Here is a 70,716-nt window from a genome sequence, read left to right on the forward strand (position 1 = left end):
GTCAACAGACTACTTTACTCCTCAGTAAATCTGAAAAGGATCTTGGAAAGGTACCTAACAGCATGAAGAATTAGTTATCATATACTGCCTCATGTACTACTACATAGAGTAACAGCCTGTTCGCTGAGTCGTAAATAATCGTGGATTATAAGCCAGAACAGTATTTTTTTGTAACACAAAATCAGTCAACAGTAATAATTCACGACCATTTTAGCTGAAACGAACAAGCTGTAAATTGGTGGTAGCATCTTGGTCATAGTCATAGGCTATGGGACCTATGGTTGTTTGGTCAAAAAAGGGAACAACATGTTTTTGGGATCATAGGCATCAACACTCGTCAAATACAGAGCATTTGCAAGTCAACACAAAAAAGATCTGAACATCTGACTGACCCCACTCGTTTTCCTGGTCATGAATCCTACAGGAAAGGTCTACCAAGATGGACCGCGAAATTCCGAGTGCCAGATGCAAGCTTGGAGGCCACCCCGGACGACGGCTTCAGCTGGAGAAAGTACGGCCAGAAGGACATCCTCGGCGCCAAGTTTCCTAGGTAAAAACCCTCAACCATCAACACCGAAAACTTGACGATGCAGATGAATTTCATAAGCACAACGTGTTTTGTAGCGGCCTCTGTTTTTGGTGAATCGTATCTCACGAGAAATTCTGCACGAATTTCGTAGCGAAGCAATTCGATCGATTCATGTGACAGAAGTTTTGATGTCTGGTACTGACACCTACTGCTGCTGCTGTTGCATTGCAGGGGCTACTACCGGTGCACGTACCGCACCGCGCATGCGTGCGCCGCCACGAAGCAGGTGCAGCGCTCCGACACCGACCTCTGCGTGTTCGACGTCACGTACCAGGGCGAGCACACCTGCCACCAGAAGCAGCGCGCCACCGTGGCCGCCACCGCGCACGGCGCCGGGAGCCAGTCGCCGCCGCCGCCTGCGCCGCTGGAGCAGCAGCAGGACCCGAGCATGCAGCTGCTGGGGATGGGCTTCAAGCGCGTCCTCAAGGTGGAGACGGCAGGGCTCCACGACCACGACCGCGGCCCCGCCTCCGCGCCGGCCGCGTCCTTCCCCTTCCCCTCCGTTCCGCCGTTCCACCAAGCCGGCGAGGCCACGGACAACCCCGCCGCGGCCTTCTCGCCGCCCGCGTCGAGTCACTTTCCTGCGCCGCACCCGGTGGTGGTGGGCGGGAGCTGCTACGCCGACATCTACGACTATGAGGCTCCGGGGGCGCGCATGCGCGGGGCGGAGTCGTCGGAGCTCGGCGAGGTCGTCACCAGGGCGATCACCGCCCCGGCCGCGTTCGACTACTCGTCACTCTTCCACCACCAGGCTGAGCTCGACGACCCGCACCTGACGTTTCCGCCATTTGGCGGCCCGCCCCACGGACCATACCAGTAGGAGATCGATCAGAGCCATGCCATTGTCATGGAGGCATGGACGCTAAAATGATCGAGGATTCTGCACCTTAACACACGCTAGGTAGTAGTAGTACCTGTACCTTATTTTAGTTCCTGGTCTTCATGATCCTGAACACTCACTGTCACTTTTGTCCCGGTGAACTAAGTACTCCCTCTATTTATAAATTATATACGATGTTTTGAACTTTTTTTAGATACATTAGTTTTACAGTTAAATTCACCGCGCGGCTCTTAAACTTATGGCTATGTGTCATTTAGGTCTATGAACTCTTAAAATTAAAATTTGTTTCCATAAACTTGTTAAGCCATGCATGGCAGGTCCATACCCCTTGGGAGAACGATGACTAGGATAATTTTTTTATAAAAAACACCCTACCAGGGTCATCTTCTGCCTTAGCACTCCTTCCTCGTCGTGCTCAACATGCTGGCCAACGCCCCGCACGCCAGACGGCTGCTGCTCCCAGGGAAGGTGCGCATTCTCACCGCTGGCGCGCCGCCGCTGGCCGCCGTGCTGCACCACACCGAGTCCATCGGCTTCGAGGTCACCCACGGGTACGGGCTGACCGAGACGATGGTGCTGGTGTGGTGCGCTGCGCGTGGAAGCGGGAGTGGAACAAGCTGCCCACGTTGGAGCGCGCACGGCTCAAGGCGAGGCAGGGCGTGCGCACGCCCGGCATGCCCGAGGTCGACATCGTCGACGGCGAGACCGGCCGCAGCGTGCCCCGCGAGCACCAGGCTGGGCTGCTAGGGCCGCGGAGCAGGGCGGGGCCGAGCGCCGCGCGCGCGAGGAGGAGTGGCGTGCCGCCGTGGTCGCGCTCGGCGAGGAGCGCCTCGCGCTCGTGGGGAGATGGCGGGAGCGCGAGGACGCCTGGCGCGCGCATGGCGAGGAGCGCAAGGAGCAGCGCCACCAGCTCGTCGCCGCGCTGCTCGCCAAGCTTGGCGTACCGCGACGACGGAATCCTTGCCGAACACTAGAGCTTGGTGCTCGGCAACAAGTCGGACGGCGAGCGCAGGGAGGCCTTCTGCAAGCTCGACGTCTGTGGAGCATGCCGCGGTTCGCGACCCACGCGATCCGGAGCCGGCCTCGCCATCGCAGCGCCTCCGCGTCCCCGGGACGGTCGTGGAGCCAGTCGTGCAGCCTGCCGTTCGCCATATACGGGTACAGCAGCAGCCTGCCAAGGACGCAGAAGCCCCGGAGCGGGACCAGGTTCTCGTGCTGCGCCGATGCCGACGACAGCGTCTCCAGCTCCGCGCGAAACTCGCGCTCCAACAGGCACATGTCACCGTCGAGCTTCTTCACGACGAGGCACGTGTCGTCCTCCAGCTCGGCGAGGTACACCAGCCCGTAGCCGCCTGACCCGATGATGCTCGCCGGGCCGAAGTTGTTGGTCGCTTGGGCAGCTGACTGATGGACTCGGGCAGCTCTCCGGTGAACGCGTTGTAGCTGAGGCAGAGAGAGACGAGGTTGCTCAGCTTGGCGATGCGCTCGGCATCGAGCCTCCCCTGTATCTTGTTCGACGGGATCAGCAGCTGCCAGTTGCTGCAACGGCGCGCTTCACGTCGAAGATGTTGTCGGGGAGCTCGCCGGTGAGGTTGTTCCGCCGCGAGCAGTAGCCGAACCCGGTAGGGATGTCTCCACCGAGCCGGTTCACCGAGAGGTCAAGGACGGCGAGCCCCAGGGTGGTCGCGCAGAACGACGGGATCGCGCCATGCAAGCTGTTGTTGCTCGCGTTGTTCGACACGTGGCTCGGCGTGTGGGCCCAGACACCGACGAGAACTGCCCACCAGGTTGTTGCTCGACACGTCGAGCGCCTGCAGCGGCAGCGCGCCCATGGGCGGCGGCATGTCCGGTAACGAAGACCTGGTGGTGCGCGGCACCTGTAGGGTGTTTTCTATAAAATTTTATTCCAGTCAGCAGCTACATGAAGAGATTTGGACGTGCATGACTTAACAAGTTCGGGTGCATATTTTAGATTTGAGAGTTCGTGGACCTAAATGGCACAAAGGCATAAGTTTAAAGGCCACCAGTGTATTTAACTCATAGTTTTATTATGTATCTAGATATAGCGTATATTAAAATCTATGTATCTAGAAAAACCATCGTGTAATTTGTAATAGAGGGAGTAATAACTTTGAGCATCGACAGTTGCTGTAATGTAAGAGGATTATATTATTGTTGCTTATACAATTAAATATATACAACCTAGGTTTCTCTCTTGAGCTTAGGAACCTTGACTAGAAAACATTAAAATTATTCTCTTCCGTCTGAAATACAAAGGTATATAAATTTGTTTCAATTTAGGACAAGTTTACTTACTCAAGATCCTATATATGAGGGAGCACTACTATATTTACGTAAGGGAAAACTCCTGTGTTACAAATAAGACATATATATAAACTTTGGAGTGCTAATTAAGGGCATGCAAAACTCGTGCAAACATATAAAGTATTTAAAAAAAACGTACTTCGATCATTCAGCAAAATTTTAAACTTGGTACATCCATATATGTACTCACATGTAAAAGTTGATGCAAACTCAAACTACAAAAACTCATACGAAAATAACAAATTTCATATGCATTTGCAGGACAAGACAAAAATTATGCCCATGCACCTAAAATTTATTGTTTCTGTATGAATTTTCTAGTTTGAGTTTACATCTTGACTTTTGCATATGAGTACACTATGGATGTATCAAGTTTCAGTATTTTTTTAAATAACCAAAGTATGGTTTTAAAAATAATTTACATGTTTGTATCTAAGATGTAGTTTGCACAAATAACTTTTTTGTCTGGCTTGAGGTTTTGCTTTTGGAAAAGCTTGCTTTTATGGCTGTTGGTAAAAGCCAGCTTGTGAAAAGTTAGACAAACTTTGAATCAATTAAGTGTATAACAAATGTAACGTCCATCATTACAGCATCTCTCTTAAGCCAGCGAAATCGGATACCAGGTGACTGAAAAAACTTGTGGTTGTGGGCTGTGGCTTTGTGCTAGTGAAAAGTAAAAGGCAGAAGCACAACAGGGCCTACCGCCTACGAGTTGCTGAAAGAGGATTTCCGTTTCCAGTCAATTATGAATTATATCTGTCGAACAGAAAGGCTTTGACCGCTGGTTAGTGGTGGTGTCGTCAAATGACCGATTGCAAGATTCATCCTCATCCCCTCTAGCTGATGGCGACGAGGAGAATGAATAGGAATAATGCTGTTGAGTAGCAGCACTCCTTTAAAAAAAGAATTACTCAATTTTGAGGAGTCAAGCAATTTAAAATTTAATGGACTTAAATAATTTTAAATTTGATTAAATTTATAAAAATCCTAATATTTATGGTATCAAATAAGTTAGATTAGATTAATTATAATATATTTTAATAGTAAACATATTTTTACATACTAATATTAATATTATGTTCTATGAATTTAGTTAAAGTAAACTTTAGAAAATGAGTATCTTTTTAAGAAAAGTAACTATTTAAAATATAGAATTGTATTTTGTTTTACGGAGGGAGTAACCGTAACGAAGCAAGGCGTGTAGGCTGACTAGACTGGCAATAAGGATTTAACAACTGGCAAGCATGAATGAGGAGGCAGATTGCTTTTCCGGATGTGACAGCATGGTACTAGTATGGCCCCGTTTAGATAAAAAAAAAATTGGATTTTGGCTACCGTAGCACTTTCGTTTATATTTGACAATTAGTGTCTAATTATAGACTAATTAGGTTCAAAAGTTTCATCTCGCGATTTCTTATCCAACTGTGTAATTAGTTTTTTTTCGTCTACATTTAGTACTCTATGCATGTGCCGCAAGATTCGATGTGACGGGTAGTGCGCAAAATTTTTTGAAATCTAAATGGGGCCTATATATTTGTGTCCTGGCACTGGCAGACTGAGGGAGTGTTCGGCTGACTGGTCGGCGCTTGTTTCGTTTTTTTAGTCGGAGCACTATTTTTCTCTCATAATATTTTTAGCATAAATAGTAAATTTTAGTATGAATAGTGTCGGATTCATACCAGCCGAACACTCCTTGATTGGCCCTTCATTTTGTTCTCTGTTCTATTTGTTGTTTGTTTCTACTGTTAGTTCTTGGAAAATAGGGGTAGCATGGTCCGAAATTTTTATATTTTAGCTCTTTTTTTGAAAATTTCTCATAAATAGACTCCTGGAGGAAAGATATTAGAAAATTGACCCTTAGCTCAGCGCCATTGATGCTGACGCCGAGCTAACACGTCTCGGCGCCAACGTCCCTGGCGCTGAGCTCCTGGGCTCGATAGGTGACATGGTAGGGGCGCCGAGCTCGGCGCCAGAGTGGCTAGAGCTGAGCTCCCTGCCATTTAACCTTGGTCCAACATTTCTGCCCGAGCGTTCTTCCTCTTCTTTCTCCTCTCTCGGGTTTTTTCTCTCCCCACTTCATCCTACCTCACGAATCGATATATTAGACCTTGGAAACTTTGATTTGATCCATAGATCTTCGAGAGCAAGGTATCCTCGTCCTCCTCCTAGTTTTTTTCGCATCGATTCGATATATATTAGTCGGATTTTTGAACGTAATAATCGTCATCACTTAGGGTTTCATTTCATCCCTCAATATATGTATTATACAACCATAGGATGATACCAAGGCGTGAAAAAGCTAGCAAACCTAGGCACATGTAGTTATGTTATGGGTTCATTATTGTGTATCAAATGGGAAACCCTAAGTTTAGGGTTTAATATTAACTGCTTTCGGTTCTTAGAAAGAAATTGGTTGTATTGTAGTTATGGTTCTCATTGACATTTATTTGTGATGTTTTGATTTATATTTGTTAAATTACATCCATTTTGTTAGATGCAAGAAATATTTCGAGAGGAGTTTTGGTAAAAACGGGGTTGATATAGACAAGACCCGATCTTCCGAAAGATATGATAGTATCAATTGGTGGAGACTCGACGTTCACGATCTAGGCTTCGAACCAAGACTGATTCGGACCCCCACAACCATTACACTACTGCTCCGTTGGTTATCAACCACGCGAACGCGATTGACCTCGCCGAGAAGGCCTTCCTGCAAGCAAATCAAGAACATAAGCAAGAACAGGATAAACGTAATCTAAAATTGCAAATAATATGAGGCTTATGATAATGAGGAGTTCAAGTCTTTATTCGAAAGGACTAATCGCCACAGGCGAATAACATCAAGAACTAGGGCTCTGGTTCACAGCAAGCAGCCTTGGCGGCACAGTTACAGCAAAACGATGTCTGTTTCACAAGGAAATCAAGAACTAAACAAAACACAAACCCTAAGGAGAGCGACGGCTGCTAATTATAGAGTCTTGGGCGTCACGCCCTAGACACGTCTCCTAATGGGCCCAAACACGATACACGGTCCAACGGACCAAAAGATGGTGTTGTAGCACCCTGGCAAATTTTGGACGCTGACTTGTTTCAATGATTCCCGTTGATTCCGAAGAGCTTTTGACGTAAGACCACTTGGATTGGCTTCCTTATCAGATTAGCTTTCCATCCATATGTGGATCGTCGAAAACAGAGTTTGGATATGTCCTGGGTGACCAGTTTAAGGTAGACTAGTCCTAGAGGCCAAGGCAGACTCGAACTTGAGTTGCTTTAGGCCTCCACCTCAAGGACTCGAAACGAATTAGCCTCGAACCTCCTTCACTTAGACACCCTTGCTGGCCTCCTGCCCCTCCATACCATGCGCCAAACATGGTCATATGCATGGGTGTCATGTCCTCATCAGGGGTCGTCCTTGAGAATTATACACCAACGTGTCTAGCAAAGATGCCCTCATCTCTCCTGACCTCCCTGTCCCTAACTGTGACTGTGGTTTTCTAGCCCATGTTTTTCAATCGAAACATCCGGACACAGCGGTGCGTTGCTTCTACACATGCAGTCGTTTTAATGTAAAAAATTATTTCCACTATCATTTTTCTTTATTTGTGTAAGTATGGTACTAATATTTTGTTGGAATCTTATTGTGTAGTACCATGAGAGGTGCCTTTTCTTTTAGTGGATCGACGGTGCAGACAAGTTTGATCCTAGATACCTCCTTTTCGACGATTGGTTTAGAGGGAGACATCCACGTGAGCACTTCAAGCGGTGGGTTTCACCCCCCTAACCCTCCGCCAATGACGGCTAAGGAGAAGCACCTAGCCACAGTTAGACGACTCAAGGAACCTCCTCTGTGCGATTGTGGAAATCAAGCTATGATAAACCCTAAGAATATGTTGGAGTTTATGTGTCCAAACAAGCAGAAGTAAGTGCAAAGTGTATGTGTTGAAATATTGAGCTATATGTGTTCATGTACTAATGTCTACTTATTTAGGTGTTTTCAATGGTGAAGTGTCATTTCAAGGAGTGGTTGTATGGTCTTAAGAATCAATGGCCGGAAGAACCACGAAAGGTTAAGGAAAAGAAGAAAGAAAGGGTAATTTACAAAGCACCTCCTACCATGTGCGAATGTGGTGTTAAATCCAACTATGGCCTAGTCCCTTCGGAGCTTGGAATAGGCCATTATTGCGGTCATATGGTTGAGTATGATGAGGTTGGTTATTTTTGTGGTAAACATGAAATCGTATTTTGTTTCTTTTGCAAAGACATATATGATATAATTTTTTGTTTGAACAGATGAAAGCTCTAGTTTGGTTTTGGTGAATTAATGAAACCCTAAGTGCTGACCTAGTTTATCAAGTGATCATGAGATAGGTAGCACACTTCAAGTGGAGAAGCTAATGAAGATCATAACATGACAATGGTGATGGCATGGTGATGATCAAGGGCTTAAACTTGATAAGAAGAAAGAGAAAAACAAAAAGCTCAAGGCAAAGGTATAACTTGTAGGAGCTATTTTATTTTAGTGATCAAGACACTTAAAGAGTGTGATCACATTTAGGTTTGATAGCCGTACTATTAGGAGGAGTGAAACTTGTATCAGAATGCGGTTATCAAAGTACCACTAGATGCTCTAACTCATTGCATATGCATTTAGGATCTAGTGGAGTGCTAACACCCTTGAAAATGTTTGTAAAAATATGCTAACACATGTGCACAAGGTGATACACTTGGTGGTTAGCACATTTGAGCAAGGGTGAAGAAGACAGAGGAGATGCCAGCGTCGATCAGGTGACCGGACGCTGGATCTGAATGCACCGGACGCTGACTGCCTGCGTCCGGTCACGCTGACCTAGCAGTACAGTAGCTAGGGTACTCCACCGAATGCTGGGTTGTGTCCGGTCAAGGTGGACCGGACGCATCCGGTCGAGGAAAAACAGATTTGGACCCTTACTATACTCGACCGGACGCTGAGGCTCCAGCATCCGGTCAGTTTTGCCGGAGCGTCCGGTCAGCACTTAGCCGTTGTGATCTGACGATTCAGTTTTAACTCAGAGTGACACATGGTATAAATCAGTGGACCAGACACTGAGTCTAGGGTCCGGTCAGTATGACCGGAGCGTCCGGTCAGAGCGCAGTGTGCCCAGTGAAGGGGTACAACGGCTCTATTTTGTGGGGGCTTCTATTTAAGCCCCATGGCTGGCTATAGCTCATATCTTTGGCCATTTTCATTAACATAGCAACCTTGTGAGCTAAGCCAAAGCCCTCCCACTCATCTCCATTATTGATTAATCATCATAGTGAGATTGGGAATGAATCTAAGTGCATTGCTTGAGTGTTTGCATCTAGAGGCACTTGGTATTCGTGTTTTGCTACGGAATTCACTTGTTACTCTTGGTGGTTGCCACCGCCTAGACAGCTTGGAGCAGCGAGGATCGTTGAGCGGAGGGTGGTGATTGTCTTCAGCTCCAATCGTGGTGATTGTGAGGGGTTCTTGACATTTCCCCGGTGGAGCGCTAAAAGGTACTCTAGTGGATTGCACGTGGCTTGTGTGATCCTCATCTTGTGTTGGTTGTGCGGCACCCTATTGAGGGTTTGGCGTGTGATGCCAATTAGCGCATGAACCTCCAAGTGAGTAAATCGTTACAACGAGGACTATCTTGCCGGTAAGCAAGTGAACCTCGGTAAAAAATCATTGTGTTCATCCTTTGATTTCGAGGTGATTGGTCTTCATTGTTATCCACACTTGTGATTGATTGGTTCATACATCTACATGGTGGTATAACCTTCTTGCCTACTCTTTATATTACCGCAAACTAGTTGCTAAGCTCTTTAGTGTAACTAGTTGTGAGAGCTTGTTAGTTTGGTTAGTGTGGCTCTTTAGTTAGCATTTGAGAGCACACTAACTTAGTGTAGTGATGTAGCTATTGTGTGGATATACTCCATCTAAACTAGAATTATGGTAGATGGCTTGTATTTTGGTAGGCTAGCGCAAAACTCGCTTCGCCTCATAATTGTCTAATCCTTTTGTTAAGTGTTGTTGAAGAAATTTTATTAGGCTATTCACCTCCCCTCTAGTTATTAGGACCTTTCAAGTGGTATCAGAGCTGAGGTCACCGTGATTTGAGGCTTAACAACCTTCGGTGTAAAAATGGCTCAAATCAACAACACCAATAAGCCACCCTAATTTGATGACACAAATTATCCTTATTGGAAGTCAAAGATGACCACACACATCAAGTCAATCAATAGAAAGGTGTGGAAGGTGGTAGAAACCAAAATTAAGATTGAAGATCTAGAGAATCCCACCACGGCCGAAGAAGTGCTTCTCTAAAACATTGATATTGCTCTAAGTGCCATTCATGATGTAATTGATGAAAGAACATTTGAGCAAATCAAAAATATTGAGATGGCACATGAAGCTTGGAAGAAGTTGGAAGAATCATTTGAGGGCACTCAAGCCATGAAGGGTGCAAAGGCTTACATTCTCAAAAAAAAGTTTGCAAGCTTCAAGATGAAGGATGATGAGAGTGTGCCAGAGATGTTCTATAGGCTTCAAGTGCTTATCAATAATCTCAAAGCACTTGGAGAAGAAGTGAAGGACAAGGACTTCTCCCATAAGTTCTTGAGATGCTTACCTTCAAGATTTGGTATATTGGTCACTATTCTAGTGAGGAGTGGTTTGGATATCATGACACCAAACCAAGTGTTGGGAGACATAATGATCGATGATACATATAGAGATGATGATGAGAAGGAGGAAAAGAAGGAGAAGAAAGATGAGAAGAAGGATGAGAAGAAGAAGAGCATGGCATTCAAAGCCACATCATCCAAGGGAAAAGCAAAGCAAGAAACATCAAGTGAAGAAGATGAATCTTGGGATGATGATGATGATGAGAAGATGGCTCTCTTTATCAAGAGATTTGGCAAGTTCATGGTGAAGAAGAGCTACCGTACTAGAAGAAAGAAGTCTTCATCCAAGAATAAAGAAGAGTCAAGAAGGTGCTTCAAGTGTGGAAGCAAAGATCATCTTGTTGCTCAATGCCTATACAATAGTGACAATAATGATGACAACAAGAAGAACAAGAAGGATAAGAAGGAAAAGAAAGAGAAGGACAAGATGGCATTCAAGAAGAAGAAGGGTGGTTCATATGTAGTCACTTGGGACAGTGATGCTTCCTCAAGTGATGATGATGATGATAGTGATGATCACAAGACCACCAAGAAGAAGGTTCTTGCAAGTATTGCCATCAATGAGAAGCCTTCTCTCTTCGAATCTTCATCATGCTTCATGGCTAAGGCCACTAAGGTACAATCTTGTGATGATGAAAGTGATGAAGAACATGTTGATGATAATGAACATGAAAATGAAAATGATAGTGATAGTGATGATGATGAACCTACTAAGGATGAATTATTTGACATGCTAGAAGATGCTAGAGAACACTTTGATATTAAGAGAAGGGAATGCAAGAGCTTGAATAAGGAGGTAAAAGCCCTTAAGCAGGCCCTTGATGAGCTCAAAACAACTCATGAGAAGCTAGAGGAAGCCCATGAGAAGCTTGACAGGGCTCACAAAAAGCTTGAAAAAGCTCATTCCACTTTGCTTAATGAACAAGATAAAAAGAAGCATGTTGAAACTTGTGATGTAGGTGTAACTTGTGATTTAATTGATACATCACTATCTATGCCTATCATTGTTGCTACTACTAACCCTTCTTGTAGCACTTCTACTTCAACCTCATCTAGTAGTGATGGTCTCACTTGTGATGCCTCACTAGTGGTTGAGAATGAGAATCTCAAGAAGGAGGTCACTAAGCTCACTCATACCTTAGCTAAGGCTTATGGTGGTGAGGACCATTTACTTATGTGCTTGGGTAGCCAAAGAGCTTCTCTCTATAAAGATGGATTGGGCTATACCCCCAAGAAAGGCAAGACGGCCTTTGCTCCTCACAAGACTAGTTTTGTAAAGAACAATGGTCGATTTTGCACTAGTTGCAAGCAAGTTGGTCATAAAGAGCAAGAATGCAAAAACAAGAGCAAAAATGCTAATGTATCCTCCATTAAGCTTGATTCATGCTATATGCTTACTAAGGGTACAAATAGTGTGAAGGCTAAGTTCATTGGTAAATCATGGATGGGCTTAAAAAAGAAAGCCATTTGGGTTCTAAAGAGCTTAGTAACTAACCTTCAAGGACCCAAGAAAGTTTAGGTACCTAAAAAGAATTGATCTTCTTTTGTAGGTCAATTATAAAGCCGGAGGAAGGCATTGAGTTCTTGATAGTGGGTGCATTCAACACATGACTGGTGATGCAAGAATGTTCAACTCAATCAACACCAATGGCAATGATGGCTATGATAGTATCACATTTGATGATAATGGCAAAGGCAAGGTCAAAGGGCTTGGTAAGATTGTAATTTCCAATGACATGAGCATATCAAATGTGTTGCTAGTAGAGAGCTTGAATTTCAACTTGCTATCCGTGGCTCAATTATGTGATCTTGGATTCAAATACATATTTGGGGTAGATGATGTAGAGATCATAAGTATAGATGGCTCTAACTTGATCTTCAAAGGTTTTAGATATGAGAATCTATACTTGGTTGATTTCAATGCTAGTGAAGCTAAATTATCTACATGCTTGTTCACTAAGTCTAGCATGGGTTGATTATGGCATAGAAGACTTGGTCATGTTGGAATGAAACAATTAAATAGATTGGTTAAGCATGACTTAGTTAAATGTTTGAAAGATGTTGTGTTTGAAAAGGATAAGCTTTATAGCTCTTGTCAAGCCGGCAAACAGGTTGGAAACACCCATCCTAAGAAAAGCATGATGAACACTAGTAAAGCATTTGAGTTATTGCACATGGATTTATTTGGGCCAACATAATACACTAGTATCGGTGGAAACAAATATGGATTTATAATAGTGGATGACTACACTAGATACACATGGGTATTCTTTCTCATGGACAAAAGTGATGTGTTTGCAACATTTAAATCATTTGTCAAGGGCATTCATAATGAGTTTGAAACAACCATCAAGAGAGTAAGAAGTGATAATGGTAGTGAGTTCAAGAATACTAGAATTGATGAGTTATGTGATGAATTTGGAATTAGACATTAATTCTCGGCCAAATACACTCCACAATCAAATGGCCTTGTTGAGAGGAAGAATAGAACACTCATTGACATGGCAAGGTCTATGCTTAGTGAGTACAATGTGAGTCAATCTTTTTGGGCCAAAGCTATCAACACGGCTTGCTATTATAGCAACCGTCTCTATTGTCATCGATTGAAAGAGAAGACACCATATGAGCTCTTGAATGGTAGAAAGCCCAACATTGCATATTTTTGGGTCTTTGGTTGCAAATGTTATATCTTGAAGAAAGGCACAAGATTGGGCAAGTTTGATAAGAAATGTGATGAAGGATTCCTACTTGGTTACTCCACTATAAGCAAAGCATATAGAGTTTAGAATTTGGATAGTGGTACTTTTGAGGAAGTTCATGACGTTGAATTTGATGGAACTAAGGGTTTACAAGTTGAGAATAAGAACTTAGAAGATGTTAGAGGCATTCAACTTTTAAATACCATGAAGAACATGGATATTGGTGAATTGAGACCTAGGCAAGTGAATGATGATGAAGAAGACCAAGTGCAAGTGCTCTCTAACTCAAATATGTAAGATGATACAAATCAAGTTAGTACAAGTAGCTCTCATGATAATGAACAAGATCAAGTGGCTAGTACATCATCTCAACCCAATGATCAAGCTAGTGCAAGCAATCAAGTCCCAATACTCTAACCAATCAATATTGCAAGGGATCATCCATTGAATACAATCATTGGTAATATTTCAAAGGGTGTGCAAACAAGATCAAGATTGGCATTATTTTGTGAACACTTCTCATTTGTGTCATCTATTGAACCAAAGAAGATAGATAAAGCTTTGAAGGATGTTGATTGGGTGAATGCTATGTATAAAGAATTGAACAACTTCACAAGAAATCAAGTATGGAAATTAGTAGAGAGACCAAAGGGACACAATGTGATTGGAACCAAATAGGTCTTTAGAAACAAGCAAGATCAAGATGGGATAGTAGTAAGGAACAAAGCAAGATTAGTAGCACAAGGCTATACACAAATTGAAGGTCTTGACTTTGAAGAAACATATGCCCCAGTTGCTAGATTGGAAGCAATTAGAATCTTGCTAGCCTATGCTTGTGCCCACAACATCAAGCTCTATCAAATGGATATTAAGAGTGCATTTCTCAATGGCTACATCAATGAAGAAGTATATGTTGAGCAACCTCCCGGTTTTGAAGATGATAAGAAGCCCAACCATGTATACAAGTTGAAAAAAGCTTTATATGGTTTGAAGTAAGCACCTAGAGCATGGTATGAGAGATTGAGGGACTTCCTCCTCTCTAAAGGGTTCACAATGAACAAGGTTGACACCACTCTTTTCATCAAGAAGATTGGAAAAGACTTATTTGTATTGCAAATCTATGTTGATGATATCATATTTGGATCAACCAATCAAGATTTTTGTGATGAGTTTGGAAAGATGATGGCTAATGAGTTTGAAATGTCCATGATCGGAGAGTTGAGTTACTTCCTTGGTCTTCAAATCAAGCAATTGAAGAATAGTACTTTTGTAAGTCAAGGCAAGTATATCAAGGACATGATCAAGAAGTTTGGCATGATTGATAGCAAAGTCATTAGCACACCAATGGGAATCAATAGCAACTTGGATAGTGATGTAAGTGGAAATATGGTGGATCAAAAGTTGTATCGGTCCATGATTGGAAGCCTACTCTATGTGATCGCATCAAGGCCGGATGTCATGTTTAGTGTGTGCATGTGTGCAAGATTTCAAGCCTCACCAAGAGAAAGTCATTTGAAAGCTACAAAGAGAATATTAAGGTACTTGAAGCATACACCAAATGTTGGTTTGTGGTATTCCAAAGGAGCAAAGTTTGAGCTAGTTGGTTATTCTGACTTGGACTATGCGGGATGCAAGGTTGAAAGGAAGAGCACCTCAGGCACATGTCAATTGTTGGGAAGATCACTTGTTTTATGGTCATCAAAGAAGCAAAATAGTGTTACATTATCAACCGCCGAAGCCGAATACATATCCGCTGGAAGTTGTTGTGCACAAGTACTTTGGATGAAGGCCACTTTGAGTGACATTGGAATCAAGTTCAAGAAAGTGCTATTGCTATGTGACAATGAGAGTGCAATCAAGCTAATCAACAATCTAGTGCAACATGCAAGAACAAAGCACATTGATGTCCGCCACCATTTCATAAGAGATTACCAACAAAAAGGAGACATTTGTATTAAGAGTGTAGGCACCGAAGATCAACTTGCCGATATATTCACCAAGCCATTGGATGAGAAAATGTTTTGCAAGCTAAGGAATAAGTTGAACATATTAGATTTCTCAAATATGTGTTGATGCACCCCCACTCATATGACATGCCTCTCCTTCGAGCAATCCAAGGTAAAAGTTGATTGGCATGGCATACATCCTTGCTAAGGACATATTTAGTGCATCTAGTCATATTTTCAATCTTATTAGGACCTTTCAAATGGTTCGATTTTATTAGGCTCATTCATAAAAATCAAATGAATTTGATGTTTTATGGTATCACTATTGCTTCTATGCTTGATTTGATCTAGTGATAGCATATGACATGTTTATGGGCTTGTAAACCTAGTGTTTGATCTAGAAAATGAGCTCTAAGTGTTTGACTCAACATGGTATAAGATAACCCTTATTTGGAGGTGTGAAAAAGCTTGTCCTTGAATCAAACCGAGTTAAATATCTTTGGTAAATGATCTAGATTAGACCAAATTTGGGAAAGTGATCCTCACCCCATTGATTGACATTGATAATCTTGACTCTACAAGTAATACTATCTATATTTAGAACCTTTGTGGTCATTGGTGACAAAGGGGGGGGGGGAAATAAAGATAGTAGTAAAAATAGTGAAAAAGGGGGAGCAATATCATAAAGAGAGAGAAACATAAAGATATACTTGATATATGACATAGGGGTAGAGAAATGAATAAAGGAAAGGGATCAACTAAAATTTTGAGTACACAAGTAGGGGGAGCAAGAACTTGTATGGTGCATTTGAATGTGCATTTCATATGTTTGCTTGCATGTCACAAGTATTAAATTTAAACATCCATGCTTGTGTGATGAATGTTAGTTGTAAGATTGAATGATAAAATGAAATCACTAGATAACTTTCTTTTCCAAGTAAGTTTTTACAAGTGGTTTCTTTTCAAAGTATGTTTCCAAGTGATATTAAGCTAACCATGATGCTAAGGATGGTATATTGGTGCACTTCGATTGGTATCACGCTTCAAAGGTCTATCTTTTATATCTTAGCATCATTTGGTAGACATTGTCTCCTATATTTCCTATCTAAGCATATGTGCAAGCTACAATCCAAACTCTTAGCATATATGTAGGGGGAGCAATTGCTACCATTTGGGGTTCATGAAACTTGTCCATATCCTTTTACACATGGTAAATATGCTTGGATAAGCAACATGGATTCAATTGAATTTTAATTCATATCTTTGTATAAGGGTTATCATTAATTACCAAAAAGGAAGAGATTAAAAGTTCTAGTTTGGTTTTAGTGAATTGATGAAACCCTAAGTGCTAACCTAGTTTATCAAGTGATCATGAGATAGGTAGCACACTTCAAGTGGTGAAGCTAATGAAGATCATAACATGACAATGGTGATGGCATGGTGATGATCAAGGGCTTAAACTTGATAAGAAGAAAGAGAAAAACAAAAAGCTCAAGGCAAAGGTATAACTTGTAGGAGCTATTTTGTTTTAGTGATCAAGACACTTAAAGAGTGTGATCACATTTAGGTTTGATAGCCGTACTATTAAGAGGAGTGAAACTTGTATCGGAATGCGGTTATCAAAGTGCCACTAGATGCTCTAACTCATTGCATATGCATTTAGGATCTAGTGGAGTGCTAGCACCCTTAAAAATGTTTGTGAAAATATGCTAACACATGTGCACAAGGTGATACACTTGGTGGTTAGCACATTTGAGCAAGGGTGAAGAAGACAGAGGAGATGCCAGCATCGATCAAGTGACTGGACACTGGATCTGAATGCATCGGACGCTGACTGCCTGTGTCCGGTCACGCTGACCTGGCGGTACAGTAGCTAGGGTACTCCACCGGACGCTGGGCTGTGTCCGGTCGAGGTGGACCGGACGCGTCCGGTCGAGGAAAAACGGATTTGGACCCTTACTATACTCGACTGGACGCTGAGGCTCCCGCGTCCGGCCAGTTTTGCCAGAGCGTTCGGTCAGCACTTAGCCATTGTGATCTGACGATTCAGTTTTAACTTAGAGTAACACGTGGCATAAATCAGTGGACCGATCGCTGAGTCCAGGGTCCGGTCAGTATGACCGGAGCGTCCGATCAGAGCGTAGTGTGCCCAGTGAAGGGGTACAATGGCTCTATTTTGTGGGAGCTTCTATTTAAGCCCCATGGCCGGCTATGGCTCATATCTTTGGCCATTTTCATTGACATAGCAACCTTGTGAGCTAAGCTAAAGCCCTCCCACTCATCTCCATCATTGATTCATCATCATAGTGAGATTGGGAGTGAATCCAATTGTATTGCTTGAGTGTTTTCATCTAGAGGCACTTGGTGTTCGTGTTTCGCTGTAGAATTTGCTTGTTACTCTTGGTGGTTGCCGCCACCTAGATGGCTTGGAGCAGCGAGGATCGTTGAGCAGAGGGTGGTGATTGTCTCTGGCTCCGATCGTGGTGATTGTGAGGGGTTCTTGACCTTTCCCCGGTAGAGCGCCAAAAGGTACTCTAGTGGATTGCTCGTGGCTTGTGTGATCCTCATCTTATGTTGGTTGTGCAGTACCCTATTGAGGGTTTAGTGTGTGATGCCAATTAGCGCGTGAACCTCCAAGTGAGTGAATCACCACAACGAGGACTAGCTTACCGGCAAGCATGTGAACCTCGGTAAAAAACCATTATGTTCATCCTTTGATTCTGAGGTGATTGGTCTTCATTGTTATCCACACTTTGTGATTGATTGGTTCATACATCTACACGGCGGTATAACCTTCTTGCCTACTCTTTACATTACCGCAAACTAGTTATCAAGCTCTTTAGTGTAACTAGTTGTGGGAGCTTGTTAGTTTGGTTAGTGTGGCTCTTTAGTTAGTATTTAAGAGCACACTAACTTAGTGTAGTGATATAGCTATTATGTAGATATACTCCATCTAAACTAGAATTGTGGTAGGTGGCTTGTATTTTGGTAGGCTAGCGCAAAACTCGCTTCGCCTCATAATTGTCTAATCCTTTTGTTAAGTGTTGTTGTAGAAATTTTATTAGGCTATTCACCTCCCCTCTAGCCATTAGGACCTTTCAACAGAGCACTAGGAAATGTGGGTGGAAATATTATGATGGTCAAGCTAAGTTCTTGGATGAACTGAAGAAGAGGCAAGCAATTGCACGGAAGAGAGGATATGGACCTAACTACGTCAACCTATTCGTTAAAGACCACAAAGAAAAGATGCATGAGTTTGCTAGACCATACGATATTTATAACCCGATCGATGTTGGGCTTAACAAATGGGGATTGGAGAGACGGATGATGTTAGAGGAGGAGAGGGCAAGAAATAAGGCAAGGGAGGAGACAAGAGTACATATGCAGGTCTTGAACGAGCATGTTGTTGCATTATGTGCCAGTGAGTGTTTGAAAGCATTTTTTTCGTTGCCTGATTTTAAATGTAATGTAATCGCGTTGCTAACTGATTGCATTTCATACATGAAAGGGATTGGTTGCAGCGAGGAATATACCGCAGAGCTAGCTCATGCAAGGTATGAGGAGAAGAAGTTAGATGAGCATAGATCATGAGCTGGTTGCACCGTTAAATCACCGATTATGTTGTCTGATGAGGGGGACGAGGATAAGGACGACACTGGTAGACTGAGTGAGCTCATTGCTCTAGCAGAGGCGGGCTTGCAGGCATAGGAGGCTGAGAACGATACTAGCAGACTGAGCGAGCTCATCGCTCTAGCAGAGGCGAGCTTGCAGGCGGAAGAGGCTGAGGAAGACACTGGTAGACTGAGCGAGCTCATCGGTCTAGCAGAGGCGGGCTTACAGGTGGAGGAGGATGACGACGCGTTCTTCACTTAGGCCGCAGCGGCCGCAGATGAAGCGAAGGCCGCTTACTACAGACGATAGGCAGGTCAGAGCAACGCAGGTGAGCCTAGCCACAGCAACAGGGTTGTAGTAGAGGACTGGTACTCGGATAATGAGTTACTTACTCAGTATGTTTTAGACTGAGGATTTGGAAGTGTATTTGCCCCTATGTGTACTGTCGGCACATACTTATAGTATTATTATGTTGTTTAATATGACATAGTATTGAACTTTTTATTATGTGGTTGTTTTCATTATTTATGGTCTCAATATTCCGCTTAATGTTACGGACGTATTGAAATGTGAACACGTGCTGCAAATAAAACCTAACGACGTATGCCATTATATAATTCAACACACGAAACACATGAAATGGCATGTGAAAACATGTACCGAACCTGGGTACAAAATGTAAAAAAACACATAGATGTGGCACGTGAAAAAGATAAAAGTCATCCTAGTAGTGTGGTCACATAGTAAATTGTGTTGCACCTTCTTCATAGTAGCCTTCTGTTGTTGTTGGTGGTGGTGATGGGGGTGACGGGAGAGGCCCCTTGTTCTTGTGGTTAGGGCAGGTGCAATATGGATAATTACAGAGTGTCTCCTGTGAATCGACACCATTGTTGTTGTCGTCCTGTCCGTCGTCCTTGTAACCGCTGCTAACTTACCTTTCTAGATTGAAGATACGGTCCTGTAGGTAGTAGAAGTACTCCACATGCGGATAAATAGGTCGAGGATCGACCCACCTACTGAACCCATAGTTTTCTTTGGCCAAGGAAGACTACAATAAGTATGTCGTGTAGGAGAGGGCGCGGCACAGGCGCAGGAACCGACGAGGGGACCAAAGCGCGGGCGAAGGGGCGGCGCGGCGCTCCTTCACGCCGAGGCGCGACGGCCGTGGGGCATGGGCCGTCTGCGGTGGCGCGGCGCGGGGCGGCCGCGGTGGAGCTCGGTGGGCTCGGGGCACGGGCGCGGGGGCTGCGCGCACGGGGGCGAGGGCGGCCGGTGGAGGCTCGGGCGACGGCGGCGGCGAAGCTCGGCTTTGCTCTGCTAGGGCAAGAGAGGGAAAGAAAGAGAGGAAGAGAGGCGCGGGGCCCAAGGTAATGAAGGCTCGGCGCCAGCCACTCTAGCGCCGCGCCAGAGTGGCTAGCGCCGAGCTCCCTACCATGTCACCTACCGAGCCCAGGAGCTCGACGCCAGGGACGCTGGCGCCGAGACGTGTTAGCTCGACGCCAGCATCAATGGCGCTGAGCTAAGGGTTCATTTTCTAAAATCTTTCCTCCAGGGGTCTATTTGTGAGAAACTTTCAGAAAAAGCTAAAATGTAAAAATTCGGTAGTATGGTCTTGTTTAGTTCCTATCACATTGTATGTTTGGATATATGCATGAAGTATTAAATTTAGACTAAAAAATAATTAATTGCACAGATTGCGACTATTTTGCGAGACGAATTTTTAAGGCCTAATCAGTCCATGATTTGACAACATGGTGCTACAGTAAACATGTGCTAATGACGAATTAATTAGGCTTAATAAATTCGTCTCACGGATTACTAAGGACTTGCGTAATTTATTTTATTATTACTATCCGAACACTTTCGTGCGACACCCTTAAACTTTAGCCCTGGATTTAAACACCACCTATATTTATGTTCCATAGAATGCTACTGTTAGGAAACAAGACTATTTCCACGGGATTTTCTATCTTACCTTCTATATTTAAAAAAGAATATTTTAGAAGACGGAGGTGATACAAAAGATATCCTTTCTCATCTCTTGTACCTATAATTGAATTGTCAAAAGATCTCCCAAAAGAAGGATCCCTTCTCCTAAAGGAGACATCCCCCTCTCATTTATCCGTAAAGCATAAATTTTAGGTAATCTGCTACAGCAATGCTCTCATATATTCTAAATTAATTTTAAGACACTCTCTTAAAACAACTCATAGAAGATACTGATGACGAAGGACGAAACAACCAAATAAAAAAACAGCAATTAATTACTAACCTTCCCAATTGGCCAATTCTGCAATAACTTGCTCATCTGCACACTGAATGTCACCACACCAACACAACACATGGCAGGAAACACAGTGGCAGAAGTTCAGCTCATGTGCTTCCTGCTTTTCCAATATCAGGGGGTGTCAGGTTCCATCTTCAAAATCTAGTCCTATTTAGTCACTTTTTATCCAAACACTTTGACTAAATGAGACTAAATAGGCTTTAGCCAGCTAGTGTTACTCAAATTTTGCTAAATGGGACTAAACCTCACATTTTAGTCACACTGCCTCACATTTTAGTCACTTCGGAGTCAAACACCCTGACTAAAAGGGACTAAAGGTCTCCTTTAGTCTATTTTAGTCCATCAAACAAAACGGGTTGACTATTTTTTTTTTTGATTAAAGATGACTAAAGTTTAGAAGCTTATTTAGATGATTAAACTTTAGGAGGTGCAAACCAATCAGTCCTCAGAAGATCTAGAGATGCTTCATCATGAAGCAGCACACATGCTTTCTTACCTTTTTTTTTCAAGGCAGCAAACAGCAGGACCACAGAAATAATACGTACGTACGTAGTAGAAGAAAAGGCTTGCATGGCAGGATCCCTGATTAGTGGGTAACGAAAAGGCTTGCATGGCAGGATCCCTGATTAGTGGGTAACCATCCGATCCATCCATCCTCCGTCCACCGAACGGCACTAGGCAGGCAGCAAGAGCCTGACAACACATGCGGCAAAGGCCGCCCACCACAAGTTGCATCCTTCCTCTCAGGATTGCGGGCTTGCGGCTCACCAATCAAGAGCCGAATTATCACGAGCACCAGGCCACCAGCTGAATATAAAATTCTATGGATCGGAGGGAAAGGATCTATCATTAGCACCAAACTCCATGTGTCAACTGTTGAGGGCGTCTGACCCAGGTGGTTTATCATCATCGTTTGGACTTGTAGTTCGGTTGAAAGCCAAGTCTGACCTAGTCCGTACTTTGCTACTACAGATCTTGTAGAGCTGACGTTTTGTTAGCCACGACTCACGAGTTAGGCATGCCAAACTTGTTGGTTTGAGCTAGTTTCGTATACTAGGAAACTCGCTCATGATAAGATTGTCTGGTTCTTCTGCTGTATATAGACCTATTTTTTATTGTTGATGTGAGAAACTTGTCTAGGCAAGACAACATTCTTAGACATAAGATTCTAAAGGCCTAGGATTAGATGTGATTAAATTGGTTAGTCCACCAAACAAACATCCCTTTGATGTTAAGTTTCGTTCTATGCCTCGATGGTCACAAGTGTACGTGCATTGACACTTATTGATGAACAAATGATGATACACAACACAGAGGACAGTGTGATGCGCGCCATACAAACTTCTGAAGTACCGGATGGATCTCACCAATCATTATATTATGTGTTTGGTTCTTAGGACAATTGGGGGTAGGACAGGGCGAGCTCTTTTGCAATGTTTAGTTCTAGGACAGGCTAGGATGGATACATTCTTAGGGGATATCCCCTTAGATCTGGGTCACCCTGTCTATTGAAATTGGCGGGATTAGCTTGTCTCCAATTAATGGCGGCGTCACCTGTGTTTGGTGTGAGGTGGTGGCCACACGGGAGGAGCTTCTGGCGCACGGAAGCAACTTCAGCTTTGGGTAGCGCGACCATGGGCTTTAGACGACATAACTTTAGGCGTCCATGGGCTTAGGGCGATGTCGACCATATTAAGATTGAGCCACGAGATCAAGGGTAGGGTGGGCGCAAAGGCTTGAGCCGATGGTGACAGAGCTCAGAGCTGTAGGATTTAGTGTGAAGGCGTGAACAGGCCAATGCTTCAATTAAGACTGTAGCCTAATGGAGAGGCATCTTAAAACTATAGGATTTAGTGTGGAGACGTGAACAGGACAATGCTTCAATAAAGAGGGTAGTCTGATGAAGAGATATGTGTTTAAGGATGGCAACGGGGATGTACCCGTCGGGTATCGTCGGAACGTTCTCTTCCCCGCTACGGAGAATTCATCCCGTCCCCATCCCCGTTAACTGTCTCGGGTATAGATTCTTGCCCATCCCCGCACCCGTCGGGCATCGGTCTCGGGTATAGATTCTTGCCCATCCCCGCACCCGTCGGGCATCGGTCGGGTAACAGATACCCGACGGGTACTGCATACCCGATAAACAAGGACACTTGGGGTCCTAGCTTTGCAATCGGAGACGTTTCTTCTTCACCAGGTATAAGTGTCGGAGTCTCGGAGATACCGAGTAGAATGAGCGAGGTTGCGAGGAGGACGAGCAAAGGTGGCAGAGAGACCGAACTGAGGAAGCGAGGGGCACGAGCGCTCGTGAGGCAGGCGTGCTTGTGCTGCTGGCGGAGACGGTGAGGAAAAATTGAACTAGGGTTCCTAGAACACACAAATTATATATATGATTGTTCAGATTTGGGCCAAAATACCTATGTTGAGCTTCTTTGGGCCTAATACTCGTATGACAACTCAAATAGTCGGGTTCCCTAACGGGTAACAGGGATGGGTAAACAGAGAACGTTCCCGTACCCGCTATACCCATCGGGGATGGATTCTTGCCAATTTAGATGCCCGCGGGTAAAGATATGATCCCATCTCCATCCCCTACTGGATCAAATACCCGTCGGGTATCGGGTATCGGGGGGCGTTGCCATCTTTATATGTGTTGATTAGCGCTCTGGTGAGCGACCCAAGCAAGCTGGTGGCGATAGAGTACACGGACGGTCGACGTATACGAGAACCCGACGAGAAAGAGGGACGAAGAGATGCGCGACTATAGAAGACGGTGTTAAAAACTCCATACATCATCCATTTGACTCATAATCACCTTAACCAAACAAAAAATAAAGATATTCTATGTCTTCAACCAAATGCAGCTGGGACGACTTCGTCCTAAAAAAGCCAGAATGAAACTGGCATCCCTCATCTCTCGTCAACTCGACTTCAATCAAGCACACGCGTAGAAACCGATGGAAAATCCGCCGGCACGGCAAGATCCACCGCTTGCCGGCAGCGCGAAACTGACCGAAACCCATCCCACGGCACACAGCACGGCGCGGCGCAAGTGGCGAGGAAAACTGGCCTTTCCGCTGCGCTTTCCCACCACCGCCAACCCCCCCACTATTTACGCCCGGCTCGGCCCCGGCACGCCCTCCCCCGCCCCGAGAGCGACCGGCACTAGCGCTGAGTAGCGCTGGGCAGGGGCAGCCGCGCGTGCGAGCGAATAAACAACGCCGCGACGAGAAGAGAGCAGAGGGCGGGGCACCGGGCAGTGGGGGCTCGGAGGCCGAGGGAGGCGAGGAAAGCGGCGGGTGCCGGGCCGCCCGCGCCGGTGCCGAGGCCCTCACCGCCCTTCCGTCTGTCCCCCGCTTACTGCCACCGCCGCTGCCCGTTCGCGATCCTTCCGTTTCCGCTTCCTCTCCCCGCACCCCTTTTTAACGCCCCGCGTCGTCCTCCCTTCCGTCGCCGTTGCGTTCCGTGCCTGTCCTCGCGGGTTCTCCTCTCCCCCAATCGCTGCGCCAGGGCGCCGCTTTCGCCGCCGGATCTGGGCGCCGGACGGTGCCCCTGCCGAATCGATGGCGCGAGCGGCGCTCCGATTGGGCGCCCGCGCGCTCGCGCTCCTCATCCTCGTGTCAGGTGCGCCTGTCTCCTCAGCACCGTCTAAATTGTGCTTTGAGGCTGCGGTCGCCGTGTTGATCGAGCGATTCATTCGCTGGGACTATTTCGGCGTGGTGCGCTCGTTGAGCTAGGAAACATACTTGCTTCGGATTTTGCGATGTTTGCCCCCCTATCTCCTCAGATGAGAGTCCCTCGTCCATATTCAAGCTCCTACTTCTCAGCACACTCTAACCGATCCCCTAAAACTTTCCTACTGTGTCCCACTTATTAGGCTCACTTGTCAGCCTTGTAACAAGAGAGGAATGAGTAGGGGAGAGGACGAGGGACTCCTACATCTGGGGGTTTAGGAGAAAGGAATGAGAGTGCCTCATCCACCGCGGGGGGTGGGGGGACGAGGCTTCGGTTGGAGCTATGTTTTCAAGTCTCGAGCCCCTAAAAGAAGGATAGGAGACCAGATGAGAGCTTGGTTGGAGTTGCCTAATCACTCTTTCGTTCGGGTGATGCAGTGGCTCTGCTTCCATTTGTCACTTCCGACGATGGGTACAAACACTGCGAGGGTATCGTCAGGGGCTGGGCGGATTCCTCCACTGGGCACGAGAAGGACGGGGACAAACTGAGCCTCAAGGATTTGCTCTTCTTCCTCCACATTCCTAGGACTGGAGGCCGCACCTACTTTCACTGGTACATTCGCTGGACTGGACATCAGTTTGGTTCACAGTAATCTATGGTGTATCCCGCTGATGTTTCATGCCTTGCAGCTTCCTCAAAAAGCTGTATACAAATGCGCAGGAATGCCCGCGTTCTTACGACAAGCTACGGTTCGACCCAAGGTGAGGAAAGTTAGCTCTCAACTTTGCTCAACTACACCATCATGTCGATTGGGCAAAATTCAACAAATGTTATCTGTTTCATGAGCACCTCATCTTAGTTCTGAATCATAGCACTGTTCTGGTGAACTGTCTGAATTAGTTAAAAAATGAGTGTTTCCTTCAAATTCTGTGTGCCATCTGCCCTGCTGTTTTAATTAATTAATTTGTGTCCTTTATGAAAATATTTCTTTGAAAATACTCGCTCTAACAAAATTATCTTCTATTTTACAAATTTAGATCACGAACCAAATAATTTAAATGTAATCTATGGCTTACTACATTTCTGTCTAGTGAAATAATGTTCTTAGTGCTTACCTGACCAGGAATGTGAAAGTTGTTAACATGGATGGTCTCCCAGTATGCTAATTACCGCATCCTAGGATATGCATAGCAATTACATCTTCAAATTGTTAACTGGCATTTTACATAGATGTCGTGACCTGTCTATGGGTCATGCCAACAAATATGTAGGTAGTGAAGGAGCACTTTTTTAATTGTCGTTCCTTATGAAGCAACTGTCAGTGTTTGTCCCCATGAGTTCATTTCCAAGATTTTTTCTTAAGATAATTTGCTGACAACTAATGACATTTTGGTATTCTTATCAGCCATCCAGATTGCAAGCTGGTTGTTAGTCATGATGACTATAGCTTAACTTCCAAGCTGCCAAGGGAGAGAACTTCTGTTGTAACAATACTAAGGAACCCAGTTGATCGTGTATTTAGCACATATGAGTTCTCAGTGGAAGTTGCAGCTAGATTCCTTGTGCACCCAAACTTAACTTCTGCAAAGTTAATGACTACCCGTGTGTTAACAAAGTCTCGTGCTGTCAGTACTTTGGACATCTGGCCTTGGAAGTACTTGGTTCCATGGATGAGGGAAGATCTGTTTGCCAGGGTATGCCTATCCACTTCAGTTCAACCTTTGGTTTAGATTTGTACTTTATAGAATTATAGTGGCTGAAAGTACTCAGTAACATATGGTGGATATGCTTGTGGGCTCATATTGCAGCTGTTCAAATGCAATAGTTTTGACAAAATGCTGTCAAGATACTTTATTTTCTAAAACATGTACCTTATATTTTGGGACCTTGTGCTTTATATTCAACATTTAATTGAATCTTTGATAGATATCTATATCCGATATTAACCAAACCAAACACCAATTGTAATAGATATAAATCAATTGATCCACTTTGTATTTTCCTTAAATTGGTAGAGAGCTCTGTATATTACAGTTTCCCTACCATCCATAGTATTCCATGACAGTGATTCAACATCCTAGTTTTGTCAGAAGGTTCCAAGTGTGACCCCCCTTGAGCTTCAATAATAGTTACACTTCTTGTCATATTTGATTTGAACAACCAAGAGCATAGATTCTAAATTATCTTGGAACTAATAAACTTATAAGTTATAAATTACAACTACGATTCTTCCATTGCCTTAGAATGTTCCTTCAATGGCTATACTGTAACTTTACAGAGAGATGCCAGGGGGAATGACACAGTTCATAGTAGTAAGAAGGTCAATGCATATGATGTGGAGGATATGGTTATGCCGTTACATCAGTACATCAATGATCCAGTTGCCCATGAAATCATTCATAATGGTGCTACCTTTCAGGTATGGTGACGTGTCATTTTTGTATATATCAACTTCTGTTGTACTATCCTGTATGGTTGTACTATCCTGTATGGTTTTATTTGTTTACTGTCTCTGTTCTAACTGTGTATTGGGAACTGTAAACTGTCCTCCATCCATTTTCTCTGGCCTCCCTCAACATTGATATTTTCCATTGTAACAAATTATACAATAACATTTGCTGCAGTATTGATTTGCGATTTTCATCCACTTTGTCAATTTTCCATATTTTGATTATTTTCAAAAGATGATCATTTACATTTTAGATCTGTGATGAAGTACATATCTTGCTACTATTTTTCATGAAATATGTGATCATTCCCTACTTGAACAACCTGGATAGCTCATGCGATACAGCTGGACAATAAAAAACAGATGCATGCATGCTTACTATGACTTTTTTTTACTGATATGATATATCCACCACCACAGTTAAACCTCTACTTCATCACCGTGTGTTCTCAAACAATGACAAGTTCAGCAGTTCTATTATATGCATATACATTTTCCTACAGAACCTCAGGATCTTTATAAGAATAATTGGGAGAAAAACCTTTGTGGAAAGATTGAGCAGAATAATAGTGTTTTTTTTCCCATACCAATTTCCCAGTACACATTGTCTTGACAAACTGATCAATTTGTATATTCACTGTTCAGTAATTTTGTTGCAAATCTGTACCAGTACTGTGTTTTGTCTCATGTGTATTTGTGTTATACTACTGTATTATATCTTCTCACACAAGCAAAACTGTATTAAACATCTGGCTGCAGGTGATTTCCCAGCCAGCTTTAACGATCTGGTTTTGCTAATTTGTTTATGTGTACTCATATTACCTTGGCAGATTACTGGGTTAACGAACAATTCATACTTTGATGGAGCACATGAGGTTCGGCATTGTGTCAGAAAGCATCCAGATCTTGGTCGTATTGTGCTTGAAGTTGCTAAGGTATATACCAAAGATGAATGTCGTGAAAGGTTTTTGTTGTGCATTCCAATGGCCAAAGCATGTGATACATCATTCATTAACTATATTCTCCTGCATGCAAAACATCACTGTGTTGACTATACAGTAATGCAGAAGGGACTTAAACAGTAGGTAAATGCATTATGACAATAACATTTACTAAAACAAATACATCCATTCAGTATACGAAGGCGGGTCTGGAGTTTTTTTTTATATACTTCCCTCCCTAAAGTAATACCATGATATTTTATTACAGAATAGGCTGGACCAGATGCTATATGTAGGACTTACGGAGGACCATGAAGAATCAGCGAGGTTTTTTGCTTATATGGTAGGAGCACAGGTGCTTTCACAATCTGGGACATTGAATTTAGATCTCAAGGAAGATGTGCCCAGTGAGACTGGTAATACACATTGCAATCTGGTGGTCCTAACTTATTATTGTGTCTTCAGTAGTTGCATTTATGTTATTTTAGACCAATGGCCAACAGCTCAACTTTATCTTTTATTGATTATTGAACTGAATGATAGTACAGCGATGTTTTGATGAGACAATTCCCTAACAAATTAGCAATGCATCACTGCAATTGTCGAAACCCAAGCATAGATTCATGCATCAATACGGAGATATCGTATGTGCATCCCTAATCAAAATGAATGTGAGTTTGAACCAGCATAACATTCAGCAAAAGTACAGACTAGTGGAATGAAGCTGCTCATCAACCACTTAATGCATAAGCAGCACTCTAACTGTGGCTGGTGTAGCATTTGAAGTAGCAACTTGTGGTTTTGTGCATGATTTGCTGCGCTAAAAATATTAGGGCAAATCTGAAAAAAGGTGACTTGAAGAAATAACTTAACATTAAGCCAGGAAGGCTATGAAAGAAAGTGACTTGAAGAAATAATTACACAAAGAAATCTTATGTTTATTCTGGGTATATGATTCCTGGTGCAAGCGGTAGAGTCTTACCGCCTGTGACCGGAAGGTCCCGGGTTCGAGTCGCGGTCTCCTCGCATTGCACAGGCGAGGGTAAGGCTTGCCACTGACACCCTTCCCCAGACCCCGCACAGAGCGGGAGCTCTCTGCACTGGGTACGCGCTTTTTTATATGATTCTCCATATTCTTTTGATACAGTTTTGGCAACTCAAAGATGATAAATGAGGATCTAATCTCTACTGTTCACAGACTCTCACCCATCCATGGTGGAGCCCGATGATGAAGAAACAAATGAACATCTGGTATGAGGGTGGTTATAAACCTTATAATTGCGCTGTTTAGTTTTGCGTGATTATATAGTAGAATCTGTACACTCCATCTCATATTTATGTTCTCTTGATAGAATAGCACGCATGGTTGGCAAAATAATGAAGCCCTGAACTCTACCAACGACGAACATGGAAAAGGAAATGTAATACACTACTTGAAGGACTCAATTATTTGTGTAGAGTGTTCTTTCTTTTATTTCCGTTTTCTTTTTGCGAAACCTTGTGTAGAGTTTTCTGTTATTAGCCTGTGATCACAATGCTAGTTTATTCCTGATGCCAGGTGACTGTTGGTAAACTGATGGAAGCTTATGAAACTTGCATCGCCAAACTTCGGAAGTCTCAATCTAGCCGTCGTAAAATATCCCTAAAGAAAGTTCAGGAAGCAAACTTTTCAAAAGAGGTAACGACCAAACATTGAACATTGCTTTTGATTCATTTTGTATTTTGCGAGTACAGAAATCTGCATCGTATGTACCTGATTCCCTTGTCTATATCGATATCAAATACAAATTGAAGCTCAGAAAAAGGAAATAGGGATACAAATGCTAAGGCTTATGTGCTCAAAACTTCACAACCATTCATGTGCTTATATTTTTGTCATAACTAAAACAGCAAAAATAATTGGAAATTTCTGATGGTGTTTCTAGCTTATGTGGATACCCAATTTCTTTCCTCTCTATCAATATCAAGTACACACTGAGGCCATGAAAAAAGAAATAGAGATATAATTGCTAAGGCTGATGTGCTCAAAACTTCACAATCATTCATGTGCTTATCTTTTTGTCATAATGGAACACTCAAATAATAGGTGGAAATTTCTGCTTGTTTCTATCTTATATTATATGTTTGAGTCCTTTCACATTAGAATGTTTCAGCAATGACATAGGAAGTTCTGTTTGCAGGCACGGAAGCTGGTACCTGAGGCAATTTTGAAACAAATTATCTCGTTGAATAGCCTTGACATGGAACTTTATGATCATGCTAAGAAAATTTTTACCCAGGAACATCTGATGCTAAAAGCTCAGCAATCCATGGTGGGGCAGCACAGACAGTTGGCAGAACAAAAGGTTTATTCAAACTCAAAGAACACTAGTTATGCGGTTCATTTTAGTTTGACAAGCTTTTCCTGCCAGAATTAAGAATCTCAGTGATGTGTGGTGGACATGGGTGAGGTCCAGAGGGTGTACCATGGCTAACCATGCTAATTTTTGAAATACAATCTAGTCAAATTTGACAAATAAGGGAGCCTGCTTCATATCAACAGTCATCAAGTGCTTGAATATGTTAGTTTTACAATTTACTTGACATAACATTAACATCACATGTGCTACTATTCGATGCATGCACACATGCCAGGGATGAAACACGATAAGATGAACCATTCTCGTATGCGGTGGAACTGTGGAAATGAAGAATTGTACTTCTGCTATTAGGAAGCCTCATGTGCTTTGCCTTATCTCTTTCAGGAGGGCTGGATCAGCATAATCTGCAGCGACGGGATTTGCTCGCCTTGGATGGTGGTCTTGCTTGGTCTAGGGATCACCACGATCATAGTTTTGGTCACATCTGCTGTAACGACGAGAAAAAGAACGTCTAAACTTAAGGTTTAAATAGAATTCATGAGGCAGTCTCTAGATTTTGATGTACAGTCTGATGATGCCCCCAGACATTACCCTATGCATTCTTTGGGGCAGAGGTGTTATCATCCACAGAATCATCGTGTATACTCGTGCGGTCGTACCGGTGCCAGACAATTTGAGATGCCGCGTTGGTAGTGTGTTCACAAGTATAGATAACTTGTAAAGTACAGTAGTATAGGATGGACTCACCCTGAATTGTGGGACTCATTACATGTGACAGTCCTGTAATGGGTGCTCACCGGCGACGGGCGTCACCCGCGCCATCCCTGGGCCTCTGGTCCGACGCAACGGCCACGGCCCACGGGCGGTTGTCGGGATGCTATCATGCTACAGACTGGTGAAGCGGCGGCGAGGATACATGCAAGACCGAAGAGAGGCACGGGGAGAAAGTCGTCGCCTGTTTTGGTGTGGGGGTGGTGGCCACGGGAGGAGCTTTTGGCACAGGGAGTCAGGGAAGCGGCGGCTTCAGCTTTGGGTAGCGACCATGGGCTCTAGGAGGCATAGCTTCAGGCGCCCATGGGCCTCGGGCAATGCCGACCGTATCAAGACTGAACCACGAGACAAAAAGGTAGGGTGCGCGCAGGAAGGTTTGAGCCGTTGGATCCGGGGCGGGGGTGGTGCCAGAGCTCGGAGCTGCACGATTTTGGTGTGGAGGTGCTTCGGTGAGAAGCCTAGGCTAGCCATGGAGAGGCGCGTGTTGGTTAGCTCTCTGGCGAGCGGCTCGAGAAGGCCGGTGGCGCTAGAGCGCACGGCCGGTCGGCGTAGACGAGAACTCGAGGAAAACAATGGAAAATCCGCTGGCACGGTAAGATCCGGCACTAAGAAGTAAGAACAAATATAATTCCTCTGGCCGAGGGCCGAGGCCGGCAGCGCGAAACAGACCAAAACCCATCCCACGGCACGGGACGGCGCGGCGCTTTCCCACCAGGTCACCACCGCTGCTGCCGCTGCCAAGTGCCAAACCCCCACTCTTTATGCCCGCCTCGGCCTCGGCGGCTCGGCCCCGGCCGAATCGAGCCCGCGCGCTCGCGCTCCTCGTCCTCGTGTCAGGTGCGCCCGCCTCCCTCTCGGCTGTCTCCTCGCCACGTCTGAATTCTGCTTTGCGGTTGCTGACGCCGTGTTGATCGAGCGATTCATTCGCTGGCACTGTTTCGGCGCGGTGCGCTCGTTGAGCTGGGAAACATACTTGCCTCGGATTTTTGCGTCGTTTGTGAACTAATTGAACGCTCGTTCGTTCGGGTGATGCAGTGGCTCTGCTTCCGCTTGTCAGTTCCGACGATGGGTACAAACACTGCGAGGGTGTTGTCAGGGGCTGGGCGGATTCCTCCGCTGGGCGCGAGGAGGACGGGGACAGACTGAGCCTCAAGGATTTGCTCTTCTTCCTCCACATTCCTAGGACTGGAGGTCGCGCCTACTCTCGCTGGTACATTCGCTGGACTGGACATCAGTTTGGTTCACAGTAATCTAAGGTGTATCCCGCTGATGTTTCATGCCTGGGCAGCTTCCTCAAAAAGCTGTATACAAATGCGCAGCAATGCCCGCGTTCCTACGACAAGCTACGGTTCGACCCAAGGTGAGGAAAGTTAGCTCTCTACTTTGTTCAACTGCATCATCATGTCCATTGGGCAATTCGACAAACCATATCTGTTTCTTGAGCACCTCATCTGAGTTCTGATTAGTAGCACTGTTCTGTGAGCTGTCTGAATTTGTTAAAAAAAAATGAACGTCTTCTTCGAATTCCTGGGTGCCATCTGCCCTGCTGTTTTAATTAGTTAATTTCATGGCCTTTATGAAAAAAGTGCTTTGGGAATACCCCTCTAGGAAAATTATCTTTTATTTTACAAATTGTGATCATAAACCAAAGAATTTAAATGCAATCTATATGGTTTACTGCATTTCGGTCTAATGAAATAATGTTCTTAGTGCTTACCTGACCAGGAATGTGAAAGTTGTTAACATGGGTGGTATCCCAGTATGCTAATTACTGCATTCTAGTATATGCATAGCAACTACATCTTCAAATTGTTAACTGACATTTTACATGGATGTCGTGGCCTGTCTATGGGTCATGCCAAGTTGCCAACAAATATGTAGGTAGTGAAGGAGCACTTTTTAATTGTTGTTCCTTGTGAAGTAACTATCAGTGTTTGTCTCATGAGTTCAGTTCCAAGATTTTTTCTTAAGATAATTTGCTTACAATTTCTAATGATATTTTGGTATTCTTATCAGCCATCCTGATTGCAGGCTGGTTGTTAGTCATGATGACTATAGCTTAACTTCCAAGTTGCCAAGGGAGAGAACTTCTGTTGTAACAATACTAAGGAACCCAGTTGATCGTGTATTTAGCACATATGAGTTCTCAGTTGAAGTTGCAGCTAGATTCCTTGTGCACCCAAACTTAACTATCAGTACTTTGGACACCTGGCCTTGGAAGTACTTGGTTCCTTGGATGAGAGAAGATCTGTTTGCCAGGGTATGCCTATCCACTTCAGTTCAACCTTTGGTTTAGATTCGTACTTTATTGTGTCAGAAAGTACTCAGTAACATATGGTGGATATGATTATGGGCTCAAAGTTGACAAAATGCTGTCAAGATACTTAATTTTCTAAAATATGGACCTTATATTTTGGGACCTTGTGCTTTATATTCAACATTGAATTGGATGTTTGATAGATATCAGTATCTGGTATTAACCAAACCAAACACCAATTGTAATAGAGATAAATCAGTTGATCCACTGGATTTTCCTTAAATTCGTAGAGATCGAGCTCTGTATATTACAGTTTCCCTACCATCCATTTACTTTTTAGGTGTTACAGGACAGTGATTCAACATCCTAGTTCCGTCAGAGGAGGGTTCCAAGTGTGACCCCATGAGCTTCAATAGCAGTTACACTTCCATACTTTTTCTTGGCATATTTAATTTGAACAACCAGGAGCATAGATTCCAAATTATCTTGGAACTAATGAACTTATAGATCACAACTATGATTCTTCCATTGCCTGTATTAGAATATTCCTTCAATGACTATACTGTAACTGTCCAGAGAGATGCCAGGGGGATTGACCAAGTTCATAGTAGTAAGAAGGTCAAGGCATATGCATATGATGTGGAGGATATGGTTATGCCGTTACATCAGTACACCAGTGATCCAGTTGCCCATGAAATCATTCATAATGGTGCTACCTTTCAGGTATGGTGACGTGTCAGTTTTGTATATATCAACTTCTGTTGTACTATCCTGTATGGTTTTATTTGTTTACTCTCTCTGTTCTAACTGTGTATTGGGAACTGTAAACTGTCCTCCATCCATTTTCTCTGGCCTCCCTCAACATTGATATTTTCCATTGTAACAAATTATGCAATAACATTTGCTGTAGTATTGATTTGTGATTTCCGTCCACTTTGTCAATTTTCCATATTTTGATTATTTTCTAGAGATCATCTACATTTTAGATCTGTAATGAAGTACATATCTTGCTACTATTTTTCATGAAATATGTGATCATTCCCAGGGTTTTTAATTTCGGTATCGCAAAAAATTTCGGCCACCACCGAAATTACTGAATTTCGTGAAATTTGGCCTAAATTTCGCCGAAATTTATTTAGAGATTAGCACAAGAAGTATGTTTTTTCTAAAAAAAGTTTAGTATAAACAAATATTAGTATGATTTATGACTACACATCTATTGAATAGAAGAATATGCAATATAAACAATAGAAAAATATAAGTTTAGAGTTATATAACACATGTATTAAACCCCACTAGAATGTTATTGTAGAGAGATAGGGAAACACCACACACTCTCTTAGGGGGGTGACCTTTCATATATATAGCCCAATGGGGCTTGGAGTACACATATCCAGATACAATGTATACAGGACTATACATGTCTAATACCCGCCCGCAGTCGCAGCGGGAGGATCTCGGACGCAAAGACTGGACCTAGAGTCAGTGAACAAATGTACAGGTAAGCCTTTGGTCATGATGCCCGCGAACTGATGAGTCAAAGGGACATGGAGCACCCGAACCTGTCCCAAGGCAAGTCGCGGACAAAGTGAATGTCGATCTTGATGTGCTTTGTGCGACGATGGTGGACAGGATTAGCGGTCATATAGACGGCGCTAACATTGTCAAAGTCGACGACGGTCGCAGAAGCAATGGGTGCGTGGAGCTCCTGGAGTAGTTGACGAAGCCAACAACACTCGGTCACGACATGAGCAACCGCGCGGTACTCAGCCTCAACGCTGGAACGGGACACCGTCGTCTGGCGCTTGGAGGACCAAGAGACCAGGTTGTCACCGAGGAAGACGCAGTAGCCGGACGTAGAGCGCCTGGAGTCTGGATAGCCCGCCCAGTTCGCGTCGGAGTACGCGGTGAGGGAGTTGACCCGCCCGGAGCTGAGGTGGAGACCGGTGGACAAAGTACCCTTCACGTAGCATAGGATGCGCTTGATCAACGCGAAATGAGGCTCGCGGGGATCATGCCTGAAGAGGCACACCTGCTGGACCGCGTAGGCGAGCTCGGGACGGGTGAGCGTCAGGTACTGTAGGGCGCCGGCAAGACTCCAGTACTGGGAAGGATCAGCGACTGGAGCTCCGTCGGTGGCTGAGAGCTTGGCACGAGCGTCAACCGGTGTGGTGGTAGGGTGACACTCGGCCATGCCCGCCCGCTGTAGAAGATCCATAGCGTACTGGCGCTGGGAGAGGAACAGACCCTCTGGCGAGCGCGTGACGCAGATGCCAAGGAAGTGTGCAGGTCGCCGAGATCTGTCATGGCAAACTCGGAGTGAAGACGCGCCATGATGCATTGCAGGAGGTCGGCCGAGGACGCCATAAGGATGATGTCGTCGAAGTACAGGAGCAGGTAGGTGGTAGCATCCCCCTCTTTGAGCACAAAGAGGGACGTGTCGGAGACGGACTCGACGAAGCCAAGCAGCCAGAGATAGGCTGCGAAATGCTGGTACCAGGCCCGAGGAGCTTGTTTCAGGCCATATAGAGACCGCTGTAGAAGACAAACATCGTCGCTATGAGCAGGGTCGACGAAGCCTGGAGGCTGCTGGCAGTACACGGTCTCCGCCAAATGACCGTGAAGAAAGGCATTCTTCACGTCAAGCTAGTGGATCGGCCAGGATCGTGAAGCAGCAATGCTGAGGACAACGCGTATCGTGGCAGGCTTTACGACGGGGCTGAACATCTCGTTGTAGTCGATGCCGTGGCACTGAGAAAATCCACGAACCACCCAACGCGCCTTGTGGCGGGCTAGGGAACCGTCCGAGTGGAATTTATGTTTGAAAATCCACTTGCCCATCACAACATTGGCGCCAGGAGGACGAGGAACGAGGCACCATGTCCCGTTAGCAACGAGCGCCTTGTACTCGTCAGCCATGGCAGCCCTCCACTGAGGGTCGGCCAAGGCACTCCGGTAATTCGCCGGTACCGGCGAGATGACGGAGTGAGTGGCGGAGAAGCCGTAGCGCTGTACCAGACGAAGAGTGTTGGTCTATGACTGGGTAACCATCCGGTAGGCCGACGACGTAGGTGTTGGTGCAGGGGCCAGCATGACCGGTGTCAGAGCAAGCTGCTCGGGCGGCGGCGGTGTAGGTTGCTCGGCCGCTGGTGGTGGTGCGGGCTGGTCGACCGCTGGCTCCGTCGCAGAGGCCCAGGGACGCCGACTGTATGTCAGGTGGAAGTCCCGGGCCAGTGGAGCAGGGGTGGCCGCTGGTGGAGGCGGTGTGGCCGCCGGTGGAGCAGGGGTGGCAGCCACACAGGCCCACGGAGAAGAATAGCGGGGTCATCCAGCAACTCCACCAGGACCACCTGAGTAGGTAGCGGTCGCTCAATGTCTGCGTGCGACGGAGCGGCCGCAGGGAGGCGCGTCGGCACAGTACCTGCAAGCAAGAAATCCAGGTTGCTCTCGTCAAATACAACGTGGCATGAGATGATGATGCACCGGGTCGACAGATTGAGACAGCGGTACCCCTTGTGCGAGGAGGGATAGCCAAGAAAGACACAGCTGTCGAACGAGGGGGAAGCTTGTGGCGAGCTGTGGCGGTGAAGTTGGAGTAATAGAGACACCCAAAAACACGAAGATGGGAGTAATCAGGTGTCTTGTTGTAGAGTAGAGCATATGGGATGGCATTGCGAACGGTGGAGCATGGGCGCCGGTTCAGCAGGTACGTCGCTATGGCGAGCGCCTCAACCCAGTAAGGTGCTGGCATGTGCGCATGAATGAGCACAGTGCGGTTGATATTGTTTAGTGTGCGAAGAATGCGTTTGGCCTTGCCATTTTGTGGAGAAGTATATGGACACGAGAGGCGTAAATGAATACCATGGGAGGCAAATAAAGTCTGGATGGTATTGTTTACGAACTCGGTGCCATTATCAGCCTGGATGGATTTAATAGTGAGGCTGAACTGTGTGGAGACAGTTGCAAAAATTGGTGATGTGTGCTGGTTATCGGCGTGGATGGATTTGATTGCGAGGCTGAACTGTGTGGAGACAGTTGCAAAAATTGGTGATGTGGGCTGCAACCTTAGATTTGCGAACGAAGGGAAAAGTTCAACAAAAATGGGTAAAATCATCGAGCAAAACGAGGTAATATTGATAACCCGAGATACTAGCAACATGGGATGTCCACACGTCACAATGAACAAGTTCAAAAGGAATAGAGCTAAATGAACTAGAGTTTGATAAGGGCAGCCACACATGTTTGCCAAGTTGACACGAATGACATAGATGATGCTCTACTTTATTACAACTGATGGACTCATTATGGCAAAGAATGTCAATGGTGGCGGAGTTGGGATGACCAACATGGTGATACCAGAGGTCGGTGGAGATGGCGAGGCTGGCGTGCGGAGCGAAAGGTGCAGCGGGGATGGTGTAAAGGTCGCCAGCTCTATTGCAGCAAAGCATCATGCGTCGGGTCAGGATATCCTTGACAAAAAAACCAAGAGCATCAAATTCGATAGAATAGTTATCCCAGGTGAACTGACGAACTGAAAGCAGGTTGTGCACTAGAGATGGAACAACTAGAACATTATCAAGAGGGAAATTTGACACGGGGGTTTGAAGGATAGACTCTCCACGACATGAAATAGGAAGATTTTGACCATTACCAACGGTAATGAAGGAGTGAGAGGAAGGATGGCGGGAAACGAGTATACCATCCGAGGAGCTCATGTGGGAAGAAGCACCGAAGTCTAACACCTAGGGATTCTGATCCTGGAGGTTGAGCTAGTTGAGCGCGGTGACTAGGCTAGCATGGTTCCACATAGGAGCCGGCCAGGAGACCTGGAGCGGCGCGAAGGTTGTGGGAGGCTGCACGGGCGAGAAGGCCATGTGAGCCTGAGGTGGCGCACCGGCTACACCACAACACCAAGATTGGTGATGGACGATCTGACGCTAAAAGTGGATACAACGATAGACGATCTATCGCTAAAAAGTTATAGCGATAAACTTGTCTAGGCGGTGTAAGTGTTGTCGCTAAATACCTTTAGCGACAGACAACACTTTTACCGATAGATCATATGTTGCCCTGAATACTTATAGCAAGCAAGTAATATATGTCCATCTTGCATTAGCAATGTTTACTTACATAGATCCAGCAGTCATGGAAGAACAGTCGGAACAGAGCGGCGCCATTGCTGCAATTGGCGTTTAGGGAACACTCCCTTGTTCATGGTGAGCTCAATGTGGCTGCAGTTCTTGGCATCGGTGCCCAGCAGGCAGAACCGCAGAAGCCACAAGGGGTAGGCAGGGAGGTCGCAAGTGGCAGATCTGTTGGCTGCAGGCGGCTGTAGGCAGCAGGGGCAGAGCCGATCAGCTGGGGCGGTTGCCAGTTGAGCGCTATGTGCTACGGCACGGTCGGTGAGAGGAGGGCCAGGCCGTCCCTAGCCCTGGCTGTGGCCGCTGCCCGCCGAGGAGCCGGGGTTCTCGCTCGGCTCGCCGGCTTGCCACCACGCCGAACTGCCGGAGGGCGAAGGCAGCCAGGCGAGAGGTCAGAGGCTAGAGGGTCTAAGCGATGAAGGCGGGGTCTTGCGGATTCGTCCACTAGAGCAGGGGCTCGCTGCGTGCAGGCGAGCTGCTACCCACTGACGTCAGGGTCAGGGATGACTCTCCGCCGGCTCCAAGCGCTGCCGACCCCTCTTGCCATGACATCCCCGCCAGGACGCCCCCTCTAGCGACAAAAGGGGTCAGTGGTGCGGATGCCAACCTCTCTCCCAGCACCATGACTCTCGGGGACTGCTCAACCGCGTCCCCCTCCATCCGACCCATGCCAGACGCTCTCGCTTGGGCCGCCGATGGCATGGGTCACGACGGTGCCTCAGGCGATCCTACGGTTGTGCCCGGCTGTGACCCATCTGTCACGGCCACCGCCACCTCCACCTGCATCAGTGGGGTCACGACCGGCTGCGTCGTGCCTACCATGGTCAACTCCACGAGCGCGGTCGGCAGCCCTATCCGCCCCACCATCGACAGCGGTATCGTGGCTATCACCAGCTGCTCCACAACCTCCGAAGGTGCCCCTTGAATGCCCACGTATGCCCATCTCGCCGAGGGCACATGTGCCATCATGGGCGGCACCTGATCAGCCAGCAACACGGTCACACTAGTGCCACTCTTACCAAAAATAGGCATGACACCAGCCGACAGTCGCCGCCCGATTGGAGGGCGATGCTCTTCTTCACCACCAGCGCCAAAGGATTTCGATGCCTGCTGACGCTACAAAGGACAAAAAACATAAGTCACGATGAAATCTGACTAAAATAGGAAAAAATAGAGGAATTGATAACTCACCTCAGCGCCGTCGGGTGGTAGATGCGTTTGGGGGACGAACACCCTGACCCTTGCCCTGCCTCATCGGAATGAGGCCATTTTGAGCCCTCCCCCTGCTCCTGGGTAGAGGGGCTCGCCCCTGGCAGCTCCTGGGGCACATTAGCGGAATGCCCCGCTCGCCTTGGCTCTTGAGGCGCGATGGTGGAGCCGCCCGCCTCCGCTGGCACCTCGGGTGCGACAGCAGACCCGCTCGCCTCTATTGGCTCCTGGGGCAGGTCGACGGTACGTCCTGCCTCCACTGGCTTCCTAGACATCCCCTCCCCTCCATAGAATGGGAAGGGTCCCAACGCCTACAAGGACGAACCGATCCATGTGCTAGATCCTGTTGGGATTGCGATGCTGTAGCTCGATCTTGTAGAAGTGCAGCAGCCCTCGGAGGAATTTGTGGGCGGGGGTCACAAGCCACGCTCGTGGAAGTGGGCGAACGACACCACGTAGCCATCGGGTGGCGACAGCAAATCCTCATCGTCAGGTAGTAACCACTCCTCGACCGAGGTCCGCGCGCTGAGAAGACCGCGATGGACGAGGCCCTCCATGCGTTGGAAGGTGATGTCAGAACGGCACCACGGATCCATTGGAGGTGGGGGCGGATGGATGCGAGCTCAACGGCGGAGGAGATGCGGAGGCAGGAAACCTAAGTGTTGGCGGCGGTAGCATGGCTGTGGAGGTAAGGATGCAGGCGTGTGTATGAAACATGGAGGGCCAACCCTTTGGTTTTATAGGGGCGACAGGTGCGAGTAAACCAACCGCCCACCTAGATCTCCATGCCTGCCATGACCTGTCACCACATCTTGTCATGGGGCATGCACACGCAACCTATGGCTGTCCCCTTGAAAAATGCGCCAGACGTTTTGCCTCCCTGAATGGGCCACGACCCGTCACAGGTAAGAGGGATACAGAGCTAAAGACGCTCCTACGGCTCGTCTAGGCCTAGGATTTCAAGGGTTGGCCCACCAATAGGTTTGACAACTGCTCCGGGCACCTTTAGACTGAGGGGTGGAAAGGGATGGGCCCCCTAGCGACTAGTACTCAGGCGCACGAGCGTCGTGGGCATCCCGGCCCACGTTCGAGTCTCGGTCGGATACTATCCATGGTTTTTCCTCGAAGAAAGGCAGAGAGCCCTCGGGACCAGTCGGATGGACCTAAGAACTATATGGATTGACTGCTAAGAATCTGGAGTTGGTCACCAGTTGACCCAAGCCGGACCCCCGCAGATGGGATGTCAGGGCCCCACTTGGACTATCCCGTTAATAGCTCACCGAGCACCACAATTCGTCCATAGGGGAAAATCATGGCATGGCTTAGTCCTTCTATTTTTATCAGAAAAAACGCTTGAGGGAAGACGGTCACAAAGACGAGCCAACCCTCGACCGGACCCCTGCTATGGGCGGGGGCTCGAGGAAAGTTGGACTCGCAAGGAGACTGAACACACAGTCGTAGAATGACATACCCCTGTAGGGGTTGGAATCAGGAAAGTCCTTTTTTGACCCACCAAATCTCATGGCTATACCCTCGAGGGGTCCGATCACGATGAAAGGGAATCATCGTCCCCAGGACACGCCGTGGGCGACAAAAGAAGGCCAAGGCCCTCAGAGTTCTCCCATTCAGAAAAGCCTCCGAAGGAGTATTCTACTCCTTCGTAGGCTCGGGGGCTACTGTCGAGGACCAATACTAGGGTACCTGAAGAGGAGGAGCTAATGGTCATCAACATTGATTCATTCGAGCAGTCAAGAGCGTGACTATAGCTCCAACTGACCCCCAGGTGCATGGGATCCGCCTCGCCCGACCTCTGGGGGCGGGCTCTACCTCGCCCGACCCTAAGGCCGTGGGCTCTGCCTTGCTCGACCCTTGGGTTTGTGCTCTGCCTCGCCCAACCCTGAGGCCACAGGCTCCGCCTCGCCCAATGGGGATCCATACCACCGCCAACCACTCTAGGTCCAAGCGTATGGGCCTGGGTCAAAACTCTACCACTAGGGAAGAGACTGGCATGTCTCGATGTAACCCATGGCCATAATAGGCCATACCTGAGGGTTCACATCAAGAACAGTGTCGGGCATGCCAGTGCTATTCTGCCTAACCCTTGTACGAATGATGACAGGCGCGTCAGTTCACCACGACGTCCGTTGGGACGGGATGGAATGCCATGACCGGCAGAAGACGCCTGCTCATGGTGCTAGTGACGAATAGGGCTGTGACATGGAGCTATCCCTATTGACATCTACAAGATCGGTAGGACCTGCATGAAGGTGAAGAAGGACCCGACGATCCTAAAGGCCTTCTTCTCTCTCTCGTTCTTCTCTTTTCCTTTGCAGTAACCCATGCTTTCCCTTGGCCTATAAAAGAGAAAGCAGGGCGTCCCATGAAGGGAATCCAATTCAATCTGATCCGATCTAATCAGATTGACCCATCGAGACCCAATCCAGATCAACACAAGAGAACTACACGAACACATGGCTGAGCAGCAATCGAGCTCTCAGCACGCATTCACTCCTTTCACCAGAGACTTGGGATCCTTTCCCTCTCTCACCTGTTTGTAACCCCTACTACAAACTTTCAGTGCTAGTAACACGAGTAATAGCGATGAACTGAACATAGGGACTTTCTACCCGAACCAGTATAAACCTCATGTCCTCTAAGCACACCATCCGAGCCAGACGCGCAATACTAGAAATTTACTCATCGGTGGTAACTCGAAACAACGACACCATGAAACAACTGATCTTCTCAATAGTTGACATGTGCCCGAGGTGCTCTTTCTTTCAACCTTGCATCCCGCATAATCTGAGTCAAAGTAACTAACTAGCTCAAACTTTGCTTCTTTGGGATACCACAAATCAATATTTTGTGTATGCTTCAAGTACCTTAATATTCTCTTTGTAGTCTTCAAATGACTTTCTCTTGGTGAGGCTTGAAATTTTGCACACATGCACACATTAAACATGACATCTAGCCTTGATGCGGTCACATAGAGTAGGCTTCCAATCATAGACCGATACAACTTTTGATCCACCATATTGCCACTTGCATCACTATCCAAATTGCCATTTGTTCCCATTGGTGCATTTATGGCCTTTGCTTCATTCATGCCAAACTTCTTGAGCATATCTTTGATGTACTTGCCTTGACTTACAAATGTACCATTCTTTAATTGCTTGATTTGAAGACCAAGGAAGTAACTCAACTCTCTAATTATGAACATCTCAAACTCATTTGCCATTATTTTTTTCAAATTCTTCACAAAAGTCTTGATTGGTTGATCCAAATATGATATCATCAACATAGATTTACAACACAAACAAGTCATTTCCAATCTTCTTTGTGAAAAGAGTGGTGTTAACCTTGCCCATCATGAAACCTTTAGAGAGTAGGAAGTCCCTCAACCTCTCATACCATGCTCTAGGTGCTTGCTTCAAGCTATACAATGCCTTCTTCAACTTGTACACATGGTTGGGTTTCTTATCATCTTTAAAACCCGGAGGTTGCTCAATATAAACTTCTTCATTGATGTAGCCATTAAGAAATGCACTCTTGACATCCATTTGATAGAGGTTGATGTTGTGGACACAAGTATAGACTAGCAAGATTCTAATTGCTTCTAATCTAGCAACCGGGGCATATGTTTCTTCAAAGTCAAGACCTCAACTTGTGTATAGCCTTGTGCTACCAACCTTGCTTTGTTCCTTACTACTATCAAATTTTGATCTTGCATTGAAATCAACCAAGTATAGATTCTCATATCTAAAGCCTTTGAAGATCAAATTAGAGCCATCTATACTTTTGATCTCTACATCATCTACTCCAAATATGCATTTGAATCCAAGATCACACAATTGAGCCATGGATAGTAAATTGATGTTCAAGCTCTCAACTAGCAACACATTGGAAATGCTCATGTTATTGGATATTACAATCTTACCAAGCCCTTTGACTTTGCCTTTGTCATTGTCACCAAATATGATACTATCATAGCCATTATTGCCATTGGTATTGATTGAGATGAACATTCTTGCGTCACCGGTCATGTGTTGAGTGCACCCACTATCAAGAACCCAATGCCTTCCTCCGGCTTTATAATTGACCTACAAAAGAAGATCAATTCTTTTTAGGTACCCAAACTTGCTTGGGTCCTTGAAGGTTAGTTACTAAGCTCTTTGGCACCCAAATGGCTTTTTTCTTTGAGCCCATCCATGGTGCACCAATAAACTTTGTCTTCACACCATTAGTATCCTTAGTAAGCACATAGAAAGAATCAAGCTTAATTGAGGATACATTGGCTTGAAACTTTTTTCATGCACTTTTGCTCTACATGACCAACTTACTTCACACCATGAGGTAGAAGTAGATGTGCTACAAGAATGGTTAGTAGGAGTGTTGATGCAAAAGTGGATCTGCAAACACAAAGGGCTAATACTCGAATCGATATCCAAGGCGTGCCAGTCGATTTGACCTATTAATCAACAAGGATGAAGATACGAGCACTTTGGTCCTGACAACAGCGATACGCCTGGAAGTCACGGCCAAGAGGTACTCACGCGGAACTCGAGGATCGCCGAAGGTCGCACTGAAGCGATGCAGCTCGCCGAATCAATGAGAACTCGTAAAGAGAAAATAATGCAAATTGACGAAGTCGCCGAAAAGTAAGTAGATGCAAATGGTAGTAAAAATTGGTTTTGATATTGATTGATATATCTAATTACATTGCCTCTCACTCCATATTTATACCCTGATCTAAAGAGACACAACCAAACACAACTAGGACACCAAGCCCATATCTAAGGAAACACGTGACTCTTACATGAATCATACTCTAACAAATATAGAAAAGGAAATCAACTCCTATCTATTTCCCTGTCCGCCTCAATTACGATGGAAATCTCACCGTCCTCCTTCCCATCGGCATACCCCCTGTTTCATCGGCAGTAGTCCTCAAGTCTTCCTTCATTAGCATACTCCTTGTTTCATCGGCAGTAGTCCTCAAGTCTTCCTTCATCGGCATACTCCCTGTTTCATCAGCAATAGTCTTCAAGCCTCCCTTCATCAGCATCGACAATGACACCTTCAACCTCATCGGCAACGCCCGAGTCTAAATCAACCTCTCCATCGACCATCACCAGCTATCGGCAACCATCTTTACAAGCTGGCTTTCATCGGCTATCAAGTATACAGTAACTTTCCCCTTGCCGATTAGTCCACTCCGATCATTTTGACATGTGCAAAAAACGGTGTCAACAAGGAGCAACAATGATAGTCTTATAGAATGATCCATCAATTATATCACAAGTTAAACCTTTGTCACATGTTACAACATGCTCTTTCTCATTTTGCTCAATAAGTAAAGAGGAATGAGCCTTTTTAAGCTTCTTGTGAGCCTTGCCAAGCTTCTCATGGGCTTCCTCTAGCCTCTCATGAGATGCATTGAGCTCATCAAAGGCTTGTTTAAGAGCTTTTAGTTCCTTACGCAAGTCTATGCATTTTCTTCTCTTAATGTCAAAATGTTCTTTAGCATCTTCTAACATGTCAATTAGTTCATCTTTAGTGGGTTCATCATCATTGTCACTTTCACTTTCATTATCATGTTCCTCATCACATTCATCATCACAAACATGTACCTTAGTGGCCTTAGCCATGAAGCATGATGGACTGTCGAAGAGAGAGGGCTTCTCATTGATAGCAAGGCTTGCAAGAGGCTTCTTTTTGGTGGTCTTGTCATCATTATTATCATCATCATCACTTAAGGAAGCATCACTATCCCAAGTGACCACATATGAACCACCCTTCTTCGTCTTGAAGGTCATCTTGTCTTTCTTCTCTTTCTTTTCCTTCTTGTCCTTCTTCTTGCTCTCCTTGTCATCATCATCATCATTGTCGCCATTGTATGGACATTGAGCAACAAGATGATCCTTGCTTCCACACTTGAAGCACCTTCTTAATTCTTCCTTGTTCTTGGATTAAGATTTCTTCCTTCTAGCATGATAGCCCTTCTTCACCATGAACTTGCCAAATCTCTTCACAAAGAGAGTCATCTTCTCATCATCATCATCATCATCCTAAGAGAATGAGCCTCCATCTTCACTTGATGTGTCTTGCTTGGCCTTGCCCTTGGATGATGTGGCTTTGAATGCCACACTCTTCTTATCATCCTTCTTCTCATCTTTCCTTCTTCTCATCTTTCTTCTTTTTTCTTCTTTCTCATCATCATCTCTATATGCATCATCGGTCATGATATCTCCTAAGATTTGGTTTGGTGTTATTGTGTCCAAACCGGTCATCACTAGCGAGGTGACCAACATGCCAAATCTTGTGGGTAAGCATCTCAAGAACTTATGAGAAAAGTCCTTGTCCTCCACTTTCTCACCAAGTGCTTTGAAATCATTGACAAGCACCTCCATTCGATGGAACATGTCCGACACCCTCTCATCTTCCTTCATCTTGAAGCTAGCAAACTTCTCCTTGAGAATGTATGCCTTTGCACCCTTTATTGCATGTTCCCTCAAATGATTCTTCCAACTTCTTCCATACCACATGAGTCATCTAAATGTTTTTTATTTACGCCTTGTTAGTTTCACCCCAAATTCCCAAAAAGTGCTACAGTACCTATCACATCGAATGTTTGCGGCCCGTGCATGGAGCATTAAATATAGATGAAAAAAAACTAATTACACAGTTTGGTGGGAAATTACGAGACGAACGTTTTGAGCCTAATTAGTCCATGATTGAACACTAATTGCTAAATAAAAATGAAAGTGCTACAGTAGCCCCAAATTCCAACTTCCTGAAACTAAACACGCACTTACTCAAAAGTTCTCTCATCAATAGCATCATGAATAACACTAAGAGCAATATCATTGTTTTGGAGTAGCACTTCTTTGGCCTTGGTGGGATTCTCTGAATCGGCTATCTCAATTTTGGTCTCCACCACCTTTCACACCTTTCTATTGATTGACATTGATTGACTTGATGTGTGTGGTCACTTTAGACTTCCAATATGGATAATTTATGCCATTAAATTGGGGTGACTTCTTGGTGTCGTTGATTTGAGCCATTTTGACACCGAAGGTTGTTAAGCCTCAAATCACAGTGACCATGGCTCTGGTACCACTTGAAAGGTCTTGATGGCTAGAGAGGGGGGGGTGAATAGCCTATTAAAAATTTCTACAACAACACTTAGCAAAGATGTTAGACAATTAAATGATGAAGCGAGTGTTGCGCTAGCCTACTAAAAATACAAGCCACCTACCACAATTCTAGTGACTACAATCTCTAAGAACACAATGGCTAAGTTACTACACTAAGTTAGTGTGCTCTCAAAGGCTAACTAAAGAGCCACACTAACCACTAGACCCGACACAAGCTTGCTCTCAAAACTAATTACATGAAAGAGCGAAGTAACACTAGAAATGTAAATGCAAGGTAGGGGATGTGATGATTATACCGCCGCATCGAGGATAGAGCCAATCACAATATGATGGAGCCAATCAATCACAATCAATCAATGAATACCAAGAAAACCTCGGACAAGGTGACACATGATTTTTTACCGAGGTTCACTTGCTTGCCAGCAAGCTAGTCCTCGTTGTGGAGATTCACTCACTTAGAGGTTCATGCGCTAATTGGCATCACACGCCAAACCCGCAACCGGGTGCCGCACAACCAACACAAGATAAGGATCACACAAGCCACAAGCAATCCACTAGGGTTGCCTTTGGCGCTCTGCCAGGGAAGGCACAAGAACCCCTCACAATCACAATGATCGGAGCCGGAGATAATCACCTTTCTCCGCTCGACGATCCATCAATCATCGGGCCATCTAGGTGTCGGAAAACACCAAGAGTAACAACTCCACCAGCCCAAATCGCCCAGCTAGTGCCACAAGATGCTAGAACACTAAGCAATGCGCTAGAGGCTCTCCAATCTCACTCAAGATGATGAAATCACGTGTGCAAGTGAGTGGAGTGGTGTGCTCAGCTCTCAAAGGGTGTATGCAGCTGTTAGATATGCCAAGATAGTGGCCAAGGCCGGCCACTAGCTCTATTTATAACCCCACAAGCAAATAGAGCCGTTACCCATTTGGAGCAGCTTTCTGTGAGGGCACCAAACACGGCGGTGCCTGGCACCAGACATGGCGATGCCTCTTCAAATGGTCACTTTCCAACGGCTAAAAACTAGCTGTTGGGGCACCGGACAGGACAAATCATCAATGGTTTTAATTCCCTGCACAAGATCCTGGTCAGCACCAAGTCTAATCAGCTGGGCATGAGCGAGTCCTTCAGCATGAGCTTTTACCTCCTCGGCCCTATTGTGATTAGAGCGAACTGATATCTTCATCTCTTCAATATTCTCTGAGAGCTTCTGCTTATCTCTATGGAGGGCTGATCAAGGCAATTAGAGAAAGTCAGACAAATGAAGAACAGAGAAATAAGACATAAGAGGAAACAAAGCATATAAGAACTCGGGATACCTTCACACTCCTCGAGCCTATCAGATTTCCCAGATGACTCTTGCAAGGCGTCCACGGCATCATCCCTCCTCTGCTCCGCCTCAATGACTTGCGCGTGGAGAGCCCTCTTAGAAGGTTGGCGCCCTTGGCGCTCAGCATCTAGCTCCACCTCCTTACTAGCCAGCTCCGCCTTCAGCTGGCTCAATTCAAAGAACAGCTTCTTCTCAGTCTCACTCGAGCCAAATAAGCTAGAGTGATCCCGAGAGAAAGACTTCTCCCATAGAAAAAGGAAGAAAATGAGAAAAAGAAGCAAAAGAAGCTGGATCACCAAAAAGAAGAAGATGCCTACCTGAAGCTGTTCTCCAAAAGAAGCCGCCCTAGCCGAGAGGCCCTCCCAAGCCGTAGTCAGCTTTGACGGATGATGGGTGGCATCGAACTCCAACACCACATCGTCCTCCAGACGCTGATTACTTGAAAATTGGACAACAGGAAGGAGAGATGGCAAAGAAGTGGAAACCACAACCAAAACCGTATCCTGCATAGTAGAGACCTCAGCTGCCGTCGCAGCCGGGTTCTCTACCACAGTCACAACCGCCTCGAGGTGGGGTGACTCCATAGCGACTGGCTCAACCTTGGTCACCGTTTCTCCCATCGCCGCCTCGTTAACCGTACGCTCTGAATCTTGGGACCTAGAGAGCGGAGGAGCACCAACCAACTGAGATGAAGTCGGTTGGGGATTGGGAGAGGAAGTCAATGACGATCCACAAAGCATAAAAGAAGTCATCAAAGAAGGACCAAGGTCAAAAGGCAAAAGAATAACAAACAAGTCAGAAAAGGCTTACTTGCCACTCCTCCTCTTCATGCCAATTTTCCCAAGCCAACCAGAAGACTTGGGCGGGGGCATGGGGACTGAAAAAATATCAGTACCAGACTGCTCCAGATCCGGCAAGACTGGCACTTGAGTTCCTGTAGAACTCTGACTCGACCCACGCTTACTGCCAAAGACAAAAAGAAGATGTGTCATCAAAAGAACTCGGGACAATGCAAGATAAGAATGGATAGGCACTCTAACTGCTCACCGATGAGTAACGAGGGCCGCACTATCGTCTTCGTCCTCATCCTCGAGAATCTCCACTGCAATGCTATCTGAAGAGAAAGAAGTACTCGAGTAAAGATATGTACGGGAAAATCAAAGGAAAATAAGGAACATTGATACGCTCACCTAGGAGCATGATACCTATGACTCGAGTACCTGGATGAGTACTCGGAGGACAAGGCTTCTTTGTAGCGGACGCGCTAGCGGAAGTATCATCCGCCCGCGCCCTCTTGCTGGTGGAACGAGGAGCTTGAGGAACTGGGAGAGGCACATACTCAACAAAAGGATTGAGTTCTCTAAGAGAAACACCAGGAAGAACAGTAATGGTTCGAGACTTACTAACTCTTGAGGCTCTAGCCGAGCTCCCATCGACCACCACCCCAACAGGATTGTCCTCAGTAGGAAGCGGGGGCAAATAATCAAAAATTCGCCCCAAGTGCTACAGATAACCAAACAACAAGATTGAGCAGAAGAAACAAAGAAGAAAACTACTCACGAAGAAATAACAAAAACAACTTACAGAAGGGGGCAGATTCATAGCGGTGTACTCCTTGACTTGGAGAGGAGCAACACTCGCATCCTTCAAGATTTTACGGAGGCATCCCAAGACCTCCTCCGTCAGCTCCTGCGTAGGAACCATCCGGGATGGGTCCTCTGCTTTGGCATACCTAAGGCCACACCTCTCCCTCGCCTTCAGAGGAAACTGGCCACGATACCGAAGCCAATCAAGCCCTGCTGCTTCAAGACCTTGATCCGCTCAAGGAAAGGCTTGATCTTCTTGAGGTCTTCTAATGACAGAGGCAGCTTCTCCCAATGGTCATTCACAACTGGACTGGCATCCGAATGCACTATGAGGGGAGGGGCCATGTTCCCGACATAAAACCACTCGGATCGCTAGTCCTTAACTGACCAGGTTGTACTCGAAGAACTCTTTCTGCTTACTTTAGCGAAATTGGATACCACAACCACCCAGGACAGAAGTACTATCACTCTGGGGGTGTGGTTTCAAACGTAAGAGGTAGCAGAATAAGGAGATAGAAGGGAGGATTCCAAGAAAGGTTTCACAAAAATGAACAAACACAGAAGGATGAAGAACTGCATTGGAGGTCAGATGGTTTAAAGAAATATCAAAATACCGAAGGAATTGGTGGAGAAAAGGAGACGCTAGGAGGTAGAGTCCAGCACGGATGAAAGATACGAAGAGAACGATCTCACCAGGACCAAGGGAAGGAACCCGGTGCTCACCTGGAGTCTTCCACTCAGCAAGACCCTAATCCTGGATCAAGCCATTGCTGACCAACTCCCTCAGCTGATCCTCCGTGGTGCTCGGAGCGGGCCAGACCTTCTCCGTGGCCCTCATGGTGACGAATTCTTGGTTCTCGATCACCTGGAGCACCTCCTCGTCCAATAAGATGGCCTTCGACTGGCTAGATGAACCTCTCTTCTTGCCCATACACTAGATGGTGCTCTCCTCTCAGAAAACAAGACGGCGACAGCGCGTGAGCAGTGGCAGCACACGAATGGCGGCGGCGGTAGCGGCCGAGCTCTGAGAGGGGATTAGGGTTTGGGAGACCGATGGCGGAAGGCAAAGAGCAAGTGAAGAGAAAAAGAAGGGAAAGAAATCATTTTGATAACAATAAAAATGTGGCCCAAATGGCCCATTAAGCTAACGGATCATTTCCACCTTTTGCGCATTGAATGTAGGGCATGACCGAAGCGACAGATGGCACACCTTTTCACAACAGAACAGTGCAACGGACAGATTTTAGACTTATCCATCCACATGGTACTATTGCCGACTAGTTTCAGCACGCACTACTCAGTAAAAACTTAGCAATTACAATATAGACAAAGAATCTTCACAAACAATTCGAAAACCATTCAGAAGTACTCGGGTGGACGCAGAAGATAGCGACTCCAGGGAACAAGACTTTTTATTATCAATATCTTCAAGGGATGTAGGATTACAGATCTTGCAAGACCCAACGAACTCGGTACTACGACGAACAAGGTAGCAACAAGGAACCCGACAAAACTCAGCTCTAGAACGACTACGTGTTTCAAGTTGCTACTCAGCAGAACACACTCTACTCGGCTACACTGTTTTCTTCAAAGGAAGGGCGCAGTACATCCAAGATTGGTGTCAACGGCACAACAGAACAACATGGACCAGACGAAGCTCACAGGCATTAGTCTACCCAAGATCGATGTGATGCTGGATCAGGTGCTGGTCTGCATCGGATAGTCACGAGGCAGACTGGAAGGATCAACCCGGAACTGCTAGATGAGGGAACGTATCCCACATCACAAGACTTCTTCCATCTGCCAGTATGGACTATCCAGCGAAATACCGCTGAGAGATTAGTCTACCTCTAATCTCTATCACAAGACTTCTTCCATCTACTACAAGATATACAAGACTTACAACTCACGCCCGGGGGTTGCTCTACTTCACAAACTATCATATTCATGACTACAAGACTTCAAGATCTACACCAAGACTTTATTGGTTTGCAGCAGCTCGCTAGGGGGGTATTTATAGGCCAAGGAGCGACATACATGGACCTAGTGCACCAACAAATCCAACCTGAAAAAGGATTCAGAGAAGTGACAGAAAGCAGTAAAGGAAAAACAACCGCGCATGAAGACATAATACTCGAGGACGGTATATCCGGAAGAATATGCCAACACTGTACAACTCGTGACTGAGCAGCATTTACACTCAACCAGCACCTACCACCTACCACCTACCTCTGACAGAAAGTAGGCTACCTGAGAACATGACAAAAGACCCTCTATCCGAGTTCTTCTTGAACAAAAGAACCGGGATATATGCTCGGGGGCTGCAGGGTACATATCCTCAGAAGAGATTTTCGGTTTTTTCCAACGATAAAGATCCAAGACCCTCCAACTTTTTATTCTAAATAGTAAGAGGCTCGGGGGCTACACTCAGTAAGTGCGCTTTTTCTTCAAAAAAGTGCACATCACTCACGAGACGTCTTCAAGAAAAGACCACTTCAAGGCTTCTCTTCGAAAGAACCCAGACCGAGCTTGTTTCACCAAACGAGGCCAGAGAAACAAGGAGGCTTTTGAGTTCAACCATGAAACGCTCGGGGGCTTGTCGATGCAGGACCCACAGGGTTCCCCAGCGGTATGACTACAAGTCGTGGGCCCTGGCCTGGCCCACGGACCGAAGCAGAAAGGGGTGCAGCAACTGCTACACTGAATCCGAGTAGAATAGGCCAGACTAGCCGAACTCCCATAGGAAAGTACCTTCTGTATTTAGATCAGGACACCTTATTTGGATCCGACTAGGATTGTAACCGCACCATAGTCTTCTCTATTGATATAAAGAGAGACTATGGGCACCCCTGTAAAAGAGAAGAGAACATACCAATCAATCCAATGCAAAAGGCTAATGCTGACTGGACGTAAAGTCTATTACTCGATCACGGTCGAGGGCCCAAACCAGTATAAATTGACTGTCTCTTGCGTTCACCGTTGAGTTCCGCACTAGCCGAAGCCCGAACAACTGTCTCGGATACCCCCGTGACAGGCTATTGGTGGTAAAACATCGACAACTAGGGCAGCGAATGGGAGGATTAGAGGGTCTTGCCCTACACTCACGCTTGCCTGAGGAGATGGAGTCTTCGCCCGTTGATGCGCCTTTCTAATGCTGTTTCTGGTTGCTGTGTGTGATGAGTGATTCCACCAAGTGGTGATGTAATAATTAGGGTAAACCTCTCTATTTGTACCCTTCTAAGACAGGTATTCGATGTATAACTTGTGATATCGACTGAGATTCAATAATGTGATGGCATGATCTTTTGGGACTATCACATTATGGTTTGTATCTGTGGATTTCCCTTCGAGGAAATCATGGATCATTTCACCTCCCGAGCGGTGCGTTCCTCGACATACTCACTAAGCCCTCTATCCGCTTGGAGGCTGAGTGTGAGGAACCACCCGAACTAAACCCCTAGGTCAGCATGCGGGTGGTGGCTGCAAACCTAGACTGGGCAAAACCACTCATCGAGTTCCTGGAGCACGAAATTCTACCACTCGACAAAGATGAGGCTAACCAAATATAGAGGAAGGCAAGGTCTTATGTCATGGTGGACAAAGATACACCGCAAGAGCACAACAGGGATCCTCCAGCGGTGCATACCCATCAAAGATGGGATAGAAATCTTACAAGAGATCCATTTGGAAGCATGTGGGCATCACACAGCACCAAATACTTTGGTGGGAAAGGCCTTATGGCAAAGATTCTACTAGCCAACCGCTGTCAAAGATGCCCATCAAATCATCAGAACCTGCGAAGGGTGTCAATTCTTTGCCAAGCAAAAACATGTGCTATCTCAGGAACTGGAGACGATCCTGATCACATGGCCCTTTGCCATATGGGGACTTGACCTGGTTGGGAAACTCCCGAATGCACCAGGAGGCTTCAATCATTTGTTCATGGCAATCGACAAATTCACCAAGTGGATTGAGTCTAAACCCATAACGATAATCTCGGCCGGCAAGGCAATTGAGTTCATCCAAGAGATTATTAACCGATACAGGGTCATGAACACAATCATCACCGATAAGGGCACCCAATTCATGGGGAGTGAGTTCATCGAGTTCTGCGCCGATCACCAAATCAATGTGAGATGGGCATCGGTTGCCCATCCGCAAACCAATGGCCAAGTCAAGAGAGCCAACGGCTGCATCCTCCACGGCCTCAAACCCCAAATTTTCAACAAACTTAACAAGTTTGGGGGAAAGTGGGTCGACGAACTCTAGCCAGTCTTATGGGGGTCTATGGACTACGCCAAGCAAGGCCACAGCCCACAGGGTTCACACCTTTTCCCTAATTTATGGGGCGGACGCCGTTCTACCCAAAGAGGTCAGTTATGCCTCCCGTCGGGTACGCACGTACAACGAAGATATGGCAGAAGCAGCCTTGCAAGACTCCCTCGATAGTCTTGATGAATATCATGGCACAGCACTTGTGCGATTAGCTAGATACCAGCAGCAGCTTCGCAAGTATCACAGCAAGCATGTCCGGCCACTCAGCTTCTCGACAGGGGACTCAGCCCCCATGGGAAGGGCCGTATGTCATTGTTGAGGTGCTACGTCCAGGAAAGTACAAGCTCGCTACGATGCAAGGTGCAGTCTTCAAGAACGCATGTAACATCAGCCAGCTATGACGCTTCTACGCAAGTATGTGGCGTGATCGTATTTTGTGTCAAAATAGTCACCAATGGGAATAAAGGAGTAATCGTTGCCTCATCGAGCGCCGCATGGAAGGTTCCCCAAGATACTCGGGGGCTATCCGTACATACCATTTTTCTATTGCAATTTTAGCACCTCAACAAGTTATACTAAGAGGGTGTTTAGTTTGAGCTACTAAACTTTAATAGCTACTAAATGGTTTAGTTACTTTTAGTAACTCCAGAGTTACTAGAGAGGACTAAAGCTCTTTTAGTAGCTTTTAGTTATAACGTTTGGTTAAAAAGTTACTAAAGTAACTAAAAGCTACTAAATTTAATAGCTACGCGCCGAACCAAAAATGCCCTGACTCATCGAGGCACTCGGGCTACCTACCCGAAAATTCCACCATGATTCAACCTTAGGCTACCTCCCAATATGGCTGCACTGGCCTGTTGGGGACGCTCGGGGGCTACTAATAGTCGATTCAGGGCAGAGTTCTGTTCTCTAAACACCCAGATACATTATACTAACCTATCGAGGTGTTTGGGGGCTACAATCATGCTACTAAGCACCAGGCAACAGAAATCTTCAAAACATCCAAAATATTATCATAAAAGATCCTTTGTACATGATGCGTATAGGATGTAGGGAGTGCACAAGCAAGCTACGCATCATGAGGAGCATCGCGGATGATGTCCCCTATGTTCACTGCCGCTGCAATGGCGTTGGTGGCGCTGCTGAAATTGGCGATCAACGCCTTCACCTCCTCCCGTCTCAACCCCGGCAAGAACCCCGTCGCCATCTGGCGCAGGTCTTCGCTGGTCCAGAGCCGGGCGGTGGTCAGAGTAGTGGCGACACCATGACGAATGCCATGGCGAACCACTTCCGCGAGCCGTGTCAGCAAGGCGTGGAGGCGCTGCTCGAGGTTCGCACCCACAGGGGATTCCACGTTAACAGCAACAAGCGCCGCCCCAAAGAGCGCCTCGCGCCGGTCGCGGTGGGCACCCGCTAGATGCGCCGCGGCACGGGAGTCGGCCTCAGCTTCACGACGGTTGCGCATTGCTTCCACCGTCTGCTTGGCCATGTCGTCGTTGACCAGGCGTAATTCCACCACCTCGCCCGCGCGTGGCGGATAACTGCTCCCGGATGGCTGAAAGGAGAACAAGAAAACCCACACTAAAGTCTGCCATCACACGAAGCAGATGAGCAAGATCATGCCAATGCTTACCGATGAGTTGCGCTTGAGCTTCAGCAGCCGCCGCCTCAACCGCAACCGTCTCTCGCTGGGCTGTGGCAAGTGCCACCTTCATGGCTGGAAGACAACCGAAGCCGGTCCACCTCCTGATCCTCTTCCACGGTGGCTTGGCGGGGGCATCCAGCTCCCTTATCAAAGCACGCTCCGCGTCGCTGGACGAGTTGAAGGAAGAGGAGCCCGCTGAGCGCGGCGATCGGGGCCCGGTTGGACGCAGTGATGAAGGACCCGCCTGATCGGAGAGAAAGGGCCTACGAGAAGAAGGCACTGTAGAAGTTAGGCGGAGTCAGATCTACCCGAATCAGAGGACGACAAAACCCGCGCTTACCCGAACTCCAGCAGCGCAGGGCGGAGGCGAGGAAGACCCCTTGACTCTCTCCTCTTGGACGACTCCTCTCTCGGTCGCTTCCCATTTGCCATTAGATTGGATCTAAAAGAAGGGGTGCCGGGGTGAGAGAGATAGCATGGGGAAGGTGAGCCTGACAGAGAACGAAAATGTAATCGTACTTACCCTTTCGCTTCCTCTGCTTTTATAACAGGAAAGGCAACGCGGCCGATCGACTTCCCTGCGGCTGCACCGGATGACAACGACAGTTAGGGCGTGTTTAGTTTCAATTTTTTTTTATTCTACAGTAAAAGAGAATGTATGGACATATGCATGTAGTACTAAATATAGACGAAAAAAAACTAATTACACAGTTCTCCGCAAAATCGCGAGTCGAATCTTTTAAGCCTAATTAGTCAATGAAAAGTCTTAAGTGCTACAGTAACCCACATGTGCTAATGACCGATTAATTAGTATCATTAGATTCGTCTCGCAGTTTCCTGATGGGTTATGTAATTTGTTTTTTTATTAGTATCCAAAACCTCCTCCCAGCATCCTTCCGACACATCCGATGTGATACCCAAAATTTTTTACCTCGCCAACTAAATACACCCTTGAGCCGAGGCCACGTCCCACGATCTCGGCAGCACACGCTTTCCAAGTAGAACCATGCATGGGGAGACGAGCCGCCAACGCTGACGTTCCGACTTCGCCGGTAAGAAACCCACCCGCATAACCGCAGGGGCAGTGGGACCTAGTCGCCCCAAATTTGACGAACCCTCACGCTAAGCTGGAGCACTCGGGCGATCCAATACTTGGGCTAGGAACCTGGCCCAGTTTACACCCTTCAATTGGTGCGAGCGGTAATTTTTACCAACCCAATGATCAACAGAGTCAGAGGAAATTCGGAGAGCCACCGGTATGGCTCTAAAACCTCTGACACCAAGTGTCACGCAAATCCCTCGAATATTCGAATGAGCTCGAAGTACGTAATCTCAGAGGACGCATGCCCCTTGAAGAAACCGGAAAAATGATTGATTAAGTTCGGACCAAAGTGCCGTGTCCTATACTAAGACACGGGCGTTCCCTCATTCTACCCGTTACTTGCTCAAAGAACAACATGCGCCAATGCCTCTAGTTGCTCACGCATTCGTCATTCGCCTCGGTGGATCCTAACCTGGGACACTCAATTTCATGGGCTTCCAAGTATAACGGGCACCGCCCTATACTATACCCTTAGTCGATATACTTGTGTTGACCAGAGGCCTCACCAGAGCAGGAGAGCCCAAAGAAACGAAAAGTATTTGGCTCAGTGGAAAAAAAGGCTCGCACCGAGTCGAATGTTAAGTAACAGCAGTGTATTTCCATACAGCAATTTCCTTTTCTATCAAAACTCTGTTACCTCTTCCTTTTTGACAAGCAGTTCAGGACAAAGGTCGATTCAGGAGTGGCCCGAGCTTTTCGTCGCCAGGCTACCAACGCAGCAACCCCGGTGGGTCATGAGCGCAGCAGTGCAGGTGGCAGGAACCAGGCAGCTCAGATCCCCTGTCCCGTCTATCCTTATCTTCAAGGCAGGACTTAATGACACATGGTGTACAGGACCTACGTGTACATTCGGGCGCCAGGGATACCAGAGTCCCTGTGCGCAAGATGCCTTCTAACCCTAAATTTCTAAATTTCTAAAAAGTGTTACAGTAGCCATCACATCGAATCTTACGATACGTGCATGGAGCATTAAATGTAGACAAAAAAAACTAATTGCACTGTTTGGTTGGAAATCGCGAGACGAACGTTTTGAGCCTAATTGGTCCATGATTGAACACTAATTGACAAATAAAAACGAAAGTGCTACAGTAGCCCAAATTCCAAAATTCGACCAACTAAACACGGGCTCAGCAACCGAGGCTGTGTTTAGTTTCAGGAAGTTGGAATTTGGGGGTACTGTAGCACTTTTCGTTTTTATTTGGCAATTAGTGTTCAAACATGGACTAATTAGGCTCAAAACGTTCGTCTCGCAATTTCCCCCCAAACTGTGCAATTAGTTTTTTTTCGTCTACATTTAATGCTCCATGCACAGGCCGCAAACATTCGATGTGATAGGTACTGTAGCATTTTTTGAGATTTTGGGGTGGAACTAAACACGCGCCGAGCAGAGCATGTAAAGCCACCTCGATACTCGAGGACGGCTAACGCCACCAATTTGAAGGCCTCGCCACTCGAGGAATACTAATCGGGACCTACGGTACCCGAGGATTACAGGGGTTTGCAGCCCTAGCGGACGAAGCTATTCGACTAGGTTGTCATTAAGTCCTATAGGGGCCACTGTTGTATATATGGGATCAGGGTACCTTCACCGCTCGTATACCCGATCCATGCCTGTCTACCGGGCCGAAGACGATGAGGGATGAGGCCCATGAAGGTCAGGCGAATCCACCAACTTGGAGATCAAGTCATTCTGAGGATATCCGGTGCTGTCATATCCAGGCGTAGGATGGAATCATTCTGTTGCGCATTCTATGTAATAAACTAGGAAGCCAATCTGTTAGCTGATCAAATCTATTGTAACCCTACCCCTCGCACTACATAAGAAAGGGTAAGGGCCTCCCGATCGAGATCCCATCTTCTACATTCTAGCGCATAGCTACACGCAGCAGCCCCTGTAACCGAGCATACGAAACAGAGAGACTTCAAACTGGACGTAGGGCACCACGTGCCTCATCCAGTATAATCCCTGTGTCTTGTATGCTACCATCTGATTCATCTTATGCGAATAGCTACTAGGAATTGCCAGAGCTAATTCTTCCGACAATCATCATCCACATGAAGATTTTAGTCTTTGCTGGAATTTTACCTTTCCAATTTCTTTTATGGTAAAGACCAGCATTATTTCTAGTTAGGCCAATATACACTGTCTTAACAGAAAATTTGCTATTATTTTCCAATTTCCAAAAGACAACATCAGTTTCATTAATAAGTTGAAAATCTGCCACATCGCCCCAATTTTTCTCCAAGTTAGAGAAAAGATTACGCATAACACACATGAAAGTATAATAGTTCTTTTATCATCAAGAGAACAAGAAAGGTAAGAAGGAAGAGGGGAGAGAAATATTTCCAAGATGCAAGGAGCAAACATGGCGCAAGGTGGGTTTGTGTTGTTTAGCACATGAACAGTCTATTTGTGCTATGCGCATATGTAAAGATGTTTTATTTTGGTTAAATCAATATGTGCTAATATGATTCTTTAAGCTCACGAACTGTTTTAGCTTCAGATCCATTTAGGTGCTATGGATTTGGATGTAGCACTTGTTCTTGAAAAGCCTGCAGCCATTACAGAAGAAAGTATGGTAATTGGGAATGGTAGAATAGGTTGTCTTTAAGCTTGATGAAATTGACAATGGCTGAAAATGTCAAGCCATCGATGCAAAGAATTCATGGAGAAGCTTAAAGAACACTCCCACTCTGTTGTGGGGAGTCTCATGGATGAGTTGACGACGAGGAAGTTCAATTGGTCGCTTCCCATTCATGATCATGTAACAAACATGATGAAGCTAAAACAGTTCATGGAAGCTCAAAGAATCATATTAGCACAAGCTGATTTAACCAAAATATACATGTTTTATATGTGCGTAGCACAAATAGACCATTCATGTGCTAAACACCACAAACCTACCTTGCGCCATGTTTGCTCCTTGCATCCTGAATTTTTTTTCCTCTCTTCGTTCTTACCTTACTTGCTCTCATGATGATAGGAGAACTAGCTATTATACTCTCATGTGTGTTCTTCCTTTCCTTGAGGCTATATCCTTCTATGTTGGGACTTCTAGAACTTTCATGGATCCATCTATTTATACACCCTCCAGCCATGACTTTACGCCATGTTTACATGGTCAATTATATTGCATGTATGCATAAAGCAACGGTAGTAGCACAACATGAATATGTTCATTAAGCTTCTACCCACTATAACTTAATTAGTAACCAATGTGCATGAACATTAGTACATGGTGACTAATTAAGTAATATTAATAGGCACTATTATAAAGCACCGCATGAGTCCTTTTAACACATATTCATGCATGCGTGTAACACACATTTATTTAGTATATGCTGTAGCAATTGACCTTTGGATCTTAATGCACACACTAATTTTATTTGAAGAGAGAGGAGAGGGTATCTCAACCCATAATTCTTATTCTTTAAGTCTAGCAACCATCACACATAGACCTTTTATAATAAGAATTAATTTCACTAATTACATGGGCCACGCCATCTTCTAAACACAACACAAATTTCACCACTTTTAACCTGAGCTTCAGTTACATCCTTATTATGTCACTTAGCTCAAAGAGAATTGGTGCTACCTTACATAAAGGCTCAGTATAGAGCCAAGGATCTAGCCAGAATCTAGTATTCCTGCCATCTTTGACAGTAATACTTCTTCCCTGCAAATATATATCCTTTATTTTGAGTACGTCATACCACACAGGGGAATCATTCACTTTATGACTCACCTCGTGAATTGAACTATTCCTCATATATATATTTGTATCTAATGATTTCCTGTCATAAACCATTCTCCCTCTCTAATTTCCACCACCACTTATGCAACAAGCTACTATTAATTTTCCTCAAGTTTTTACCTTTCTTTTTGCTTTTACAAATCTTTTCCCACCTGATCAGATGATACTTCTTTTTAGGACCACCACCTTGCCAAAAGACTCAGAATATTTTTTTCTTTTCCTTTTACCATTAGCACATTTATGAAAATAGTCAGTGTTGTTATCACCATTGAGCAGCCATGTCTCATGACTCCTCTCATATACCAATACATTTCTCATTATAAAAAATAAAAAATAGTCAATGTTAATACATATTGGACCCGTTGACCATCCCTTCTAGTCACTATGAGTTACGTGATAGTATTGGGAAAAGAATTAAACTATCGGACATTTAGTACAAAAGCTGACCGATCAACAACTAGCCATCAGCTATAGTTCATGAATAGCCTGGTAATTGTATAACTGTTGGCTATCATGTTCATTTGCCTTGTGTCACATTAAGACGGTTGGAAATACTTTGCCCCATCATCTTTCTGATGTAGTGCCTGACTGGTCAACATCTAACCGTCGGCTATACTTCGTACCGTAGGCTATTTCATACAAAGGGCAACGGGTTGACTTGTAACTATCGGTGATACATTAACCGTTGGCCATTTATATTATCCCTAGCTACCCGTTGGCCATTGCGTTTCTCTGTTGGCATAAGTTGCATTTCTAGTAGTGTCAGTTCATCCGCCGTTCCCTTCCCATGATCAAATTCCTTCAGTGCCATTGAAAGCTACAAGAATCCGTTATGTGCCATCTAAAAATATAGTTTCCCTTCAATGCAATCCATCATCCCTTTGTGCCATTATAATTACATGACAGTAAAATTGCTTTGTTAGTTGGTATTAAACAATAACTCTACCCTTAGATTTTGTAGTCCCTTGTGTGCCATTACAGTTACACAACAGTTGTTAGTTGGTATTGAAAAAATAACTCTACCCCTTACAATTTTTAGTTCCTTTTGCGCCATTGAACTAAGTTAAGCACATCAATATCCTTATGATATACGAATGCCCTTCTTCAATAAACAGGAGCAGAAATCCCAGCTATCATGCAGGGAGCTTTCGAACAGCGCATAGGCACCAATGTGGCTGAACCTTCCCACGACCATGCAGATAAAGAGTGGGTAGCACTTTATGTGTGGCCCATATACAGATTTATGTTGAGAAGAAGGACGATGAGGGCCATAGATGCCATTGAAGCTTACAGCATTGCAATCGAAGAATTGCGCTAGCACCTTACTTGATGGACGACGGAGGTAGAGAATGAATCCATAAGTACAAACAGAAACATATATAAAGAGAATCAATAAACTTGAATTGTGATGTTTGGTCACGACTTTAGAGTGACCAAATGTCACAATAAGTTTCAGAGAAACATAAAGAATTACATACAAAGAGGAGGAAACAAATAATTAATTCGAAATCTTAACACACACATATTGGATTCTCCTTATGCAGAAGAGCTGAAGGAAAACAAAAGATCTTGTCACGAGTCACGACTTTTATTTAGGTAGTAGAGTAGTGACTATTGTTTGAAAAAAAATAATGTGGACTGGTAATTCGTATATAAAATCATGTCATATCAGACATTGATCCGACAACAATGGACCACCCTTATGTCTTTGGAGTAGTCTGTGTCTGACTGGGTGAGGCTTCTTGTTTCAAGCAATAGGCTTTTCTTATAATGGAGATGAAGCAGAAGAGAAGCACAACAAGAACCTCAATGGGGAAGAGCATGATGACCTTCCAGGATCTGCGAGACTCCCGAGAACTGCCTGCGGCGTAGGCTACCAGGAGGGCGAGCACGTCCAGCACAATGGCTGTGTGCACCCGCCGAAGACGCGTGATGATGTTGTCCGCCGCCGGCAGCATCATCCGTGAAAGTATCAAGGCGATGACGATGATGGAAGCCACCAAGGAAGCAGAGTTGCTGTAGAAGAAAACATTGTACCGCCGCTTGTTGATGTCGTAGAGGACTGGGTTGCCAGCAGAGTGCCCATCGCCGTCCTCCCTCCACATGCCACCAGGTGGTTTTAGACCCGTCAGGTAGGTGATGCTTGCAGCCAGTATGCCTACCAGCATCAGGTAGTAAGCCATGTGATCAGCATCCTTGTTTGAGGAGGGCTCATCTTGTTTTATTTTAGCTTTATCTTCCACGCCGTCCTTGTCTTTATTAACCAGCTTGTTTGAGGAGTCGTCTTGATTTTTATCTTGTCTTTCCACGTCGTCGTCCTTGTCTTTATCCTTGTTTGATGACTGCTGGTCCTTTTTATCCTTGTTTGAGCGCTCCTGTTTTTTCCGGTGCTGAACATAGCGAAGGATTGCCAACAAGATTACAATGCCAAAACCTGCAGCAACCAACACTAGGAATACGACGGAGGTTCGTCGATGCAGGGAGCTTCCAGCAGCGTAGGCACCGATGAGGCCGAACATGCCGGCCACCATGCATACATACAGCGCATAGCACCGTATGCCCGGCTTATACATATTCTTGTTCAGGAGGAGGATGATGAGCGCCACGGATGCCATGAAGCTCGCCGCGTTGCAGTAGAAGAAGTCCTTGTAACGGCGAGGATACTTGTCCTGGAGGACCGGGAAGCCCGCACGGTGGTGCCCAAACTTGTCATCATCCTCCCACAGGCCACCCGGCGGGGTCAAGCCGGCCTGGTAGGCGAGCGTCGCAGCCAAGACCACAAGAAGCATCAGCAGCTCGCGCTTCCTCTCCAGCTCATCTTCATTGTTTCTCTCGTTGTCTAGCGTGAAGAAGACGATGTGGATCACCACGTAGATGAGGACGGCACCGGCAATGGCCACAGTGTAGATGGTCGTGCTGGTGTCCCTGCAGCTCCCGGCGGCGTACGCACCTATGAGGCCAAAGAAATCCAGTATCAAGGCCGCCAGCAGCGCGTGGCCACTCCTCACTAGACTTGTTTTCTGCAACATCACCACGATGACGAGGGATGCTACGAACGCCACCGAGTTGAAATAGAAGAAGACCTTGTACCGCGCAGGGTGCGTTGTTAGGAGAATGGGGTCTCCCACACTGTGGCCCTCCCCGCTGTTTGCCCAGACGCCACCAGGTGGATCTAGTCCTGCTAGGTAAGCGATGGTTGCAGCAAGAGTGGCAAGCAACTGAATATATTCATGAAGCTTTCCATAGGTATCGTTGCCTGGTGTTTTATCCTTGGCATTTTCATCCTCGCCATTCCACATTCTATGGACATCACAACAACAAAATTAGATTCAAGACGTAAAATTATATATAAAGGTAGTAGGAAACGAATTCGATCGATGCAAAACCATATTAAGAACGAACTTCAAAATTAGCATGGTTAGTGTAACGACGCATAACTTGAAGGTGGATCAGAGTCTGTTGACTAGAACTCTTGTGACTAGTGCACATTAAAGATATATAGCTATATATGCGCGTTATATATATGCATGATCGATGCCTTGAATAAGACCCCTTCAAACTTTTGGAACTTTGGCCATCAATATATTTCAAAATATCTCTTGGAAACATAAAAACTACACAAATGGATTTGTACTGAAAAAATCATTTGATAATAACTCATGGATTTATTAAATATTATGACTGCATTTTAGTAGAAAATATTATGACCGTCCACATGAGGAGCAGGTACTCCTGGCTCCCTTCTTTCTGTAGGACGAGGAGGAGGAGGCCGAGGAGAAGCGACGCGGCGAAAGAGATGGCGTTGAAGCAGTAGAAGACGATGTAGCGCCTGAAGTTGGTCTCCCGGAGGATGGAGTCGCCGGCCAGCTGCCCTTCCCGCGTGTCCTCCAGCCAGGAACCCCCGGGGAGATTGAGCTCCGCCCCGTAGGTCACCGTCGCCACCAGGGTCGCCAGCAGCAGCAGGTACTTCTTCAGCAGGTACTCCGTCGATGTGAGATGAGCATTACTGTTGTTGCTAGCTGTTCCCGGGCTGGCATCGGCCATTCTAGTGCTGGTGGGTGCTTGCATTGGAGCGTCGTGAAGCTCTGAGCATGCAGTGGAGCTGGCTGGTGACACCCTTGGGGCTCAGCTCTACGAATTTATATATAGAGCTCACGGAGCTGGCTATCATCTTTCTTTGTGTGTAGATGTCTGCGTGTGTTCCAATACTGGCATTACTTAATCAGATCATCCTGTTTTTGGACTTTATATATTCCCTTGTCATTCCAGGATGGACTCTGAGAGAATGTTTTATGCCCTTTGCATCCGGTAATCTCCCTCATGCAAGTGACCAGTGGCAGCACGTTTGGTTTCGGTCCCTCATGTCTCGTGCACACTTTTGTTTCCAGCAAAGCCTAATAAATAAACAAATATTATAAAGAGAAGAGTACGTGTACGTGTCATTCTGTATGGCCATATATCCTGCATCCATCCAGACAAATGGTTCAACTATATATAACAAATGCACTTGTGTCGGCACTTGGCAGCATGCATGCATTGCATGGGTCTATAGCCTGAACTCTCGAAGGTATGGAACAGACCGGTGTGCATCTGGTATCCCGAGTCTGTCTACTGCATAATCATGTGTTTTATATAATTTCAACATATGAATTTTTTTGCACTATAAGATTAAGATCCAACAGCCTCTATCCTTCTTCTACCTCTAGACAATCACAATATCACAGATCCACATATCACAAATTACATATCACATAAAATAATTTTTTTCTATGGAAGAACAAAATTACAGAGGGGTTGATTCCATTGCCTGCCCATTCGTCATGGTCGTCAGATTCACGTTCGCGTCGCATCGGAAAACAACAGGCTGCGTGCGCCAGCGATCTAACGGATCCGACGAACAACAGGCTGCGTGCGTCGGAAAACAACAAGCTGCATTCGCGTCGGACAAATTTCAGTTTCGGCGTAGCAGATCTGACGGATGCAGATACATTGAGGCAACAATCCAGTGGACTAAAATCTATGTATTTTTTAGTGCTAAAACACATGTGTATTGTATAATATTTCTGTTTTCTAAAGCGCTCCACCCCCACACCAGAAAGAAAAAGCTTCTTCCCTAAACTATATATACGGGCACGCTGTAAGGCGGACGGGCCCAGTGGTCTCTTTAATTTCCAGCCTTGCTTTTGGTATTCCCACGCAACACAACAAATTAAAGACCTCTGATCTACACGGCAGGTTTGGAGAATAAATTAGTGGACCCCCATGCTGTCACTCTATCCCTGTTGGGACGGAATTAGTGCCAATCCCAGCTGTTCCCACTCCTTTTGATGCTCGATATGTGCCTGGCTTCTTATTGTCGGCGTTGCCGTGTGCGGGCGGCGTTGCCTCAGCGGATGCGGCCACCACAGCCCTGGCCAGCGCGACCGGCGGGCGCGGCCCCGGCCGGCGGGCTCACGAGCGCGGCCTCGCCGGGGGCGTGGGCGGGCGCGGCTGGCCGGCGGGGTACGGTGCGGCCGGCGTTGGGGCTCAGCGGGGTCTTCGCGACGGAGGCCGGCGAGCATCTTCGCGATTGGGGCAGCGAGAAAGAAAGAAAAGAATGTACCGGTTCGAAGCCAAATTAATCTGGGGCCAGATCCACTGTTTTGGTGAATCAAATTCACGGCGAAGCTGGAAGTGTTTGGCTAGAGAAATTGAATCGAGATCTGTCTTTGGTGGATTTCGAGCTGACGGAGCTGTGCTATAGAGGCCCCGTACGACCCTGCTTTTTCACGTGTTCACAATTATCTTTACTGCACTTTAGCAGCTCTTGACCAACTTTTTCCTACCAAGGATGTGCGAGCAACTGGACTAAACTTTCTACCAAGGATACCCGTGCATTTACCGCATCCAAAAAATTTCTCTGGGATATGCACAACCTTTTGACAGTTTGGATGTCCGTCCATTTGACAGGTCTCCTTTAGGGATCTGTCGCAATATTGAATTCGGAGTTTCTTGAGGGATGGAGGTAATCTTGGTAATGACCGGACATTTTTGCAGAAGAAGATGATCAATTCCTCCAGCGATGTTAAGAGCTCCATGTCTTCAGGGAAGGAGTTCCACTGGCAGTGTGAGAACTCAAGCTCACGCAAATTAACAAGGAACTGACTAATCATGAAGTGCGCATTTGAGGCTTCCCAACATTCTAGTTTAAGTTTCTTCAGGGACCCAGGAAATCTTGTTAGTGACTGAATATTTTTGCAGCCGCTGATAGTCAATTCTTCAAGTGAACTTAGCTCAGCTGCTCCATTTCAGGCAAAGAGTTCCAACTGCAGCTTAATATTAGAAGCTCAGACAAATTGACCAAGCATTCGCTATTCCAAGGGGGTGCTGCATATGATCCATCCAAACTGATAAGTTCAAGTTTCTTGGAGGGACTAAGGTAATCTTGTTAGTGACAGTATTTCTTTGCAATTCCAGATACTCAATTCCTCGAGCGTTGTCAGGTGCTCCATGTTCTCAGGCAAATAGTTCCAACCGCAGACCCGCAGTAAGAAATCTCAAGTGAAGGCAAATTTACCAAGAATTCACCAATGCAGGGGGGAGCTGAGCCATTCCATTTCCGAAGTTTAAGTTTCTTGAGGGATGAAGGTAATCTGTGTAGTGACAAGTTTTCATTGCACTGTTCAATAATCAATTCATGAAGTGAGGTTTGCCACTGCATGTTCTCAGGCAAAGAGTTCCAGCTGCATCTTGAAATCACAAGTGTACCTAAGCAGTTGAAAAATCCATTAATCTTTGGTGGAGCATCTGTTCCGTTAGCTCCGGCGACCGGAAGTAAGAAGGGAATCGGGGGAAGGAAGAAGAACAGGAGCAGGGAACGAAAGAGATAGAGTTCCGGCTGAGGGCCGGTTGAGAATAGGTTTAGTTTAGTTTTTGGTTCATAGTTGCGTACAGAATCCTCTCGCCTCTCTTCTTATCTCACTTGCTCTCAGCGCTAGATGCACAGGCATTACAAGACCATTCCGGCCCAGATATCTTGACGTTACGACGCTTGGGCCGAGTTCCCCTCCTGGGCTGGGCCAGAGCTTCAGGATCTCCAGGACATGCCCCCATGCCAGCGCGGGCCTTGGGGAAGCGTTGCCGGACAGCGACTGCATCCTCCCTGGTGGTGAGAGAGGTGTCGAGGCCTGACCACTTGATGAGGAGTTGTGGTACATTAGAAGCGCCGCGGGTGTGCATACGCCGCTGCAGCACTTGTACCGGAACCTGAAGGTCGATGTCGGGGTACGGCAGGTTGACGGAGACCGGGCAGCGTGGAGGCGGAGCCGGCTTGAGGAGTGAGACGTGGAAGACCGGATGGATGGTCGAGGAAGCCGGGAGCTAGAGCTTGTAGGCGACTGCACCAATCCGCTCCACAACTTTGAAAGGCCTGAAGTACTTGAAGGCGAGCTTCTGGTGCGACCGCGGCTCCAGGGAGGACTGCACGTACGGTTGGAGGCACCGCAGGTAGACGAGCTGACCGACAGAGAAGGACCTCTCAGAGCGGTGCTTGTCGGCTTGGTTCTTCATGCGTTGCTGGGCGCGAAGGAGGTGTTGGCGGACAGCAGCCAGCATGGTAGCATGCTCCGAGTGGTTTTCATTATCGGAAATAAAAATTTATCGGAGGTCATGGATAAACAGGATAAGCAAGATATATCGGAAATATCGAACCAAATTCAAAAAAAATCAAATTGTTTTGAAAAAAATCGTATAATTTGACTTGAAACTATTCATAAGCTATTAAACATCACTTGTTCACAGATAAAAACAAGAATAAAACATTATAGTGTGGGACCGTCGCACAGCTGAATTTGGGTTGTCTGTGTGGGAGTAGGAAAGAAGTAAAAAATTTAGCCAACGTCAAATTTTATCGGACCCTGTGGATAGAAAGAAAATTTCGAAAATTTCCGTAAATTTCGGCCGATAAAAAAAACCTTGTCCGGAGCACGTGCGTGCCCCGCGCCGTCTCTGGAGTGCACGTCGACGACGTCCACGTCTGATGTGACCATTGTTGGGATGCTGCTGCCATGGTCGCGTCTAATTTGCCGTTTACGCAAAAGGAACTCCATCAGAGCGGCGGAGGATATCAGGACGAGATGTACGCGCGCGCAGTCATATCGGTACGAGGGCCAAGAATTTGGGCGACGTATAGAAAGGGCCGGAGAAACGGAAAGTTGGTGTCGTATCGGCAGCGGGATGAAGCTAGAGAGAGGTTTTGTGAACGGGGCCAGAGGACGGGACACGTCCGGGCTAGCACGCATCATTATTATTGGGTTGCATGCATTAATTTTAGTTCAATTCAAAAGGTTAAGCTGAAGCAAATAGACAGACTATTTCACTTCTAGACTTTCTTTTTTTTAGCCTCAAACATGAAAATATAAGTCCATTGTAATTATTTAATTTATTAATGCATGTTTTGCTCCCGGTTTCCTGGCCTTTCTCTCATAATATCTTCTATGGTTTGCTCCCGGTTTTGCCACCTTCTGTGTGCGTCCGGGCCAGCGGCAACAGCCTCCTGGCACGATTTTGATTAAGGGGACCGGATAAATCGTATTTTTAGTGTAATAAAATATACATAATTATATGTTTAACAACTTTTTAAATATTTTTACACTATTTATAACCAAAATCATAATATTTAAATAAAAATGGGTGAAAATTGATATTTTTTGTGATGTAAATTCAAATATGTATATAGGTATTAAACAAAATCTACTGTGCTTGGGGGAGTGGGGGTGTGGGCACGGCCCTGCTGCCCCCTGGTTCCGCCACCGGCAGTGATGGAGCTCAACCAGAATTTTAAAAATATGACCAACCTGCCATTGTAAAGATTAGTAACGATATAATTATCCTTAATTCCTTATCCATTTTCATACACAAACATGATGATACATACCCTCGGTTATCACAATGAGAGAAAAGTTTGACAGAGAGTAATGCAGACCTCAAAGGAAGCTATTTCGACCAATGGGACCTCTCAAAGACTAACCCAACTATTTTCTTGTCTAATCTTGTTTGTCAAAGAAATCCAATGCATAACTAAAAATAAACCAAAGCCTCTCGCAACACGATGGGCTGTCTCTCGATCGAAGGCTCCCCTGCTACAGTTGAGAGAGGTGAAAAAGGGGATCGCGTCGCCGCCGGCGGAGTTGGCGGTCTCTTCCGCCTCCGATGGCCTGCGGGACGTCGCGAGGTGGCGGAGATCGTCAGTCTCTTGTCGGCGGGTGGGGTAGGTGGTAGTTTAGGTCCTAGGGTTTCTAGGTTTAGGTTTCCTAGCAGCGTCGGCGAGGCGGTGGCGGCGGCATCGCGGTGGAATAAGTCCTCTCGCACTCTTCCTCGCCCCATTGAAGCTCCACTCCGGCAACGATGGCGAGCCCGTGGAGGTGGTACTCCCTGTGTGGAGTCCCTGTGTAGGAGTTAGTGGTCGGCGGCTATCAATCTCGGCGTTTGCCGAGGTGTGGTGGGTGCCGGCATTTTGCTTCGAGGATGGGGAGGCGGCTGTGGGGTCTGTGGCAACGTGGAGGATGGATCGACCTTGACTTCCCCATGGCAGATGCTGTTGTCAACGGTGAGCTTCGATCCAAGGCCGAGGGGGCTTGGGGCGTGGCCCCGGCCGACGAGCTTTCAACGACTGCATATCTCGTTCTTAGACACTACGTGAAAAATACTTTGTAGCAACGGGGCTTTTTTAGGGGTGGCTGGCATTGGAGCAGCCCCTACAGTGGCGTGCTCGGGCTCCAGCACAACAGCCGCCCCTACAAATAGCACAGTAGGGGCGGCTGGTAATACGAGCCGCCCCTACAAATGCTTCGATTTGTAGGGGCGGCTGGTATGTAGAGGCGGCTATTACGAGCCACCCCTGCTGTGTCCATTTATAGGGGCGGCTAAATCACTAGCCGCCCCTACAAATGTCCGTTGTATATATAGCAGCCACCTTATTCCACCTCGGGCCACTCTCTGCAACCCGAGCAAAAAAGGTTGGGACGCCTTGGGCTCCTTCTAAAAATTGCTCTACTAAGGGGAGGTTTTGATCTCAAATACTTTGGTGGAGATATT

General features: G+C 46.0%; 5 protein-coding genes and 1 long non-coding RNA gene across 10 annotated transcripts in view; 3 read left to right on the forward strand and 3 right to left on the reverse strand.

Annotated features, from left to right (window-relative positions):
• LOC136523152 (transcription factor WRKY19-like) overlaps positions 1-1,579 on the forward strand; it is a 3,637-nt gene extending 2,058 nt beyond the window's left edge. For both annotated transcript variants that reach the window (XM_066516932.1, XM_066516933.1), the window contains 2 exons: positions 425-550; positions 761-1,579. In XM_066516932.1, coding sequence (XP_066373029.1) covers positions 425-550; positions 761-1,409 — 775 coding nt within the window. In that variant the 3' untranslated portion in view covers positions 1,410-1,579. The remainder of the gene's footprint in view (positions 1-424; positions 551-760) is intronic.
• Positions 1,580-24,120: 22,541 nt separating this feature from the next.
• LOC136521049 (protein-tyrosine sulfotransferase-like) lies at positions 24,121-31,093 on the forward strand. 2 transcript variants are annotated; one of them, XM_066514764.1, is made up of 12 exons: positions 24,121-24,610; positions 25,099-25,273; positions 25,351-25,422; positions 26,067-26,355; positions 26,940-27,080; positions 27,941-28,045; positions 28,320-28,467; positions 29,250-29,302; positions 29,404-29,472; positions 29,610-29,729; positions 30,331-30,396; positions 30,796-31,093. In XM_066514764.1, the coding sequence occupies exons 1-12, from the start codon at positions 24,550-24,552 to the stop codon at positions 30,937-30,939; spliced, it is 1,443 nt and encodes a 480-aa protein (XP_066370861.1). In that variant the 5' UTR covers positions 24,121-24,549; the 3' UTR covers positions 30,940-31,093. The 2 variants fall into 2 exon arrangements, with proteins under 2 accessions (XP_066370861.1, XP_066370860.1); XM_066514763.1 differs by having other exon boundaries at positions 24,122-24,610; positions 30,232-30,396.
• A 129-nt stretch (positions 31,094-31,222) lies between these two features.
• LOC136521050 (protein-tyrosine sulfotransferase-like) lies at positions 31,223-34,348 on the forward strand. 3 transcript variants are annotated; one of them, XM_066514765.1, is made up of 5 exons: positions 31,223-32,019; positions 32,218-32,392; positions 32,471-32,542; positions 33,199-33,442; positions 34,016-34,348. In XM_066514765.1, the coding sequence occupies exons 1-5, from the start codon at positions 31,944-31,946 to the stop codon at positions 34,169-34,171; spliced, it is 723 nt and encodes a 240-aa protein (XP_066370862.1). In that variant the 5' UTR covers positions 31,223-31,943; the 3' UTR covers positions 34,172-34,348. The 3 variants fall into 3 exon arrangements, with proteins under 3 accessions (XP_066370862.1, XP_066370863.1, XP_066370864.1); XM_066514766.1 differs by having other exon boundaries at positions 33,214-33,442; XM_066514767.1 differs by lacking the exon at positions 34,016-34,348 and adding an exon at positions 33,780-33,984.
• Positions 34,349-34,976: 628 nt separating this feature from the next.
• LOC136523499 (secreted RxLR effector protein 161-like) lies at positions 34,977-35,633 on the reverse strand. Its single transcript, XM_066517163.1, has one exon. The coding sequence runs from the start codon at positions 35,631-35,633 to the stop codon at positions 34,977-34,979; it is 657 nt and encodes a 218-aa protein (XP_066373260.1).
• A 19,519-nt stretch (positions 35,634-55,152) lies between these two features.
• Positions 55,153-56,282, reverse strand: LOC136524846 (uncharacterized). Its single transcript, XR_010776210.1, has 3 exons — positions 56,126-56,282; positions 55,774-56,048; positions 55,153-55,695 (listed from the first exon to the last, which is right to left on the reverse strand). It is a non-coding gene; the product is annotated as an uncharacterized lncRNA (long non-coding RNA).
• Positions 56,283-62,342: 6,060 nt separating this feature from the next.
• Positions 62,343-64,686, reverse strand: LOC136523501 (uncharacterized). Its single transcript, XM_066517164.1, has 3 exons — positions 64,358-64,686; positions 62,952-63,942; positions 62,343-62,837 (listed from the first exon to the last, which is right to left on the reverse strand). The coding sequence occupies exons 1-3, from the start codon at positions 64,684-64,686 to the stop codon at positions 62,343-62,345; spliced, it is 1,815 nt and encodes a 604-aa protein (XP_066373261.1).
• Positions 64,687-70,716: the final 6,030 nt, after the last annotated feature.

The sequence above is a fragment of the Miscanthus floridulus genome, chromosome 18, assembly GCF_019320115.1.
Source record: "Miscanthus floridulus cultivar M001 chromosome 18, ASM1932011v1, whole genome shotgun sequence".
Taxonomy (NCBI): domain Eukaryota; kingdom Viridiplantae; phylum Streptophyta; class Magnoliopsida; order Poales; family Poaceae; genus Miscanthus; species Miscanthus floridulus.

Excerpts from the sequence above, each read along its gene's own strand:
- LOC136521049 (XM_066514763.1), top strand. The coding sequence starts at position 24,550 with ATGGCGCGAGCGGCGCTCCGATTGGGCGCCCGCGCGCTCGCGCTCCTC. Across the intron at positions 24,611-25,098 it reads GCTCCTCATCCTCGTGTCAG|TGGCTCTGCTTCCATTTGTC; the intron begins GTGCGCCTGTCT and ends CGGGTGATGCAG. Across the intron at positions 28,468-29,249 it reads AGATGTGCCCAGTGAGACTG|ACTCTCACCCATCCATGGTG; the intron begins GTAATACACATT and ends TACTGTTCACAG.
- LOC136521050 (XM_066514765.1), top strand. The coding sequence starts at position 31,944 with ATGCCCGCCTCGGCCTCGGCGGCTCGGCCCCGGCCGAATCGAGCCCGC. Across the intron at positions 32,543-33,198 it reads AAGCTACGGTTCGACCCAAG|CCATCCTGATTGCAGGCTGG; the intron begins GTGAGGAAAGTT and ends TATTCTTATCAG. Across the intron at positions 33,443-34,015 it reads GAGAAGATCTGTTTGCCAGG|AGAGATGCCAGGGGGATTGA; the intron begins GTATGCCTATCC and ends GTAACTGTCCAG.
- LOC136523499 (XM_066517163.1), bottom strand. The coding sequence starts at position 35,633 with ATGGCCGAGTGTCACCCTACCACCACACCGGTTGACGCTCGTGCCAAG.
- LOC136523501 (XM_066517164.1), bottom strand. The coding sequence starts at position 64,686 with ATGGCCGATGCCAGCCCGGGAACAGCTAGCAACAACAGTAATGCTCAT. Across the intron at positions 63,943-64,357 it reads CAGGAGTACCTGCTCCTCAT|AATGTGGAATGGCGAGGATG; the intron begins GTGGACGGTCAT and ends TGATGTCCATAG. Across the intron at positions 62,838-62,951 it reads ATAAAGACAAGGACGACGAC|GATGCTGATCACATGGCTTA; the intron begins GTGGAAAGACAA and ends TCCTCAAACAAG.